The sequence below is a fragment of the Arachis hypogaea genome, chromosome 7, assembly GCF_003086295.3.
Source record: "Arachis hypogaea cultivar Tifrunner chromosome 7, arahy.Tifrunner.gnm2.J5K5, whole genome shotgun sequence".
Lineage (NCBI taxonomy): Eukaryota > Viridiplantae > Streptophyta > Magnoliopsida > Fabales > Fabaceae > Arachis > Arachis hypogaea.
In genome coordinates this window covers 48687285-48759373 of record NC_092042.1, presented here as the reverse complement: position 1 = coordinate 48759373, position 72089 = coordinate 48687285, and the positions used below count along the sequence as shown (strand labels likewise).

The following is a 72089-nucleotide window of genomic DNA, read 5'->3' as shown; positions in this document are numbered from 1 at the left end:
ATAAAAGAAAATAAAAGCTAAAAAAGCATGTTTTCAATCATAGCACAAAATCAGGAAGGAGAATGTAAAACCATGCAAATCATATGAATAAGTGGGTAAAGAGTTGATAAAAAACACTCAATTGAGCACAAGATAAACCATAAAATAGTGATTTATCAACCTCCCCACACTTAAATATTAGCATGTCCTCATGCTAAGCTCAAGAGAAGCTATAAAGAAGTGAAGAAGAATGATAGAGAGTATGCAATGCAACCTATCTATACGGATGCAACTACATGCAAAATGTTTCTACTTACTTGGTTAAAAGTAAACAAGTTTTTCAAGACAAATATGAATCAAATTCCACTAATTCAAATTACACAATAAAAGACAAGTAAACTTGTAAGAAGATAGCTCATGAAAGCAGGAAACATAGAATCAAGCACTGAACCCTCACTGGTAGTGTATATCACTCTAATCTCTCAAGTGTCTAGGGTCAATCACTCTATTCTTCCCTAATCATGCTTTCTAAACTTTGTCCTTCATCTAACCAATCAACAAATATTTAGTATACCCATGCACACTTCATGAGGTATTTTCAAGGTTGTAATGGGGCCAAGGCAAGGGTGAGGATATATGTATGGCTAAGTGAGTTATAAATTGAATCTTTGAGTAACCTGAGCTATCACCTAACATACATACATTCTATATAATTTCTAAAATCATGCCTAGCTACCCATAATTCCCACTTTTATATCACATACTCATGTGTCAACTTTTCTTTTGATTTGTGTCACATATGCATTGATCTTTTATTAACTTAACATTGGGGTAATTTTGTCCCCTTATTTATTTATTTATATTATATATTTTTTTTCTTTCTTTTCTTTTCTTTTTTTCTTTTTTTATAGAGATATAAAAACTAAAATAACATATCAATGCATATGGAATTTTTTAATTTTCTGTTTTACATGAATAGATACCCAAATTTCCCAATATTCAGAATTAAAAACATGATACATTTCCTTATTAACTCATGTTCCCACAGTTTCCCCACACTTAGTTGATGCACAACCTCTATCTTAAGCTAACCAAAGATTCAATTGGGATATTTAATTTGTTTTTCTGCTTAAGGCTAGTGATGTGGTTATAAAACAGAAGGGGATTAAAAGCTCAAAGTGGCTAACAAATGTGACATAAAAGGGTAGGCTTTATTTGGGAAAAGTGAGTTAATAATCAAATATGGCCTCAATCATATGCAAGCATATAAATACACTAAATAATGGACATATAGAATGGAACAAAGTAAAGATTGCAATCATAGAGAAGAAAACACACAAGAATAAAAATTTATGGTTAAATAATGTAACCATGTAAATAAGCTCAAATCTCACAGGTTGTGTGTTCTTTGGCTCAAAAACCATGTTCCAAATCCAACTTCAAACAAATTTAACACAGAAAATTTTAATTTTTAATTTAAATTAGTGAAATATTATAAAATAAAGTCTTGAAAAGAAATTTATTACTTCAACCAAGTAGTGGTAAAATATGCACAAAATCTAACTATAATGCAATTGAACATGCAAATGCAAGAACTAACTACAGAGAAGTTTAAACATTGGTGTTGAGTCAGAAAATAACTAACCCATGGAGATCGGTATCGACCTCCCCACACTTAAAGATTGCACCGTCCTCGGTGCATGCTGAGATGTGCAGGTGGATGGGGATGTGGTTCCTCAGCTGATGCTCTTTTTGTTCCTTTCCTTGTCGGTGGTTTGGGAGTAGCTTTCTCTCTACCCTTCTTGGTGGCCATCCTGAAAAAGGGAGAAAGGAAAGGGACATGTAATTCAAATAGCTAGAACCGGGAGGAGGAAGATTTAAGTGATGATCAATGCCAAGGTAAGGGATAATGTCTTAAATACATGGTCGCGACTACATGCAATTAGGACATCAATGGAAATATAGCAAGGCATATTAAATCAATTAGATGCAAGATGTGTAAAAGCATGCAGGCAAAGGCATGAGAAGCATAGGTCAAGCATCAATTGTTAAAATAAGCTGGATTAAAGAGCACTTGTATGATGACAATTGTGAATGATAATCTCAAATACAGGTGCATTACAAGTATTGTGAGTTAAAAGAGGAATGAAAGTAATAAATCCAAATATATATGAGAGCCAAATTTAGAATATCAATTGTCAAACCAATCCTTATAATATCCACAAGCTCAGTTATAATAAAGTAAAATCCAAATAAAGCTCCAACACCAACATAAAAATGTATGAAAATAAAAAAAGAAAGAAAGAAGAAAGAAGAAAGAGGGAAGAAGGGGGAAGGGGAAGAAAAAGAAAAGATATTTTGGCAGATTAAGATAAGTTGTGCGCCGCTTGTGACGCGGACGTGTGAGTGACGCGTTCGAACGGGTAGCACGTAAGTGAGGTGACGTGGGAGGGTCGGTCACGCGGACGCGTGACATGGTTTGTGCTAGTGGCGCGAGGGCAGCCTCGCACTCGCACAACTCTCTGTTCGAAAATCATATTGCCACTTTTGAGGGTGACGCGGTCGCGTGGTTGACGCGATCGCGTGGATGGCTAAATTATGAAAACGGCGCAAACGCGTGAGGCACGCGTTCGCGCGGCAGGGCTTGTGCGGCTAGCACAGGTTTAGCCCAGCTCCAGTGTAACTTTCGGCATGCACCCTTTTGATGTCGATTTACAGGGCCACGCGGTCGCGTGGGTGACACGGACGCGTGGGGAGGCTATTACGTTAATGACGCGATCGCGTCATCCACACGGTCGCGTGGATTAATTTGTGCCAAAGGCACGCATCCAGCCACGTTCTCGCATGACTCTCTGTAAAGTCTCTTTTCTTCCTAAGGCACAGGGGACGCAGACGCGTCGGTGACGCTGTCGCGTCGGTGACGCTGTCGCGTCGGTGACGCTGTCGCGTCGCGTGCCCTTTTCTTCTTCTTTTTTTATATAATGCAGTATGTAGAATACAATGTTTAATATGAATGCTATGCATGATTCCAGGTTCAATAAAAATTCAAAAACAGACTGAAATGGAAAAGGAACGATCATACCATGGTGGGTTATCTCCCACCTAGCACTTTTAGTTAAAGTCCTTAAGTTGGACATTTGGCGAGCTCCTTGTCATGGCGGCTTGTGCTTGAACTCATCCTGAAACTTCCACCAATGCTTGGTCTTCCAATAAGCTCTATCCATACTAAGTAAATTCTTCAAGCTTTGATGGAGTTCTTCACAAGCTTTGAGCTCCCAAAATTGATCCTCATATATTCCCGGATCCCAAATCTTGTTTCTACACCCGTCTTCAAGTTGATCATCATAGCCGGGTGGCTCAGCTTTAGAATTCTCACTGAAGCGTCCAAACAACTTCCTAGACCCATTCAATTGAGCTCTATACCAACCTTTGCATTTAAACTTAAAGCTTCCAACCATAATGAACCTTGCAGGACAATTCTTACCACTGACCATCTTCCTCTTACTCTTAATGCCACAAAGAGTTCTAAGTTGACCATCCATCTCCAGTAGCCCATATTCAAGTGGAATTAGAAAGCTAAGGGATATGAATTTTACCCACTTGAATGTTGTGAAGGATGATGGCAACGTAGGGGGAGGGGTTTCTAATGAACTTGCAAGCTCCACTCCCTTGTGCTCTTCTCTGACAACTTCCACCTCTTTGTAAGCTTCTTCAATTTCAACCTCTTTCTCTTGGTGGCTTTCTTCCAATTCAATCTCTTCTTCATTGTTTACCAAGGGCATGGGAGGTTGTGCTTCTTCTTCTTTAAACTCCATATCAAGTCCAATGGAAGAGGATTCAAATGTAGATAAGAATTCATCAATGATTGAATCCATCTCTTGATCATCCCCTTCAAAGTCTTCAACCATGAGATGCCTTGGAGGTTGTACACCCTCCTCAACATTAGTTTCAAACATCTTTGAAGGAGGCTCTATAACTTGACTTTCCCATGGAGGTTCAGCATCTCCTAAGTCTTCAATCACTGCCTCCTCTTTCTCTTCAATAATTCTGGCTTCCTCCACTTGTTCCAATACCAAATCGTGCTGCTCACTATCCACCAGAGTGCCTAACTTCTCCTTCCTGCTACGTTCTTCAGTAGATTCTCCACATGAAGCCATGGGGGTTTCTTGAATGTCCGAACATCGGAAAGGTAATCGATTTATTTCTTGATCCAGGTGTTTAAGTATGAAATCATATTCATCCTTGATGATTTCCTGTTCAACTATTTCTTCACCTTCAAGTACAAAATCCTCCTTGTTGTCTTCTTTCACTAGTTCTTTAATTGCGCTGTCAACTTCAAGGGTCTCTACTACCTTCACCTTTAGTGCCTCCTCTAGCTCCTTATGAAGTATGGATTCGCGAAGATGATCCTCTCTCTCTTGTTCCATGTCAATAGTATCAGTGGGATCATGTTTCTCTTGGATTGATGGATGTTGGTGCTCTTCCATGGATGGTGGTGATGGGATGGGTGGATCATTATGTGGTTGAGATGGAAGTGCATTGGAGCTCGAGGGTAGAATATTGGGGGTATTTGGTGGTCCGATTTGGGCGGCGAGAGCTTGTATAGCAGAGTTTAGATCGGCAAATGCTTTCTCCATGGAGGTTTGGGGTAGATAGGAGGGTTCATTTATTAGGAGAAAAGGTTCATAACACGGAGGTGGTTCCTCTTGATAAGGATATGGAGATGGTGTATATTGAGGTGGTGGTTCTGGGTATGGTTCATATGGTGGTTGGTGTGGTGGACAAGGGTTGGGGTCATATGGAGGTGAATGGTGGAAAGGGGCTCGTGAGTGTGGTGGTTAAAAGCTATGTTGAGGAGGTGGTTTATTGGCATATGATGGGGCTTGTTGGTAACTACAAGGGGATCCACCATATCTATCATCTTGGTATGCATTATAGAATGGTCTTCGTCCATAATATCTTGGAAGGTGTTGTTGCCTAAAGGGTTGATCAGATCCTCTTGGCTCCGTCCATCTTTGATTGCTTTGACCTTAATGCATATTCCTGTTATAGCTTCCTCTTCCTGCAACATAGTTGTAACCAGATCATAGCCAAAGAGGTGAGAGTTCATGGTAGTAAGAGAAAATAAAAAACAAAAATTAATAAAAAGAAAATATTTTGAAAAAAATTTGATTTTTTTTTTGAAAAAATAAGATAAGATATATATATTTTTTGAAAAATATTTACAATAACCAATAATAAGGCACACGTTTGCAATTCCCCGGCAACGGCGCCATTTTGACGTTAAGATTTTTGCTAGTAAAGAATTTTGTAAAAATATAGTCGCGTTGTGAGTATAGATTTTAAACCAACAAAAAATCATTCGTACAAACGTTTTGGTTGTCACAAGTAACAAAACCCAATAAATTTATAAACCGAAGTATTCAAACCTCGGGTCATCTTCTAAAGGAATTGCAGGGAAGTATGATTTATTATTGGTTACGAAAAAAACAGTGTTTGGGTTTGAAAAAGGTTTTTAAGCAAGAGAAATAGATTGCAAGAATTAATAAATTAATAACTAATAAAACTCTTGGCAAGGTATGAAAACTGGAAGTCCTAACCCAGTTATCCTTATCAATTGTGATGAGAATTGGATTTTTCTCCCACTAAGTTAACCTCTAACTATAAAGGTAAGTTAAGTGGATGAATTAATTTTAATTCCTCAAGTCCTAGTCTTTCCTTGGGAAAGGCTAGAGTTAGTGGAACTCGAATTAATTCTTGAAGAATTCTAATTTTCAGTCAACAATGAGTTTGATAACTCAAGAGTCACCAATTAATCAACCAGAGCCAAAAGGTAGAAAAATCTAAATTATTTATATCATAAATAAAAGAAACAAATCATAAATCTGAAATACCTCGAATTATATTAAATAGAAAGTTAGATTGAACATAGAAATCCATAAGCCAAATTGGCAGCATCAAGTAATCAACTAAAGTAATAAATAAAAGTAGAAAATAAATTAAAGGACTATTGAACCTGTGATGAAGAAGTTGAAATCCTAATCCTAATCCTAATCCTAAATCCTAAGAGAGAGGAGAGAGCCTCTCTCTCTAAAAACTACATCTAAAATGTAAAAAGTGTATTATGAATGTATGAATATGAATGGATGCCTTCCCCCACTTTATAGCCTCTAATCTGTGCTTTCTGGGCCAAAAACTGGGTCAGAAAAAACTCAGAAACTGCTAATTTCAAAATCTAGTACGTACAGGTCGCGGGAAAGTGACGTGGAGGCGTCATCCACACGTTTGCGTGGAATGAGATTCGTAGATGCAACGCGGACGCGTCATCCACGCGTTCGCCTCGCTTAACTTTAGAGAGGCTATAGTAAATTATATATCGTTGCGAAGCCCTGGATGTTAGCTTTTCAACGCAACTAGAACCGCATCATTTGGACCTCTGTAGCTCAAGTTATAACCGTTTGAGTGCAAAGAGGTCAGGCTGGACAGCTTAGCAGTTTCTTCAACTTCTTGTATTCCTTCCACTTTTGCATGCTTCCTTTCCATCCTCTGAGCCATTCATGCCCTATAATCCCTGAAATCACTTAACACACATATCAAGGCATCGAATGATAATAAGAGAGGATTCACATAAAAGAAAATAAAAGTCAAAGAAGCATGTTTTCAATCACAGCACAAAATCAGGAAGGAAAATGTAAAACCATGCAAATCATATGAATAAGTGGGTAAAGAGTTGATAAAAACCACTCAATTGAGCACAAGATAAACCATAAAATAGTGATTTATCAATATGATTCTAGAATTTAAAGATTGAACCTTTCTTAACAAGAAAGTAACAAACTTCATATTTTTTAATCAATCACATTAATTGTTAGTAAAGTTTTCGAAAATCATGAAATAAAGATAAGAAAAATATTTTGAAAAGATAGGATTTTTAAAAATGAAATCTTGACTTGACTAACAAGAAACAACTAATTTTCAAAATTTTTGACTAAGTCAACCCAAAGATTTCGAATTTTTGAGTAAAATAAGGGAAAGATATTTTTTATTTTTTTGAATTTTTAATGATGAGAGAAAAAAACACAAATATGACCCAAAACATGAAAATTTTAGATCAAAACCAATGATGCATGCAAAAACACTACGAATGTCAAGATGAACACCGAGAACACTTTGAAGATCAAGATGAACATCAAGACTTATTTTTGAAAAATTTTCAAGAAAAGAAAAACATGCAAGACACCAAACTTAGAGATTTTTAATGCTTAGATACTAACAAACTAAAAATGCATATGAAAAACAACAAAAGACACAAAACAAGAAAATATGAAGATCAAACAAGAAGACTTGTCAAGAACAACTTGAAGATCATGAAGAACACCATGCATGAGTTTTTTGAAAAAATGCATAAATTTTAAAAACATGCAATTGACACCAAACTAAAAATTGACACTAGACTCAAACAAGAAGCACAAATTTTTTTTGGTTTTTATGATTTTTTTTAAATTTTTTTGGAATTTCTCGAAAATTACTTTTTTTTTGAAAAACGAAAACAAAGAAAAAAATTTTTTGAAAACTTTTTGAAAAGAAAATTACCTAATCTGAGCAACAAGATGAACCGTCAGTTGTCCAAACTCGAACAATTTCCGGCAACGGCGCCAAAAACTTGATAGGCAAAATTGTGACTCATACTTTTCACAACTCGAACAACTCCTAGCAATGGCTCCAAAAACTTGGTGCGCAATACTATGGTTCACACACATTCTTTACAACTTCGCACAACTAACCAGCAAGTGCACTGGGTCGTCCAAGTAATAAACCTTACGTGAGTAAGGGTCGATCCCACGGAGATTGTTAGTATGAAGCAAGCTATGGTCATCTTATAAATCTCAGTCAGGCGGATTATAATGGTTATAATAGTTTTCGAAAATAAAGATAAATAAAGCATAAAATAGAGATAGAGATACTTATGTAATTCATTGGTGGGAATTTCAGATAAGTGCATGAAGATACTGTGTTCCTTCTGAATCTATGCTTTCCTACTGCTTTCATCCAATCATTCTTACTCCTTTCCATGGCAAGCTGTATGTTAGGGGATCACCGTTGTCAATGGCTACCGTCTGTCCTCTCAGTGAAAATGGTCCAGATGCACTGTCATCGCACGGCTAATCATCTGTCGGTTCTCGATCATGTTGGAATAGAATCCAGTGATTCTTTTGCGTCTGTCACTATGCCCAACACTCGCGAGTTTGAAGCTCGTCACAGTCATCCCATCTCAGATCCTACTCGGAATACCACAGACAAGGTTTAGACTTTTCGGATCTTAGAAATGGCTGCCAATAATTCTAGCTTATACCACAAAGACTCTGATCTCACGGAATGGGAGGCTCGGTTGTCAGGCGAGGCAACCATGCGTCGTGAGTCAGGAATCCAAGAGATACACACTCTAGCTTTCGCAGGTAGAACAGAAGTGTTTGTTAGGCATGCGTTCATAAGTGAGAATAGTGATGAGTGTCACGGATCATCACATTCATCAGGTTGAAGTGCGAATGAATATCTTAGAATAAGAATAAGCATGAATTGAATAGAAGAATAATAGTAATTGCATTAATACTTGAGGAACAGCAGAGCTCCACACCTTAATCTATGGTGTGTAGAAACTCCACCGTTGAAAATACATAAGTGATAAAGGTGTTCATTGGTTCCGGCCCCAGAGAGGGAACCAGGATAACCAAGACTTTCGTCTCAGGACTAAACGTCCAAAGATGCTTAGTACAATAGTAAAAAGTTCTATTTATACTAAACTAGCTACTAGGGTTTACAGAAATAAGTCTAAGTGCAGAAATCCACTTCCGGGGCCCACTTTGGTGTGTGCTTGGGCTGAGCTTGAGCTTTACATGTGCAAAGGCTTCTCTTGGGGTTAAACGCCAAGTTGTAACGTGTTTTTGGCGTTTAACTCTGGTTTGTGACGTATTTCTGGCGTTTTACTCCAGAATGCAGCATGAAACTGGCGTTTGCGTCGTTCAAACTCGAATAAAGTATGAACTATTATATATTGATGGAAAGCCCTGAATGTCTACTTTCTAACGCAATTAAGAGCACGCCATTTGGAGTTCTATAGCTCCAGAAAATCTATCTCGAGTGCAGGGAGGTCAGAATCCAACAGCATCAGTAGTCCTTTTTCAGCCTCTTATCAGATTTTTGTTCAGGTCCCTCAATTTCAGCCAGAAAATACCTAAAATCACAGAAAAACACACAAACTCATAGTAAAGTCCAGAAATGTAAATTTTGTATAAAAACTAATAAAAATATCCCTAAAAGTAGCTAGATCCTACTAAAAACTACCTAAAAATAATGCCAAAAAGTGTATAAATTATCCGCTCATCAGGTAGTATCTTACCAGCCTTGTAATTGGCTATATCAGCAAACCAGAGTGTTTTGTGAATCATAAACAAATGCCTATTAGGGAACACTTCATGAAGGGGGAGTGGAGGTACTTGAGCTTTCACTGGTTCAGTCTGAGAGAGGTGGTCCTCCCCTTGATTCTCAAAACCCTTCCTATCTCTGGTTTCATTGTCAAATTCTTGCAAGAGGAGCACCCATCTAATCAATCTTGGTTTAGAATCCTGCTTAGTCAAAAGATACTTAAGAGCATAGTGATAAGTGTAAACAACGTAAACAATAACCTTTGAACCAACTAAATAAGATATAAACTTATCAATTGCAAATACTATAGCAAGTAATTCCTTCTCAGTAGTTGTATAATTTCTTTGAGCTTCATTTAACACCCTGCATGTATAATTTCTAAGAAACTCCTTATGCTCTTTACATTTACAGGGGATAATTTCTCAATTACCTCCGCTTTGGCCTTGTCAACTTCTATACCTTTGCTTGAGATGTGGTGCCTAAGAACTATACCTTCCGTAATCATAAAGTGGCATTTTTTCCAATTCATAACCATGTTAGTTTCTTTGGACCTTCTCAAGACCAAGGCTAGATGTTGCAAGCACCCTTCAAAGGAATCACCAAAAATAGAGAAGTCATCCATAAAAACCTCAATAAATTTTTTAATCATATCAGATAAGATGGAAAGCATGCACTTTTGGAAAGTCGCAGGAGCATTGCACAAACCGAAAGGCATACAGCGGTAAGCGAAGACTTCAAAGGGGCATGTGAATGCCGTCTTCTCTTGATCATGAAGGTCACTGCAATTTGGTTGTAGTTGGAGTATCCATCTAAAAAATAATAAAATGCATGTCCGACCAACCTCTATAACATCTGAACAATAAAAGGAAGTGGGAAGTGGGAAGTGATCCTTCTTTATAGCTGTATTGGTTAGATGATATTTTAAAATTTTTATTAGACTATTATTATGTTTTAGTGGTTTTATTTATATTTTATTATAAAACAGTTATTTCGATGACCAATTCAGTTTTCAAAACTTTAGCAGCAGCTTAGCAACCACTAGGACAAGTTGCTTTTGATTACATTTAGCATTTTTTTAAATATCACATATACAAAATAAATTATATTTTTAAAATTTATATTTATCAATTATAATATAAATAATTTAACCAATAATTTACTGATTGAACTACTAATCCAGTAACTAGTATCTTAAGCAAGACAAATACCTGGGAATTGCTCAGACACTAAATATTGAACATATCGGAACACAAGACAAATACCTGGGATTGCCCTCTATAGTTCAAAAATCAAAGAAAGTAACCTTTGGAACTGTCAAGGATAAAGTTCAGAAGAGGATTATGGGTTGGAAAAGAAGTATATTGTCATCAGGTGGTAGGCACACGCTATTGAGAATAGTGGGGGAGGCGATTCCTATTTATACACTCTCTTGTTTCAAGCTCCCGGACACGCTGTTGACTGAGATTCATAGCATGCTCTCGCAATTTTGGTGGGGTCAAAAAGGCGCAGAACGAAGAATGGTTTGGATTAAATGGGACACAATGACAAGACCGAAGAAAGATGGCGGGCTGTGGATCAAGGACCTAAGGGCGCAAAATTTGGCTTTATTGGGAAAACAATATTGGCGTCTAATGAAATACCCTAATTCTACTCTATCAAGAATTCTCAAAGCTAAATATTTCAGATATACAGATTTCCTACATGCAGAGATAGGAAGCGTACCGTCGTGGGGCTGGAGAAGTGTTCTTGAAGGGCGCAAGGTGATCGAGAAAGGCTTGTTATGGAAAATAGGCTCTGGCACTAATATTCGCATCTTCCATGACCCCTGGCTCCCACCACCAGTGCCCTTTAATGTCCCTCAAAATGCACTCACAATCCCGCCAGATCTGCAAGTGTATTACGTTAATGGCGTTACTAAATCCTGATAGAAGCTGGAATAGAAATTTGATTAAGTCGATTTTTTCAGTTGATATATGCAATAAAATTTTTTCAATCAAACCAACAGAGGAGGAGGATGAAGTTAATTGGTGCTAGACAAAATCTGGTATATATGAAGTTGGGTCAGGATACAAAATTGCTTATGGATTCTTTCATTCTTCTACTTCATTGAGGCCCCAAAACATACACAACAGAGTCTGGAATAGCATTTGGGAGTTGAAATTACCACATAAAATTAAGATTTTTCTATGGAAAAGTCTTCATGAAAAGCTTCCTGTGTTGCAACAAGTTCACAGCCGGTTCGCATCCACTCCTGCCACTTGTCCAAGATGCATGTTGAAGGCTGAATCAATTTCTCATGCTTTGTTCCAACGCCCCCTATCTTCAATAATATGGAGACTAAACTTAATAACCCCTGATCTATGGATGATAGAAGAAGAGACATTTTTCAATTGGTGGCAACGGGTCTTCTCCTGGGCAGCGGCTCAATTAGACGGTAGACAAAAGACCCTCCTCATAGCGGCGTTGTGTTGGAGCACTTGGAAAGCGAGGAATCGGTGTGTTTTTTAGAAGGTAATAAGCCCGGCACCAGAGATAGTGAAAGAAGCCAGCAATTTAGTGCGTAAACTCGTGAGCCATACCTGATAGATGCTGCTAATTTTCTTTACTCTTACTTTACTCTTCTTTAAATTCTTAGTCTTTCAGTCACAGTTGGTGATAAATGAGAATACCTAATTCTTTTGTACTTCCTTATGGAAACACTTTTATTTTATATTAATAAAATAACATTTATCTTTGAAAAAAAACTAATATCTTAAGCAGATCGATTACTCATTCGATTTCTATAACTATGCTCGTTACATTTTGGATAAGAAAGAAAGTGATAAAGAAAAAACTTGTGCCTTATAATCATGGGTTTACGACATTAAATGTGCAAAAATATTTTATTATTTTATTTTTTATTTTTAATTCATGTAAATCGTTACGATTTACATTTATTTTATTTATATATAAATTTTTATACTCTAAAGCAATTTATGTTTAATTTTTGAAAATTTTTTTACCTTATAGTATAAATATACACCTAAAATATAACCAATTTTTAATTGTTATATTTGGATAATTTTAAAATTTATTTATTTAATTATGTAATTTATTCTAAAATTAAAATCTAATAAAAATTATAAATTTATCTGGAGTTAAGTCTCAAAGTGGTATCTGAATTTATACTTGAGCATTAAAGTGGTCTCTGAAATTAATAGTTACCCAAATTTATCCTTAAAATTACACTCCAAAACTCTTAGTAATCTCTAAGACACTTTTCATCTATCAGAAGTCACACTGGCACTGTAACGACTAGCTAATGTGGTAAAGAAAAGATTTATTTTTTTGCAATTTGGTTTCTTGTCTGAGAATGGAGAATCATGAGCAATAGCGAATCCAAGTCCAGTAATATTTGAGAATATTTTTCTTTCTCCAATAACGGGAGAACTTGATCACATACAGAACACTTAAAAATCAAATGCAGAACACCCCATAAGAAATAATAATGTGCAATTGAAAAGCCAAATCAAATGTAAAACACTTTAAAATGCCATAAATATTCAAGTGCAAGTACGGAAGTCATGTACCACTAATTTGATCTTCATTCTAATATCCAAAAAACATGTTACCTTCAAAGTCATCCATAGAAAATGTTAGAATGTCATCATATGAAGAATATTTGACAATAGCTTCTGCCTTGAATTTTTCTTTTGCTTCTAGAATAATAATATAACATGACTTCAATTCTTCAAATGCAGGTGATTGCAGAAATTTTAGCAACAAAAAAGTTTTACAGATGCCAATTTTAATTGTTATCTCACACTCACACTAACAAATTTCAACAACTCAAGAATCTATGCTTGACCTAAACTTGACAAGGTTTCATTAAAACAATTTGTCCCACTAGTACAAATCAACAGAATGGGATACAAACAAGAGAGAATATAAGACAAATCAAGAAAATATGACTTTCATAGAAGCAAAATCAGAAGGGGAGTCTCCTTGATGTCTTTAAGCCTTCTATTTTCAGTTTAAGCTCTTCTTCAATCCTGCACAACCCAGCCAAGTTGCAGAAGAAGCTAGACAATTCAGTGTGCCTCCATCGCCCCCGCAGCCACGTCCAGTCTCCAGTGGCAACAGCCGACTGCAGAAGTGTTGCTGGAGCAGCAACAGTAAACCTGGCAACTGCGCGTCGTCCCCCCACTTGTTTTGTAGTGCGTGTAACCCTCACCATCTCTGCGTCCTCTTCTTTTGCCGTCACCATCATCAGGGGATAGTCTGAGACTGCCGTCACTTGAAAGTTCGGCCGGTCTTTGCAGATACGGTTGTTTCGTCCATCACCGATTACCTTCCACGGTTCCACTTCAACCATAGACTCCTCTATCAACCGATTCCATGGCAATAGCGTTCAAGTCCTCCGGCGGTTGAGCCTCTTTCGTTTAGTGTTGGAGACCATCTTCACTAGGATTAGGTTTGGATAGTATTGAGAGGGAGATAATTGGTGTAATAGGATTAAGGTTTTAGAAGAGAGAAATGACCAAATTACGAAAAAAAAAATTTTCGCCACATCAGCTATTACAATGTTAGTATGGCAAGAATCACTCTAACTCAAGCTTTCGATGGACCAAAAATGTTTTATGAATTACTATAAGTTTTCAAGTGTAACTTTGAGGACAAATTTAGATAATTATTAATTTCAGAGACTATTTTGGGACTCTAATATAACTTTGGTAATTACTCTAGGGCTTAACTCAATTTATTTGTAATTAATGAGTTAATACTCAATTTGACCTCTGAAATTTAAAGTCGGATTCAATTTAACCTTTAAAATTTTAATCGACTCAAATTGATCTCCAAAATTTATAATCGTAATTCACATTAATCTTTAAGCTAATTTTCATTAACGATGTATTGATTTGGTACATTAACTTGTTGTGATTTGGATTTCTCGCTAAGGTTTTATGTGATTAAAATTTATTAGAGTTCCAAAATCTTAATTGTTGCTTCCAAAGTTACAAGTTATTATCATCTTCAAGAAGATGTTGTGGAGCCAATCAAACTTCTAGGAGGTTTAGGGTGTGTTTGGAGTTCACGTTGAAGAAGAGAGAAGCCCGTTTGAGTGCTTTGAACGTTCCATCTTTATGTTTGGCAACTCTTTGAAACTCTGAACCCAAAAGTAATTTTGCCTCTAAACGTACTTTTACAGGAAGCTAAAAATTCTAGCTTCTGCGTTCATGTTAGGAAAGGCTAATTACAATTGAGAAATTAAGTAAGAAAATGATTCCTCTTCTACCAATTCTATCCTTCATTTTCTTCTGTCAAAATGATGGAAGTAACCATCTAATTTTCACAATAGTTCTTTGCGTATGTTTCCAAGTTTTTTTTCATCGAAATCTTTCAGATTTATTACCATCACTTCCAAGATAAATATTTTAATTTTTTTAATTACTTTTAGTACTCTCTTTCATATTTTAATTTTTATGTTTTTTATTGTATTTTTTTATTTATATATAAATATTTTTTATATTATTTTTTAGTATTTTGATGTCATATTTTTATTGTATTTTTTATTCATATGACAACTATTATTGATATAAATTCATCTTTTTATTAATTTTTATGATATTTTTATTATTTTTTATTTATATAAATTTTTTTTCTGTCTTTTATTGTACTATATTTATGTTGCGTATAAAATTTTTTATTTTTTATTTAGTTTTATTCATATGAATTTTATTTATTTCTAATTGTAATTTTTTTTGTTCACATGATATATGTTGTTAGTTGTAATTATTATATTTTATATTTCTGCGGAATTTTTTTGTTTTTTTTTTATTTTTATTGTACTTCTTATTGTACTTTATTTTTGTTTTTATTATATACTAATTATAAAATTTTATAATCCAAAATGATACTAAATTAAAGAATAGTAACAGTATTAAAATAATATAAAACATTTTTTGTTTGACATTATAAAATGTATAGTACTCCCTTTAGTGTTTTTATATATTAAAATATATTTTATCAATTTTTGTATGTTACTTTAATTTAGTAAGTAAATATTAATTTTATTATAAAATAAATTAATAAGATTTATTTAAATATCTAAATTAAAATGATAGGATAATATAAAAAATTATTTAAATTGAGGTCTCTTTTAATAATTTTTCATTTAAAAGTGATTTTGAGTAGTATAATTCAAATAACATTTATTTTACTATAACAACATAAATTTACTTTTCATCAAAATCAAATTTATAAAATCATTTTTATACAAATTCTTAATAGATCTTAGTAACAAAAAATCTAAATAAAAAGTCTAAATTTTAATAAATTAAGTTGCAAAATTAACACATTATTTACCAAAATCTACTTAAAAAATGAATATAAGTTAGGATTATAAATTTTAAGAACTGAATTGAATTCATCATAATTTTAAGAGAAAAGCTCTGCATACAAGCCATTAGGGCTTGTATGCTTTACAAGTTCATTAAGCAATAAACCCAAAAAACGCGCTGCTACACATACGTCCAATACACGCACTATATAAAGATCTCGCGTATATATAACTACCAAATTTAAAAGATTTGTTTCCTTCTTCCTTCTCCTTATTTTCAGATTTGCTCGTTCTTCTTCTCGCGCGTCTTCCCTCCTTCTTCTCGATCGTTCTTTTCCCCTCCTTTCTCACTGGTATGTTCTTTATCATTTACGTTAGTTCCTCTCTCTGCAACTCCAGCTTCGTTTTCTATTCGATTTCTGAATCAAAGTTTGAATTCGTTTTTGAAGATTATGGATGATTTAACCTCAGATTGTCAGCTGAATCAGGGTGAAGTGGATTATGAATTTGAATCTAACAAAGTTCCTGAAGTTTGATTTTACATATGATTACTCTGAATTTTGTTGCAGTCATTTGAATAGCATTGTGTAACTGAATAATTCGTGAACATTGGACTATGAAAATAACACGTTAACATGAATCTGTTAGTTTTGATTAATTATCTGGAATTTATAGCAGACGCTCGGGTGTAGATCAGAACTTTTTTGGGTGTATTTTTGCGGGAAGTGTGGGTGTATTTACAGTATACTGCTTTTTCTGTTATTTTAGCTGAGTTGTTGTCGTTCGGGTGTATTATATCAGATATGATTGGGTGTGTATTTAGTTTTTGTCATGGTGTATTCTGCAGCCTGTGTATTTACAGTTTATGGCTTTTATTGTCATTTTAGTTGAGTTGTTGCTGTTCGACTGTATTATATTAGCAATGATTGGGTGTATTTATAGTTTTTGACATGGTGTATTCTGCAGCCTCTCTCTGTTGTTGATGACCAGTTTGTTCCGAATGTTGGAATGACCTTTACCACCCTTGAAGATGCTGGAAAATTTTATAGAAACTATGCCAAGACTGCAGGTTTCTCTACAAGAGTTCGGAGTACAAATAGGAAGGAAAACGAGATTAAGAATCAATTGATTACATGTAGCAGAGAGGGAAAATGGAAATCTAAAATATCTCCGACCGAGAAGGCCAATCCGACAGCCGGTTTAAACTGTCCTGCAAGAATTTATATACACACATTGAAGGATGTCGGTGCTTGGATCATTTCAAAGGTTGTGCTGGATCATTCACACCCCTGCAAATGCCACAAAGAAGAAGAAAACAAAAGTTTTAAGCGAGGTAAAAGTAATGTTCTTTAAATTTGTGGTGATTGAGTTTATTTTTCTTGTTAATAGTTTAGCTAATATGTGAGTTTCTTATATTCAGATAAACTTGTTTGATGCTGCATCAGTGGTGCATTCAAATTTCAGCCAATATCAAGGACATGTTATGAATTATCAGTTCAGGGTACCAGCAGCAGGGGATAACTCTTTAGGTGTATAGTTACAGAATATGGGTGTAAAAGCACTGTTCTTTTGGGTGTATTTATGTGAATTTTCTTTTGATTCACATTTTACATATAGATACATATATATATAATATTAGGGTTTAGGGTTTTAGGGTTTACAGGTTAGGGGTAAGGGTTTAGGTTTTAAGTGTTTAGGGTTCAGGGTTTTAGGCTCAAAGCATCAGGGGGGATAGATTTCAGGGTGTATATTCAACTTTCTTTGGGTGTAAAAAATTGCAGGTTATGGGTGTATATTTGATTTGATGTTATTCTTCATATTATAGTACCTATAATTCATACATTTTGAATACAGCACAGACAGTTTAACAGCACAGACAGTTTGGGTGTATATTTAAGCAATCTTGGGTGTATATTAAACTTCCGTTGGGTGTAAAAGTTTATAATTTGTGTTTAGATCTGCCTTGATGTTTTCCTTCATATTTTACCACCTGTAATACAGAGTTTTTGAATACAGCACAAACAGTTTAACTATGAAAAAAAATTTCATTTAATAGAAGTTGTTTATAAATGGCAAATTTTTACAGCATTTGTTCAATTTACAAACTAGCTAGCAGTTGGATTACTCAGTTTCTATATCAGTAGAATTTATCTGACAAAATGGACTCAATAATACTGGCGATGGCTTCGACAGTCTTATTGCATTACTCGCTCTAATTGCTTGATCTCTCTCTTTATTCAATTCACTGAATAGTATCCGCGAGGCATATTCTACTCTATAGTGGTCCACCTCCTCCTACTATATTTGTTCTTACATTTCTTCCAGGTTGGTTTCTCGCTGCCATTTTTTCTGAAATGAAAAATACACCCAAAGATATCAGTAAGATACACCCATATATATGAGTCAGATACACCCATAGATATCAGTAAGATACACCCATAGATATGATTCAGATACACCCATATATATCAGTCAGATATCACTCAAACATGCATCAATATACAATGTCAAGCAATATTACGTGCATGTTTGGGTGCCATTATTTTGATAAAAAAAGATCTTTTTTCAATGAAAAAAGATCTTTTTTTATTTTGTAGTGTGTTTGGCAAATTTCTAGTGGTAAAAGTAAAAACACTAGAAAAATAAAAAAAACATCTTTTTTTAGAAGCTACAATTTACATCTTTTTTTAAAAAAAAAAGATGTTTTATAATCATTGATAGACAAAAATATCCTTCCTAAAATTTTAAAAAGATATCTTTTACCCCCTTTCTTTCTTAAATGAATGTACTATACATTCAATGTCTCCTTCATGCCTTGAAGCCCATGACCAAATTCCAACTCAAACCACAGTTCCTCTGGTTCGCATTACGTTGTTTGGAGAACCTTTCATCATAGTTTTTCAAATCTCAGGTTGCATTGCTATGCTTTGGTTTATAATTTTCAAGACATATGATATTTGATATTAAAGCATTAATTTTTACGATAGAAACAATGTGTTGGTGCTGATAGACTGAAACTTTTAGCTGCAAAAGTCCCCTGCCAAACCATATATTGTGCAACACTTACAAACTCAAATATATGAAAAGTTAATTAACTAATTCATACAAAACTAACGCAACTTTTATTTATTTATTTTTTTTTGCTATAATCATACGTGATATCTTTTATTTTTGTTTTTATTTTCATAGATGAAAATTGTAATTATATTTTATACAGTATTGATCTTAGTTTGATGTTTGAGATTTTTTAGGATTTTGTATCTAATATTTTTGGAGCATTATTGTGTAATATTTTATCAGATTCACTATTGCAAGAATCATGTAATATTTTGAGATAAAATCTTTAATGATTTGATATAAAATATAATCATATATAAATATAAAAAAATATACTAGTATCAAAATATAAAAAAGTAAAAAATCTGAAATGATTTACAAATAAAAACATAACATATTCGTTTAGCTTTTGTGAAATATATATATATCTAAAGGTTGAAAGTTAAAATATTATTGTTTTTCTACACACTCAACAATAAATCATCAGGTTCTTTTCTTTTACCCTTTCTTCTTCATATTGTTATTATTATAAGGTTCATATTTTTGTACGTTATTGTTATTTGCTTTCTTTTATTTCTTTTACCATTTTTTTCATATTGTTATTATTATTTGCTTTCTTTTCATATTGTCTCTGTCTTCATATTACTTTACGTTATTATTATTTGTTTTTTTATTTTTTTTATCATTTTGTCATTATTATTAATTTATTTGTGATTTTTATTTGATTTTTTATCATAGTATTTTATTTTATTTAGTGTGTTATTATATTCACAATTATTATTTATATTACAATTTATTTTATTAACGTTATACATTATAAAATTTGATATAATTTATAATTTATATAGTATGGCTCCAAAACTAAATCCAAGAAGAGGTTCTAGTCAAGTGAATATTGAAAACGAAGATGCAACAAATGAAGGAGAAGTAGAAACTGTAAAAGCAAAATGGGATAATTGGAATACTGAAATATTTTTGACTATCTGTGTGGAAGAGATACGAGATGGTAATAGACCTAATAAACATTTCAGTAAAATTGGTTGGAAAAATCTATAAAAAAAATTTAGAGAGAGAACAGGACTCCTATATGTGCATAGACAACTAAAAAATAGATGGGATGCTCTTAAGTCTTATTTTCAATTATGGGCTAAATTAGTTGGACAAGAGACTGGTCTTGGTTGGGATCATGAGAAAAAAAACAGTGTTAGCTTCTGAATCTTGGTGGACTGATAAGATTAAGGTATGTTAATTTTGCATTATAAAAATAATACAATAAGTTAATTTTATCTTTAAAATTTATTAAATATCTTTTATATTTATTCTTTTGCATATTTTAAACAGATTAATCCAGAATTTGCTAAGTTTAAGAATGAAGGTCCTAAATCTTTAGATAGGCTTGAACAATGTTTCAAGGACATCGTAGCTACTGGTTATAGTGCTTGGGCGCCATCGGAAGATCCAAATCCTGAAGAATTTAATCAGAACAATGAGGGTTTCGAGAGTGGAGGTGACATGAATTATACAAATGAATTTATTGAAGAAGACATTGCAAATTATACAGTTGTTCAAAGCCCTACTAGAGAGAAAAGAAGGAAGACTTCTAAAAAAAAAGTTGAGAAACGAGCTGGAATAGTATCTAGATTACAGGACTCACTTGATCATATTTTGGTTGGTGTGGAGTCAAAAGCTGCAACTAAGGGAGATGATCCTTACTCCATAGAAAATTGCATCAAGTTGCTACGCAAATTACCTGCAACTAAGGGAGATGATCCTTACTCAGTGTTTAACCGTTTATGCAATGATTTGGTTCTCAATTATGGCTTGAAATCTACACGAAGTGTTAGTGGAGAAGAGATGGTAGCAACATTTTTATACATGCTTGGGCAAGGAGCTTCTTATAGAATGTTAGAGGAGCGATTTCAGCATTCAGGTGAAACTATATTTCGTCAATTTCATCATGTTCTATCATGTGTGAAGAAATTGGCAAAAAATATTATTAGACCTATTGATCCTAGTTTTGGAGACACACCTAAATATATTATGGATAATGATAGATATTGGCCATATTTCAAAGATTGTATTGGCGCTATAGATGGTACGCATATAGCCATCCATGTTCACCAAGATGAGCAAGTGCGATTTATTGGTAGAAAAGGAAATACTACAACAAATGTAATGGCTGTGTGTGATTTTAATATGTGTTTTACATTTATATGGGCTGGTTGTAAAGGTTCTGCACATGATACAAGAATTTTTATGGAGGCTCTTCGAACAAAAAAGCTAAATTTTCCACATCCACCAGAAGGTTAATTATGCCATTTAAGTTTATTTCGAGGTTACATTTTTTATCATGATAATATGTGGCTTGATTTTTGTATTTTTTAATGTATTTCAGGTAAATATTACTTAGTTGATGCTGGTTATCCAACTTTTAAGGGATTCTTAGGACCTTATCGTCATACAAGGTATCATATTCCACAATTTAGACTAGCACCAAATTTTAGATCAAACAATGAAAAGTTCAACTATTGTCATTCAAGTTTAAGGACAGTAATTGAAAGGACTTTTGGAGTATGCAAAGCAAGATGGAAGATACTACAAAACATGCCATTAAGAGCCAAATTTGAAACCCAGCGTGATATCATTGTTGCATGTTTCACTCTTCATAATTTTATAAGAATGATGGATTCTGATGACATAAGTATTTTGCAAAAGTTTGAAGATATTGTTTCGTTACAAGCCAATGAAGATGACGGTACTACTGTAAGAAATGGATCAACAAATTCTGAAATTAATGAATGGGAAGAACCAACACAAGAAGATGTTCGGGCAATAGAAGAAATAAGAGACAATATAAGAGATCAATTATCGGATTAAATAAATTAGTATAAATAATTAGTTTTCTTTTATTATTATTAATAAACTCTTTTATGATTGGATGTCCTTTTAAGTAATTTTATTATTATAAAAGTACTTTTGTATTTTTGTATCCAAATAATAACATCTTTTAAATAATTACTTTTAATTAAAGTATCCAAACATAAAATCACTTTTACTTTTGTAAAAGATCTTTTAAAAAAAGATCATTTAAAAAAAGATCTTTTTTCAGAATGGCGCCCAAACAAGCCCTACAAGGTCAAGCAATATACACCCATGAACAAGCAAATATAAGCAACTGCTGACTATTACAGTATATCAGTTCAGAAAGATACACCCAACAACTTATGCCATATACACCCAACAAATTACCTAATATACACCCACTAAACTACGGAATATATCCCCAAAAATTAGTTACCAGAAGAAGTAGAATAACAAGAACAGTAATACCTAGAAGAACTAAGAAGAACAGTGTAACATAGAACAAAGAATAACAGTAAAACCTAGAACAAGTTGAACATCATAAACCGTAAAATGAGACGTAGAGTAAGAAGAACAGTAAAACGTAAAACAAGAACAGTAAAACCTAGTTCTTCAATTTCGAAATGTGAAAAATATACAGGAATGTTAATGTAACGTACCTTGAGTATTATAGCTTTGTTTTCTCTGGAGATTCTTGATCGAGAGTTCTATGTTGTGTTGATGGAATTTTCGAATCTTAGCGATGAGTTGTATATTTTCAGTATCGAATGATGCTCGAAAATGGAACGTTTGCTTTTTCTCTTAAGGCTTTGAGAAGTGGAAGAAGTGGAAGAGTTTGCCATTAAAGGGCGGTTTACGTGAATCGTAACCGTTTGAGTGGAGCGCGTGAATGTTACGCTTCATTCAATATAATTCAGTGCGCGTGTGGAATGTTTGTGGACTGGAAGCTTGTAATACTTTTAAGATATTTTTGCTTGTATGTGTAGCAGGCCCTAATTTTAAGAATCAATTTAAATCTTATATCAAATTTTGGGATCAAATTAAATATTACCTTGTAATTAACTTTAGATTTGTTTCCTGATTTCCTCAATGCCACACTTTACACCTTCCCCCATGTCATTTTGAGATTCGCCACACACCAATGCTGTTCGCATTGTTATTCGCATTCGCATAGTTTAGATAAATTAAATTGCTATTAGTTACTTTACTTAATTATATTCAATAAAACTAAATTTAAAAATTAAATTAAATTTGCGTTTTTCACATATTTTTTGAATTTTTACTGTCTTTCCATTGTAGCCATTTCTCCATGACCAACAAAACCATTGTTAGAAGAAACAGAGCAATTTCAGAAACACAGCACTACTACCACCACCACCACCAATTTCTTCTTCTACATTGCAATGGCGTCACTAACACCTGGCGTGCTCTCGAAGCTTCTAGAATCTTCGGGGAACAAGGAGGCTAGGGTGACCGGGGAGCACCGCCACGCGCTCCTCCAAGTGATCGAGATCGTCCCTCGTTTTTCCCACGAGGACACATGGCAGAGCAAGGGCTACTTCCTCAAAGTCTCTGATTCCTTGCATTCTGCTTATGTCTCAGTACCTGAAAACGACGCCGAATTGATCTGCAGCGACAAGGTCCAACTCGGTCAGTTCGTTTACGTGACTCGCCTTGACTCAGCAAAACCCTCTTCCTCTATTCCCGTTGTTCATGGCTTGAATCCCCTTCCGAAACGAAGGCCCTGCGTCGGGAACCCCATTGACTTGGTTTCAAGCGAGTTGTTACACGTTGGAGCCAATGTGAATGCTGATTTTAGAAGAAGCAAGAAGGGTAGTAATGTCAACAAGAACAAGGGTTTGAAGAAGGGTGAAGAGAGTTCAAAGGGGAAGTTGAAGGGTTTGGGTTTGAGGAATAATAATGGTAACTGTGAGAAGGTAGTGGTGGAGATGAGGAGGTTGAGTTTGGATTCTTCTAGAAGGGCTTGGGATCAAAGCCCTGTTTCTAAGAATGGTTCTGGGACTCCTAGTTCGAGATTCATGCTGAAATCTGCTTCGTCTTCACCTAATGTAAGTGATGTGATGTTGAAAACTGAAAAAGCTTTTAACCTTTTGATACCCTTTCTCCTTTTCTGTTTTTCTCACACTGCATTATGGATTTATGGCGTTTCTCTTTTTTATGTTCCTGTGTTTTAGGTAGGGTTTTATTAATGGGTTGAGTGTTTTATTTTATTTATTTTTCCCCCCTGTTTTCACTTGTAGTTGAATAATTCACCGTTTTGGGTGTTTTCTATAATGTTGAATGAGGGCCCTCACTTTGTTCTTTTTTGTGATTTTGAAATGCTTTTTGGTGGCTGTTGGACCCAGCAATCAGGCTATTTTGTTGTTTTTCTATTACGCTAACCTTTGGAATGTTCATTTGAGTCAGAAATCTAGTTTGTAAAATAGTGTTTAAAACGAGTTCCATGAATGTATGATGACTGTGTCTCTCTGCAATGCATTCTTGTAGGCCCTTTACTCTGGAAGATTCTGCATCTTCTGCAATGTGTATGGATAGAGTAAAAGTGATTTTAGTGTTAAGACAAAAAGTAATGGTTGATTTTTAGGTTTATCTTTCATATGTAACTTCTTTTTATCTTATGAGTTGGTATTTGCTCGCTGTAGGTGGTTCACAAGAATCTCTCTCTTAAATTTGAGTCTCCATTAAAATCCCCAACTTCGAGTGTCTTACCACTGAAGAATAAAAATGAGAACTTGTGTCCGAAGCCGACAAGCAATCCTTCGAGTAAAAGTACACCGCCCAGTAAGAGTTCTAAGTCACCAAGTGCTGGCACCGTTAATAGCCAACTTGTTAAGGTGCCCATCAATGTCAAGAATTGGAGTGATGTGTCTGTATCATGGGAAGATCTTCCATCTCCCATGTGTAATCTTGGGAAGGTAATAATGATCTAGATTAATATCTATGGCTTAGATTCAAATTTACATGCCATCATCTCACATAAAGTTTGAAACTTTTTCTGTTTCTTTTCCAGAAAGTTGTAACTCATAGAAATCTTGCTTTTGATGCTGCTGTGAGGGCTCTTCATGAGGCATCTGCTGCAGATACTGTAATCCAATGCATGTGGTATTATTCTCTTTTGTGACTTTGGTTTATATTTCCAAGTATTTAATAACTTTGATCATTATATATTATAGTATCCTTAGATATGAGTCAATGAGTTCAGTATGTGGAAATACAGTTCGCTTGGCTTCTGCAATTTCCTGTCCAAATTAGCTTTATGGATTCTAGGAAATAACGTGTTCTCTGTAGCTGATTGAACATATTTTTCTCTGAGTATTTTGTTAGTGCATTAGAATAACATATGAAGTTGCAACTTGCAACTATTGGTTTTATATGCATAACTTTTTGTTTGGTAACATATTCCCCCTAGTTTGAAATGGAAGGTGGAATGCATTTGGCATTATTTATACTTTCTATTCCTATTGTGCCTTTTGTGGGTTGTTTTATGTAATATCTTATGTAAAATGTTTTACACAGTCGTTCAATCGTATCCGTTTTTTTGGACAACTATTGACGCGGTCAATATAAAAAGTAGTTCTTTTTTCTAACATGACATTATGTAATTGGATGTATTTGTAATTGCATTGACATTTGGCAAATGTAATTGACTATTGTGTTTCAGCTTGTTTGCGGAACTTTGTGAGTCTACCCAGATTCTCTCTGCTGGATTACTTGTGAAGCAGTTTCTAGAGCTTCACCAGAGTTTGCAGAGAGCGACAATGGTGTTGGATTCTTTGCTCACCCCATCTCCTGAGACAAAGCAAAGCAGCCACTCTACCCTAGAGGTTCCTTTTCACAAAAATGCTACATCTTGGGTACAAGCTGCCATTGTAACCAATCTTTCCAAATTCAATCTTTTCAGAGCACAAGGAAAAGGTGAGACTTTGAATGGTGAAAAATGTCACTATGTTGTCATTGAGAATTCTTGTGAGGAAATGCATACTGTGAATCTCGCTGTTCAGAATAAGCAAAATCGTGTAACTCAAACAACTCTCTTGCCAAATTCAACTGCTAAAAGACTTCCTTCAAAGCGGAACCTGTTGGTGGCAAAGAACAAGTACACTGATAATAAGCAGTATCAAAGTAAAGAAAGCGAGATACATGAGGCAGCAACTTTGGCAGAAAAATTGCTTGAGGCTTCTCGAGAATGGTTCTTGAAGTACTTGGAGGAATCACTTGATGATAGATTCGGTTTGAAAAGTGAAGAAGGGAGCACTGAAATTGCATGTCTTCTTGGACAGCTGAAAAATGTGAATCACTGGTTAGATAATTTGGTTGGCGGAGATAAGGTTGATCATCGGGTAGAGAACTTAAGGAAAAATTTGTACCGGTTTCTACTTGAACAAGTTGATTCGGCAGTTGCATCAAGTCAGTAAATAGAGCACTACAAGAACTGACAGAACTAACAGAAACAGAGTACACTTTGCTCAGCTGACTCACTGCTTTGAACAGATGACTTCACTAACAGAGTCAATAGTTTAACAACACCTTACTTAGATATTGCTATGACCATTTAAGGATCCTAAATGTTGTAGTATACTTTATTCTAACTTAATCATTGAATGAATCTTACCACTAAGTTTATACAATTTTGAGCTGTACTCTGTCATTATTAGGTTATTGCTAGAATGAATTCATGTTGAACTTCAAATTTATTGACATTTAGTACACTTGCTTCTTTCTCTATCAATGTCTTGTTTACCTTGGATATCTTTTTTCTCAATCATTTTGTACAGTTGTAATGTTGTATACAAAAGTATGCTAACCCCAAACTGGCAAGGGCAAAAACGAAAGGCCAATACACCCATATAAAGGTGAACTAGGGGCAGATATCTCAGGTGCTGTACTTGTTCCTGTATCCCTAGACATTGTAATAGGATAGCAAATGCTCTAGGTCCATTAGGGAGGATGATTTAGGAGTTTTGGGACGAAAACCTTGATGAATGGATTCAAGGTGATTCTTATTAGAAACAAAAAAGTGATTCTTCAGTTTCTGTGGCTTGATGGCTATGCCGTACGGTCATGGGGCTGGCCTACTCATATCTCAATGGCTGTATGGAAAGGATATAGGAAGGGGGTGTCTCTTAGGCTGCATTTGGTTTTGAGATCAGGACACTAAGATATGGACATAAAGACACAAAATTGTATTTAGTAAATGAGATATTGACAGAAAAATTATGTCCTGAGACACTGAACTAGTGTATTTTGTATTTTTTCTGACAGGAAGGACACAGAAATACTGAATGGAGACACAACTTATTTTTTCACTTTTTCTTTTATTATCACTATCAAATTTTCATCATAATTATATGTTTTGTCATTTTATTTTTTATTTTAAATTTTATGTGAAAAGAAATGAAGGTAAATTTGACTTTTTATTATTTATTCTATCTTATATTCAGTTTACTACCAAACAAAATACAAAAACATTAATTTTTGTGTCTATGTCTATTATGTCATGTTCTCATGTCTTGTCTTATCTTGTTTTCAAATAGGAACTTGGATATTATGTGATGTCCAAAGTCTCACATCGCGAAGTATGAGATGTTTGATGTTATATTTAAAGGCATGGTTCTCCGATTTTCTTAGGTTGCATTTGAAGATGAAGAGATAGAGAGAACTAACTATTTGAAAAATGAGTTGTATTCGCTGAACTAACTAGTTTGTTACAGCATATTGGTACTTATAATGAATGAGCTCTAACTACTTCTAATTAGATGTAACTAACTCAGTTTTCTTCTAACTGATTACTCTAACAAATTCTAATATGTTGCACGTGTCTTGTCATATGGCATCTCAATACTCTTAACATCAACCCTGTTACTTAAGTTTATGAGATCTGTGCTCCTTCTTGTCTATTGTGCTCTCTGAACTCTTAACATCAACTCTGTTGTCTGGGCTTCCAATTGTCCTGCTGCCATTACATTTTCTGTCAGCAATTCTCAATCTCAATTTGAACTTTTGGAAGGTAGGGATTGATAGAGATTTTGTTAGGCAACTTGTTATCTGCTCTTCACCTGGAATATGGATCACATGTAATCTCTTCTTGGTCACATAGTCTCTGACAAAGTGGAGGTTGAGTTTGAAGTACTTGCTCTTGTTGTGTAGGATTGGATTGGCTGAAAGTAGTACAACACTCTGGCTGTCACAGTATAGGTTTGGTTTGTTGGTGCAAGGTATCCTCATTTCACTTAACAAATTCTGCAGCCAAATGACTTCATCAAGTCCAGCAGCTATCCCTCTATATTCAGCTTTGGTGGAGCTTCTTGATACTACATGTTGCTTTCGACTGGACCAAGAGACAATATTTCGTTCATAAAAGACACAAAATTTACTTGTTGACTTTCTATCATCTATATCACTTCCCCAATCTGAGTCAGTAAATGCATAGATTCTACTCTCATCAGACTTTTGGAACTTTAATCTATACTGATTCACTTTGCCGCTTTCTAGTGCCTGTCTTGGTGCACGAATTTCGATACTTTATTTACTGCATAAGAGATCTTTGGCCTTGTGATTGTTGCATACTGGAGTCCTCCAACAACTGATCTATATTGTGCTGGATTTTGAAACAATTCTCCTTTTGTGCTGAGAGTTTTTCTTTAGCTTCTTGCATCCCTGCTTTAACTAAGAGTTTTTGTTATATATTTTGTTTGGCATATGATCATTACTTGGTTGTGTTCCTTACTGCCTTAATCCCCCAAAAGAAGTTCATTTTCCCCAAGTCTTTTAATGAAAATATTGCATGTAACTAGTTGACTAAGGCTGTGATTTCTTCTTGAGAGTTTTTCGTGACTAGAATGTCATAGACGTATACGAGAACATAAGTTGCTGATGCAGGTGTGAATTGGTGAAGAATGACGTGTCTGATCTGGTGTTGTCGAAGCCAAACTTGTTGAGAGTGAGTTTCAGCTTGGTGAACCAGGCTCTACCCATATAATGATCTTTGGAGCTTGCAAACATGGTGAGGATTGTGGATGGAGATGAAGCCTTCTGGTTGAGTCATGAAGACAGTTTCTTCGAGGTCGCCATTTAAGAAGGCGTTGCTGAAGTCAAACTGTCAAATTTTCCATCACTTTGCTAGTGCCAAACTCAACATGACTCTAACAGTGGGACGTCTGACCATCGAGATGAACACCTGATCATAGTTGATGCCTCTTTTTGATGAAATTCCTTTGCCACAAGCCGTGCTTTGTACTTTTGAATTATACCATTTGGATGCTTCTTGATTCGAAAGACCCACTTGTTGCCAATGTTAGGGGCTGTGCTTGGGGGTAGGTTTGGCACTAGTGTCCATGTGTGATTCCTCATGAGAGTCTCATATTCTTCTTCCATTGCCTGCTTCCAATGCTCCCTGGTCAGTGCTTGTTCAACTGTTTGAAGGACGCATTGGGAGAGATCAATATTAGCCCCTTTGAGTACTGCTGCATAAGTTTTCAGCTTGAAAATGCCTGACTTGCTCCTTGTTTGCATGGGATGGTGATTTGTGATAGCTGCTGATAGTGCAAGGAGAACTATCTCAGTTGGGGCTTGCTCAGGTACATCTGTAGCTAAAGGAGTTTCAAGGGAAGAAGAATCAGTAGCTATGGTATCAGAATCATGATTAATAGACAAAGAAAAAGATGAAGTAGATAACGGTTCAAATATATAATTGAGTGCATTAGAAGTGTCATTCAATGTATTCAATGCATGATAGTGTGGTTGGGGAGAAGATATAGGGTAAGGGATTGGTGTCACTTGGGGTGCTATTGCATTAGGAGTGGAGATGTTGCTTCGAATTGAAGAATCTAGTATTGATTGGATGGCTGAGACATTATAATGACTAGAAGTGCTTGCTGCTGAGGTGAGAGGTTATGTTGGAAAACTTGCTAATGACCTTGATAAGGAAGATGGGGTGGGCTGGTTGGGCAAGATGGTGGTTGGAGGTTGGATAATGTTGGATTCAGGTTGAAATTGAGGTTGGTTTGAGGTAGAAGATTTGGTAAGGGAGGTGTAAAGGTGGAAGGTGAGGTGTGAAGGAGGGTTGGCTTGATTGATTCATAAAGAGTTGGTTATAAGAAAATTCATACTCATTAAAGAGGACATTTCTTGAAATGATTTCTTTTTCACTTGGAGGAGGCATTTGTAACCTCTGTGATTGGGGGCATAGTCTATGAAAATAAATTTTTGGGATTTATGATCAAACTTATGTGCATTGTAAGGTTTGAGAAGCAGGTAACATGTGCATCCAAAGGGTTGTAGGATAGTGTAGTCTGATTTTGTGTTGGTGAGGGCTTCAAGAGGTGTTTTGTTGTTAAGAGTTTGGGTGGATAGTCTATTAATGAGGTAAGTGGCAGTGAGGGTTGATTCATGCCAAAAGTTTAAAGAAAGGTTAGCTTGGGCTAGCAATGTGAGTGAGGTTTCTGTGATATGCCTATGTTTTCTTTCCACTAAGCCATTTTGCTTATAGGCATAGGGACATGAAGTCTGTATTGAATGTCATTTGTTACCAAAAACTGCTTGAATGTTGTAGACAAATATTCTCCACCTTATCTGTGTGTAAACTTTTGATTTTTAGCCTAGTCTTGAGTTCAATTGCTGACTTGCATTGCTAAAATGCTTTAAATGTTTGGCTTTTGGTCCTGAGTAGGTATGTGTAGGTATACCTTGTGCTTGCATCAATAAAGCAGATATAGTACTTGCAACCTGATCTGCGATATAAGAGTGCTGACCCCCAAATGTCAGAAAATATAAGGTCTAAACGTACATAGTTAGAATAAGACTCAAGATGAGGTAGTTGGTGAATTTTACTAATACAGAAAGCTTTGTATAATGAGGAATCATAGCTAATTTTATTCATTGAATTATCAGAACTTGAAGCATTACATTAGTTCATCACTAGAGTTACCATCTTATCAGATGGATGTCTTAATTTTCTATGCCATAATTGGCTTGTACTATTGACCCTTTTACATGTGACATAGGCTTCTGCATTTGAAACAGGACTCACTAAGGTATTTACAGACACTTGAGATGTAGAATTACAAATGAAAATTGGACTTATGACAACTTTATTTATTGTTGAATTAAAATTCAATTTGGATAGGTGAGAGGGAGCAGCATCTCTCTCTTTATTATTCAATACTGAACTCGCATTGGTAGTGGCTTGCACATGCTTATTTTTGGAGTTTTCAACAATGTTTGCATTGAAATAAGTAGGATTAACAGGTACAAACTTTGTTCTTGGGCTAATTTCGATCCCTTCAAACTTGTAAAGTCTTTCTTTAAGCAATCCTTGAAGGAAGATCTTTTTGGAGATCTGACATTTGATATTACACAGGTAAGACCAGAACTCAAAATATACACAGTTGTCTAAGACAAATTTGGCTACAATCACTAAATTTTTGGATATATTGGGTACATGTAATAGGTTTTGTAATTTGAAAGGTCTATTAAATAAAAATGCATGCATGAATGAACTTCCATTGTGTTCAATATTCATACCTTGGCCATTACCTCCAAACACTTGTTTAGTTCCATCATAATCAGATCATGTGATGAGATTTTTTTGTCAAATATGATGTGATGAGATGCACCCAAATCAGGGTACCAAGCTATGTTTGGGAGAGTTGAGGGTAGTGTAAGGAATGCTTGAGGATTGGGTGGTGCGGGAGTCCGAGTCTTCACTTCTTGGAATCTTTGTTGAAAGTTTTGAGAGCTTGTATTATTGTGGAATGCTGCTGAGGGTGGTTATGTTGCATTGAGGGGTTGCATTTGTGGATTCGTGAAGTCTTGGTTAAACCTGTGAAAACACTACACTATTGTATGGCCAAGTTTCCCACATAGTTAGCATTGTGGCCTACTGTCCTGCCACCATGATGACCTTGCTGTGCCTCTGAAATAGCCTTTGCCTCTTGAGCCTCGAAAATATCCTCTGTAGTTATTGAACCCTCTTCCTTGAAACCTTTTTGGAGTATCTTTACTTTGAGCAATGTTTGTCGGCACTGGTCCTAGCTCCATCCTTTTAAATCTGTCAATTAATTCTTTTTGAGCAAGCAATTGAGATTCAAACTCACTTTCTGACGTCTCTTCAATCCTTGCTTTTCCAATGGTGATGAAAACATTGTATTCTTCGCTAAGTCCTTTTAGTGCAACTTCAATATACTCGTCTTTGGTCAGTGGAGCTCCAAGTGCACTAAGTGCGTCAACAACTTGATTGATCTTCGCCATGTAATCAGTTATTATAGAACCATGCTTCTTGAGTGTCTTTAACTGGGTTTTGAACTGCTTAATCCTCAATTTGACTTTAGATTCAAAGTATTCACTCAACACATTCCAGATTTGGTATGCGTAATGTACTCAATTACACAGTTGAATTAGACTCCATTGTCATTGTTAACTAAGCCACAAGGCACTGATCTTATACTTTCCAGTCTTTGTAGCTTTGATTTCTTTATGTCTGTCTAATTCTGAGCTAAAGTTAACGGGTACTTTTCTTGGATCAAGATGACTTCGAAGCTTGTGCACCTTTATACACACTAGTTCTTGCTTCTTCCATGTTTTGTAGTTGTTCTTGTTGAGTTTAATGACTGAAAACACAGCGGACGTATTCTGATTGAGGAAGCTCGTTGGAGCTTTTAGTGTTGCCACAATGTTCTCGATGGATCGTTGAGCTCTGATACCATGTGAAGGTATCAGACTCTTGAAGATGAAGAATAAGAATGAAGAGAGAGAGAGAGAGAGAGAGAGAGAGGGAGAGAGAGAGAGAGAGAGAGAGAGAGAGAGAGAGAGAGATTTCTGAAAAATGAGTTGTATTTGTTGAACTAACTAGTTTGTTATAGTGTATTGGTACTTATAGTGAGTGAGCTCTAACTACTTCTAATTAGATGTAACTAACTCAGTTTTCTTCTAATTGATTACTCTTACAAATTCTAATATGTTGCACGTGTCATGTCATGTGGCATCTCAATACTATTAACAAGATTGCGATTGAATATTGTGTTTGGTAATCAAAGATTAGAACTAAAATTTCAATCTCAAGACATAGAATTTCAGTCCCTTCAGGCAATGTTTGTTTTGTGTATACTTTAAAACATAGACATAAAGACATAAATACAATAAAACACAATTTTTTTAACTTGTTTGATATCTAGTACAAGATAGAATACACAAATCTCAGTCTTGTTAAAATTTCAATATTACCCTTATTGCAAACTATTACCAATGCCACCAAAATTTCAATATTACCCTTATTGCAAACTATTACGAATGCCACCACTACACAGCCACCATCTCAACCAAACCACCACTATTAACAATCAGCCACCATCTCAACCAAATAATCACCATTAACAATCTAAAACTGAATAACAAATTTAATCTAACAAATATCATTAAAAAAATTCAATCCAACAAAATCAATACAAAATTATTTTAACAAAATTTAACTAAAATTCAAACAAATAAAAAAATTAAATTATACAAAAAAAAGCAGAAGCAAAGGAAGATCGTGACAGAAAAGAGAGGTAGAAAAATACGAATCCACAAATAGAAGAGTAGACGAAGGCAAATTGAGAGATAGAAAGGAAGAACGGTGCGCAGATCTAGAAATACGTCGATAAAAGGGAGGAAGGAAGGGTGGAAAGTGGTAGCGGTGATTTGGATGGAAGAAAGGAAGGAGATGCGACAGTGATTTGGATGGAAGGAAAAGAGGAGGAGAGCGCGGTGGCCTTTGTGGCAAGAAGAAAAGATGAGAGGTGTCTGTGTTTTTGGGAGTGGAAGGGTGAAATGGAGAGAGAGGAAGGAGAAGATAAATGAGAGTATATTTGAAAAATAAATATAAAAAATATTATGTTTATGTCTCAACATTTGTGTTCCACCCCTTAGTGTCATACACAAATTTTGTGTCATTATGTGCTTTGTGTCTTCCTATGTCTTTCAAAATTTGTGTCTCTCTAACCAAACAGTTGACATGTACCACCGTGTCTGTGTCTTGGATAGACACGCCCACCAACCAAAAGCAAGTACAGCACTTGCAAAAAATGAAGACATATAAGACTAGAATTTCTAAAGATAGAAACTAAAATTTTAATTTTTTTTTTCAAAATACTGTCATTTAACCTTTCAAATTTCAAATCTATCTTTCGGTATCCATATTTATCTTAAATCAAATATGATATTGAAACATAATTCAGTCCAATACTTTTTACATCAAATACAATATGAGACTTAATTTAGGTCCAATTTGGGTAAACAATTTAATTAAACCCCTTTTGAAAAAATAGCTTAAATAATAAATGATTATATTAAAAGTAGCTTATAAATAAGTTATTTTGTGTTTAGATTTTTAGTTCTAAAAGTGTTTATTTTATAGAAATGTGATAAAAAGTAATAGTATTATGAGAGAAGTCATTTTTTTTAACTTCTCTATAAGCTACTAAATAACTTCTTAGAAAGTCGCAATTTAGTTTTGAAAATTGCACCAAACATTAATACTACTATTTTTTATAAGTCAAAAGTTCAAAAAAGTTACTTTTAAAACTTTCCAAATGAGCCCTTAATCTCTATCTCTCACTCTGAATTTCCATTCCAAACGCAACTTTAAATACTTAATAGTCTCATTTTCAAAAATAAAATTAAAAGAAAAGTATGCTATTGATTAAGTTGTGTCAAAAATTACGCTGGTCAGACACAATTTTGTGGGAATTCTACAAAATTTTGTCTTTCTCGACATTCTTTGAATCCGCCATTTTTGTTTGTTAGATTCTGGCTTTGCTGGTCATTCATTTGAAAGAACAGGTGATGCTTAGAATTTTAGCAACATCTTCCGCCAAGCAGAATGTTTGTCAAACGTAACTCTTAATGTTCATGGCTTAATAGTTATGGATGAAAAATTAATATAATTTTGTCTTATATACGGAGTCGTTATATTATATACCTATTTGCTATATAAAGATGGTATAGACCCAAGTAGGCCTCACATTCGAAGCAGGCGTTGACTTGAACTAGCAGAGAAAGACAAGAATATCTAATAGGATGAGCTACATCTAAACATAAAAGCCAAATGCTAAGTTGGTTCTAGAGGGTGAAAGGGATTTTCATCTTTCTAATTAGTCAAAAGGTAATTTGTATGATTGGAAGTTGATGATCTATGAAGCTGTGTCTTGTCAGCAAGTGCTGCTGTTGCAGTGGATGTTCCCAATGCTTTGATTCCTTTACAAGACTTCATGTGTTTGTACATTTTCTCTGGTTTGAACGGCTTCCCACATAGCCTGCATCATCAACTTCTATTTATGCTCTCAGCATTTCACTATAGAATTTAAAATACAATAACTTCAACTGCTCATTCTATTCTAAATTACTCATTTTGGCGCATTTTGTAATTCAATCATGCTAAGTGTGCACAAAAAATCAGCAACCAAATTAGGCACCGTATATAATACATGTCAAAATAGAAAATATATATTGAAAATAATTTAAATAACTCATGTATAAAGTATTTTTGTTTGCCAATAGTCACTTACGAGCAAATTGGTTCACCAAGTGGTTTGTGATGAGTTTGATTTAAGAAGTCACCCAGCTTTCTCCTGCTTCTGTTTGTTTCCTCCCCATCAAAACTTTTTCTGTAGCAAAGGTGGAAAAATCAATTATTTCTATTGCAGTGATCAAAGATTTGGGACTTATTAACACCTATCAACACCATAAACCAAATATCAATCTTATTTGTGACGATAATACTTTAGCAGATTAATTATGGTTTAAGGTTTATTATACGCCTTAGTGTAAAATAGTTTTACGTTATCATTCAATTTTAAGTATATATTGATATAACTTTTGAGATAGTAAATTGTTAAATCAATAATTTTGTTAATGTGATAATAAAAGATGACGAATAAAGTTTTGGATTCTGTTAGGGAGACTATGGACTATTTGTACAATGTATACAATAGGCTATTGAGTTACAAAATGAACATCCCCTATACTATCTAGAATAACCATCCGAGTACTAGAATAACCATCCGAGTACTCTTGACCTTTTGGATCTAGCGCTCTAATACTATGTTATTATACTACTCATCCTAAAAGTTTCAGTAAATAAGAAAAGGTAACACTAATGATTATATCTCATAAACCTCCATTGTACATATTGTACAAATATTCCATTGACTCCTCGTACTTTCTCTAAATTTTTTAGTTTAGTTATGCATGGTCAGTAACAGTATAAAATGATTTTACATTATCATTCAATTGTAAGCATGCATTGGTTTGATTTTTGTGAAGTTAATTTTTTATTTTTTACGATAATAACAGTACATGAAAATTAAATTCATAATTTAGAAATTAAAATATTCATCTTGCTGATTAAATAACTCACCTGGCCCCATGTTGGTTTTCTTGTTGATCATTATTCCAAGAAGTTCTAAAACACCTGGCTGATCCTCCGAATTTGTCTCCTTTACAAATCTGTGCTTTATTTTCTGGTAAGTTAGTCATAGACTCATTTGAATCAATTTTCTTAGCATCTCCCATCCTTATTAGAGCTGCATCATTTGTATCCACTGTCCCACAAGAAATCCAGTTCCGGAATGCCATCGAAACTCGGTTCGAACTGTTCCTAAGCTTGCTAAAGGAGGATTGTGACGACGAAGAGGAGGAGGTAGAAAAAGAAGAATCAGGTGTATCAGTTTTGTTCTGTTCTTCTTTGTTACCAATACTCTTACTCAGAAGTTTGTGGTACAAAGAAGGCAATGCACAATTCTCCGGTTTCTCGTGTTCTTTTTCAATGCTGCATTCTTTGTTGCTTCTCACCGAAGGCTTTTCCTTCTCTTCTTCTGCCTTGCAAGATTCGTATCCGTCCGTCGTCATGGACGACCTCTCGGAGCTAAACACCAAGGAGTCCTGGCTGATCTCCGATGATACTTTCGTAGGAGTATCCATTTTGGACTCCCTGTCTCGTCCAATAATTCTAGATTCTTCTTCTATTAGAGATGGCTGCTGTTTTCCCTCTGTAACATGTACTTGCGGAGATTTTATCTTTCCATCAGGGGAAAAATTTTCTGCAAAATTGGGGAAAAGTTAGAAAAGGGCTATATGATCTGCACATGTTCCATGCTTAGAAATTATGGGTGGCCATACTCGAACAAGTTCGTTCTCCTTCATCCAAATGTTAAGATGAATAATATAAATAAATGTGGGAAAAGTTGATTATGTTGAAGTACATACCAAATGGGGTTGGATGGATTTGTGATCCTTTGAGGACGTATTCATTGTCAGAAATGGGAGTTATGAGGTCGTCATCCAACAAGTCCTGCCACACATACCCGCTTTTGTACCTCCTGCCATTCAATTATTATTGTTAGTTACAAATTCATTTCATAAACACACATTATTCAAGTCTCTTGGTACATTTTTTGTTCAATATAGTTACTTATAAATTATATTTAGATACATTATGAATGTATCCATTTTAAAATTACAATCATAAAAGAGAATAAGTGAAGAAACATAAAGGACCTAAACAAATAGAGAGGGGTTGTGATGAATTCTATTAAATTAATGATGACATTAGTGTAATGTAATTTTCCTTTGTGGTGAACAAAAAAGGAAGAACTGAAGGGTATGTGTGATAAGCACAAACCTCTTGTAGGACCAAGAAAATGCTTCTGGCAAGTCTTTTCCTCTCAATTCCCCAAGCCACCTCTTAACGTCTTTTTCAACAAATACAGATTTGGAATTAATTAGAATCAAATAATAAAAGAAGAAATCATTCAACAATAAATAAAACTAAAGGAAGGTACCTCTGAGATAAACACCATTACGAGCAAGATGAAGAACACGAATGAGATGAGGATGATCTGGACGACCACCTATGTTACTAAGAAAGTAAATTATGTGAAGCCTTCTCACTTCACCTTTTGCTTCCATTATTGTTATGCCTTTCTTTCTTGCTTTGTTGCTCTTCTTCTTGTTGTTGTTCCCTTTGCTGCAATAAACACCACCACCACCAAATTATTCTTTCTTTTGAGGCACAAACACAAACACCTTTTGTTTAATCAACCTATCTAATCTAATGTGTCTGCCCCAAAATATAAATATATATGTGACATCGGATAACACAAAAACAAGATATCTTTGTCTCTCTCACTCTATGCCGGCCTGCTACAAAAGAAACATATATCACCATAACATGTTTGTTCTTTCATATGAGATAATATGAAAAGAGAAAGAAAAAGATATATTATAATAGTTATCATATAATATAAGGTCTATGTGAAAAATGAAATCATGCAGGCCTGCTAGCTACATGGCCATACAAAGAGTGCTACTTGTCTAATATATTTTATTAATTTAATTAGAGAACAAATAAATTAAATTAAATAACTTTCTCGCAAAACATAAACAAATGAATTAAAAAAAATAATGAGAATTGAGAAGCATTGAGAGAAGAGAATGCAGTTACGCTTTTTTCCCTTCTTTTTAGCAGAGAATGCAGTGAGTGAGAGAGAATTGACCAGGTTATGGTTATTGCAAGCTATATATGGTATGTGGTAGCTACTAGCTAGTACTAATATTTTGAGTGGAAAATGAAAATAGATTCAGGGATCATCAGATTTCTCGGATTTTAATGGATTTAATAATAAAATGTGTAGTAGCTAGTTTTTTGACTCCCCATCATTATTCCCCAAAAAGTTCATTTCTGTTTCTTCTTGTTTACCTTTCTTTAGTTATGTCAAGTTTTCTAAAACAATATTATTTTTTATTTCACTCTATAATAATTCTCCCTCGTAATAATAATAATAATATAATTACTCAATAGTCAAAAAAGAAATATAATTAGTCAATAACTACCTAATAAGGTATCAAATCCAATTAAGAATAAATTAAAGACGCATTTATGCGGTCAAAAGACCTATAATCTGAAAAAAAAATAACTATCAAATTAATTATTTATATAAAATATTAAAATATAAAATACATATTAAAAATAAATAAAATAATATATAAGAAAAGACTCAAGAACTAATAATTTTATTTTATATTGGCCAATACTTTTATTCCATAGTTCCAATATTTTTAATACATCGACCCAACAAAAATAATTTTAGCCAATATATTTTTATTCTAGTATAATAGGAAAAAAAAAGAATAAAAAATATCCGTATCACATATAAAATAAAAATTATCAAATTATTCACCGAATACATATTAAAATATAAAATATTATATTAAAAATAAACTAAATAACACATATAATTATACAAAAATATATTATAACTGATTTAATAACTAATTTTTTATATATACATAATATTTTGATTAAAAAATATCAGTTGGAGTCTTTTAGGTTACATTTAGCTAGTTATATTCACTGGCGTATATACATAGTATAAAACAAAAACATATTTGGTTATACCGAAATAGTGACTATTAGAGACAAGACATGATTAAAATTAAAATTGTCTTAGGTTTGATTTGGAAAAATTTTAAAAAGGTATTTGTGTTTCTCAAAAATACAAACATTTTGTTTTATTTTTGGTAATTTAAAAAAAAAAAAACTGTGCTTGTTGAATGCTTTTGTTGTTATATTTCAAAATAAATATTAAATTTCTTAAAATACCTATATGCTTAATGATCCGTATCTTCCTGCATATGTGTACTAAAATCTCTCTTAGAATAACAGGTTATCAAATTTTTGGGATTTGTTGTTGGGGGTAATCTTCATCACATGAAAAATTGAAAGGAAAAAGGATCTTATTTGAATCTCTACGCTTAATTATGTAATGCTAGTGACTATATTGATTTGATGCTTTCAGCAACATATCATTTTTAATTTGGTTGTCATGCATATCTTCCTTGATAAAAGAAATTAAAAGAAAAAATGGCAAATGACAACACCACTAGATGAAACAAATTAAAAATATATTTAATTTTTCCAAAACTTAAATGTTTAGTCAAACGAAATAGATGTTTCAAATAAATGTTTAATAGAAATAAAGCATATTGATTTATTAATAGATCATGCTCAATAACAAAAAGCAAAATATATCTCTATGTATATTTTAATTTTTTAACATGTATAAAATATATGTAAACATGTAATTGATTTGGTATTTAGAGTTATTAAAGTGGACCAATCCAATTAACACGGATAGGCCTACAATTGATAAAATTTGAAATAATAAATACAATTACTTTCCACGTCCAAAAAGAAAAAGAATATGATAATTCTTTTCTTTAGTGTACATAACAAAATTAGCATGATAAATGAGATTGTTCAACACTTAAAAATTTTAAAAATATAGTATAAAAAGCATAAAGGTTAATGAATAAGTAAAGAACAAAAAAAGAGAAGATATACTTTAAAAAATAAAAAATTTTAGGAGGCCAGTAATTTTTATAATTTTAGCTAGTATTTAGTCAATATAAATATAAAATTATTTTTAATAAATAAATTTTATTAATTAATATATATAAATTTTAATAAATATAAGTACAAATTATATTAATTCATATGTATAAATTCTGATAAATATAAATACAAATAATATATTTTTTGTATATAAATTACAAATTCTAATAAATATAAATTATTGATCATGAAATATTACTATTTAAAAATATGTCACTTCGTTCAGTTTACAAGTTTTATGGCTTAAACCCGTTTAACTTGCCGAATAAAATTGATCCACACTCTCAGGTTAAAATTTTACCAGATGATAGTTGACCTATTATATAGAGACAAAAAAAAAAAAAAAACATAATTCGCCTATAGTTTTTCTGTTCGGAATCTCTTCTTAACTTATTTGATTATTCTCCAGTTGATCTACTCTATTCTTATTAGTGGTCGTATATAATAAGTTTCTAATTCATGACCTCTTAATAATTAGTATTTTCTTCAACTTAGCGATCGTTCAAAAATTTAGTATCAAGAGCATCATAGTTAGATAGGGCCGGGTCTTCCTCCATGAGTCAAACTCAAAATTATGTAATTCACTTATAATCACTCTTATCTGCGTAATGTTAGAATATATTATAATTAATTAGTTTTTATTAAAATTATTTAATATATCTGAATATTTATTATAAAATATTATATTTTTATTATTTTTATTTTTTAATATTTATTAATATTTTTTTATATTATATTATTTTATATCACTTGAATACAAATAGACTTTTTTTCACTACTCTCTCTTATATTTCTAACGCATAATATTGTTTATATTTGTTGATAGATGTTGACACCTATTTATTTTTTGTTGACGTTGAGGATCTCAAAATAAATAAAAAGAAAAAATCAACTCAACACATAACCATGTTGACTTGATTGACAAAATATAGATGACAAGAAGAACATGCAATAAGTGGGTACTGATTACTGAATATAATATATGATGATAGGATTAAATGAAAAAAAAAAAATCAAAATTGTCATTTTGGCCAGCAAAGTTTCAATTTTTTTTTTCAGGATATATAACCATATAAAAGGAGGATGAGGAGAAATTATTATTCGCGAAAGAAAAAATGCAAACATAATGGTCCAAAAGACAAAAACATATATATTCTTAAGCATTGACCTTTTCATGATGTCGAGATTCTTCTTTCTTTCTTGTGTGTGGCATTTCAGTGATTCTGTTGCAATTGAATCCATAACAAGCAAGTTTTGTATTCTCCCTTTTGCTCTTCTTCAACATCACTATGCCATTCTCATCATACATGAAAATATGGAATTATAAAGAAGCTAGTTGAAGTAACACAACCTGAAAGCAATTATTGTCCGAAATTATTAGTTAATTAATTCGAAATTGTTGCTCTCAATGAATAAGGAATATAAAGATTCTACCCATAATAACGCAAATGAGATATTTTATCATGATGCTTTATACTGCAAATAATTGTCCAATAGGCTACGTTTATTTTATACACATGAAGAAAATAAAATAGAAATACTAAAATTTATTTTTTATGTATTATATTTGGATATAATGTATAAAATATTAATATAATATTTAATATTATTATATTTGAATATATATAGATGAGACTATAATATTATGCAAAATAATTAAAATAGGCATATTTTTTATATCTTTTTTTCTTTCTTTTTGTCTTTCACTCTTTTTTTGTCGCCTAATCCTTTTTCGATTGCTGAAGGACGGTAAAAAAATGATATTTGCTAATTTTTTTATTTTTTGTTTTTAAATTTTTTATTGTGTAAATTGATAGATTCAATAGGGGTTGGATTTTATCTTTTTACGCTAATTGAAAGAAGAAGAATACAATAAAAGAATAAGAATATAGAGTATGACAGCTACATGGATCTTCTTTGAGTACCTGGCGTATGACAGCTATGTGGATCCCGCAACAGGGAGCGCAGTGTTTTGGGGTAGTCCGCGTACACACACCTACTACCTTCCCGACCATCGTTTTTCTCACCCTCTGCTTAGCCAAGAGTATGACTCTGACTTGCCCTATGATACACTGCTATCCGAGCTTCACCCCGAATGAGGCCAGTTTCCTTTTCCGCCTTGTCCTTTGAACATGGCAGAGCCAATACCGAAGTCTCCGGTCGTTGACATACCCTAGTACTCACCATGGTTCAACCCCGAAGAGGATCAAGTGGTTCTCGATATACCTATGCCCGACGCTCCACCACCATCCCCTGCAGCTGAGCCAAGGTTCAATGGGCCAGGGGTTCTCGAAAGCCCTAGGTCTGCACCTTCATCAGAGTATAGCTCAGAGGCGTGGATCGATCAGATGATGGCGGACCTGTACTCTAGTTCTTTTGAGACCGAGGAGGAGGACTCCACTGAGGATGCGAGTAGCAGCAATATCACGGGCACGTCAGAGTGACTCCCTCATTTCAGCATAATATGTCAGCAACTTCCGGATATACAGTTTCAGTAGTGGTAGTAGTATTCCTTGCCCTAGCTCTGGATAGACTTTTAGAGGGCTAGCTATTTTTTATTTATTTAACAAGTAGATCGAGTACCAGACTAGGGGGCCTGTAAGTATAAATAATGGAGTATGTACGTATTATAATAAGCAGCTAAGTATGAACTTGGGTTATATGATAAACTAAGCCTACATGCATTTCATGTATGCTATTATTTGCTTAACTTACAATTATTCCGATATACTCGACTAGATACGCGATTCTCAAATAATGCTACTGGCTCATATGTATATACTTAATATATGGTCTAGACTCCCTAAAGTCAGCTAAATAATAGCGCTTAGCTGCTAGCCTTGGTCATGATAGGCTAGAAGTTGGGTCGTTACAATTTGGTATTAGAGCAGTTCATTGTAACACCCTACCATACAGAGTCTTATGCTTAAGTCATAATTCAAAGATGGCAAGGTATTACGACCTCTAAAATAAAAGTTTAGTACATATAGTAGTATGAATGATTGATTATAACTAGGAGCCTTTTTAGAAAAAGGGGTAAACAAAAACCGCAACTCGAAAGCGTAACACTCCGATCGATAACGTAATGAACAAGGATAACCAACGCGTGATTATATATATACAAAAGAGTGTCAAAAACAGGAATATCAAGACTCAAGATCCGGCTGCGAAGATAACCGGTCCGAGCATAACAATATATACATATGATAAAAATAAGGAAAACCCCAAGGAAACCCAAAGGGACACCAATACATAAAACCTATTCTCCAAAATTCTCCCATAAGAGGAGTCATCACAGTTTGTATTATTTAATGGAGATAAAAGTATCTAAGCAAAACATATAAACCGAAACATAGCCCCGAGAACAAAGGATCTTCGCAAATCTAGAAGTCTCCAGCATGCCTCAGCGAGAAACCTCACGTCCTGCATCTGAAAACCACAAAATCCGCATGGGTGAGAACCAGAGGTCCCCAGCATGGTAACAGCTTCCACATATATAATACATAATAATAGAGGAAAGCCGAAGGCAATCCTAGAACTCCCTCCAGATAATTCAAAGCTTATAAACAAGCTAAACCATATAAGGGCATCTGACTAAAGATTCTTCAGTCTAACTAATACTTCCCTTTCCAATTCCTTCAAACCTCCCAACCACCAGCAGGATATAATGTAGCAAACACAGTTATATCAAACAAGAAATATACAAATAGGAACAAGTAAGACATTTAGACAATTAGCAAGTTATATGCAGTCAAATAGGCAATCTCAAACAATTCATATAGTATGCATATGATGAATGCCTGTTCTTAGTGGCTGATGATATCATCTTGTCGGTTATAGAGCCAACCCGACAAGTCCTGGTCGCTAACCATTGGACTGTCCCTCTGTCATGCATCCCCAACTCGAGTTATACTCGTCATAAACTTGATCATAATCATGATCTATATCCATCACCCTCACTGGTGAATATATACGGGGGCGAGCTCATCCGGGTCTTTCACAGTGCCCGACCACACTTACGACATAGGGTCAACAGAGTATCAAGTCTCAACCTGGAGCACGTGGTGGCTAGCCACTGCTACTACCCAGGGAAACTCGTATCTCAGATAGTGGAAGTGCAAATCACAATTATCAATAATTCAGCATAAACATGCATGAATTCTCATCCATGGATCAACATCCATATCAGCCATCCGGCTCACGGTTAAATCCATAACCAGCCAATATTCATAGCATACATAGCTATTCCGGCTCACGGTTCAATCCAGAACCAGCCAATATTCATAGCATACACAGCTATTCCGGCTCACGGTTCAATCCAGAACCAGCCAATTCATAAACAATTACGGCCCTTCGGCCAATGGCATAACAAGCACTTCCACCACCATCCTCCACATCTCACATAATCATCAATGATCCTCATTGATTATTTATTTTCCCCTTGCTTCACTCGCAAGTTACCTCATTCACTAGCCCTTTTCTAATAGCTAGGCATATCATAATGATTTAAGATATAAGTGGTGAGATCGGAGGCTTAGAAGTATGAGATTTGGCTTTTAAAACTCAAAAATCAACTTTGGGATGAAAACAGGGCCACGCGTACACGCACTCCACGCGCACGCGCGGATGGCCTCAAAAACTTCATCGACGCGCAAGCGTCAAGCACGCTAACGCGTGGATTAAAAATTTGCCAATCGACGCGTACGCGTCAACCATGCGTACGCGTGGGTGTTCTCGTGCCCCAGGCACAACACTGGCACAGTTCTGGCATGACTCTCTGGAAAATGGCTGGGCATTGGGTGCAGCACCATCGGCGCGCCCGCGCACATCACGCGCTCGCGTGGGTGACGCTTTCTGGAAGATCGGCGCGTACGCGCCAGGTGCGCCCACGCGCAAGGGGTCATTCTGCTAAAAATTTTCTAAGTTAAAATCTGCAGAATTCACAAATTTAGACCCCAATCTTCCGACGGACATAACTTCCTCATTTTAAATCATTTTTCACCCGTTCTTCGAACGGCATGGACATCCCGGATCCAATTTCATTTCTAAATAGATTTGGCACAAAACAGAGATCCGTAGTCCAAGTTATGTCCCACCAAAGTATGCCCAAAAACCATATTTTTCATAAAAACCACAAAGTGCCATTTTAAAACAAGCCATTTCCAACTCTTTTCAAAATCAATCAAAACATGCCATTTTCATCCCTTTTCTTTGAAATCAATCTAAATATATCAAATTCCACATCAAGCCTCCTCAACTCACACATTGACACATTACCACAATTTACAAAATCATTATCTCATCATTTTAACCCACTTCACCCAAGTGGCTCAAACTCAAACATATTGACATATCATATACTACCCCTCATGCCAATTCTCAACAACACCAATTCCAATAAATCATTATTGTACACAATCAACATCATACTCACCATCAACATGGTTTAACCCACAATTCAACCATAACCAATCATCAAGCATATATCACAACATGCATATTTCTCATACATCATACCACCAAGGCATCAATAATCATCATCACATATATGACCACATCATATATCTCAATCATTCAACAACATCAACCATTCAATGCCTATCTTAGGGCCTCTAGCCTAAGTATTTCCTACCACATTACATATTGATACGGGAAACCGAAACCATACCTTAGCCGATTTTCCCAAGCTCACCCAGAGCACTTCCAAACCACTTATCCACAAGCTCTCAAGGCCTCAATACCTTCAAGAACAGATTTTTCACCACCAAGCCCTTTCCAAGCCTTTCAAAATCACCAATCAAGCTCCAATATCCACACATACACAACCTAAGCCACAACCATCATACCCATACACAACATCTCAAAACCCAAACATCATAAAACAACAAAATTACACTAGGGTTAAGAATCTTACCACACCCAAGGTCCAAGGAGACAAGATTAACCTTCTCCTTCAAGAGAGTTGGGTCCTATAACATCAAAGAACCCAAAATCTCAACATTTCACCCATGAAACTCGAAAATAAGGGCTGAGATTTCGAACAGCAACTCGTGGCTTGCCTCAAGATTGGTTGTATGGGTTTTGTAGAGCTCTCCGCGGTGAACGCGTGGCCGCAAACGGAGCGGCAATCGGAGCTCTAGATCAAAAGTTATGATGGTTTGAAGATCAACCAAGGGAGAGAACTTGAGAGAGTGTTCTTACTCCCTTTCTCTCCAATTTCAGCTTGTGTGTGTAACAAATGAGGAGAGAGAGTGCTGAAAACTAGGGTTTTGGTTAAGTTATGTTGGGCCAAGGGCCCACTTTGGGTCCAATTGGCCCGGTTTGGCCCGTTCGGTCCAATCTTGGTCCGAATTCTATAAAATTGGTACCAAAATTCTCGTCTCAATTTCCTCTATCACATTTAGCCATAAAAATCACATTTTAGGCTTTCCAGAATAAATTCTCATTTATGGGTTAATTAGCCGTTAATTAACCGGGTTTTACATTCATCCTTAGTAGAGCTTAAGAAATAGACTGACTATGTTTCACTGCATACTCTGCCTTTTTTATCATGCCACTAAGATATCTTTGATGATGTAATTGCATGATTGCCTTTGAGCATACATTTTGGTAATGTTAGAACTTAAATTGGAATATGTTAAGAATGATCACCTTAACGTTGATCGTTTAGTATTAATAGGACCTCAATGTTTGCAAACAGGCGTAGCTCCCGTCAATCGAGTCCGAGTTTCGAGCTGGCATTTGACCTGGATGTCTTGTTAGAATCTATGAACACAATGGCTGTAGTTGTGTGCGATTCCATCACTGCAACCAACAAAGCGGTGGAAAGAATGGAATGACAGCAGGGGAAGGTAATGGGAATGGCCATGGAAATGGAAACGGATCGGAAACAGCATACTCGAGGGGGATAGGCCAATGACTTTGGCATCTTTCCTTAAAGTTAATATGCCTAATTTCTTTGGAACCACCAACCCGACCGGGGTAGATAATTGGTTTTGCTCCATGGAACAAGCTCTGCAGGTGCAACATGTCCCTGAAGGACAACAAGTGGAGTTCGCCACTTACATGCTGAAGGAAGATGCATAGTATTGGTAGCAGGGAGTGAGCCAGTTGTTGGTACACAGTACTAAGGGGGCATCCAAGTCCTTGCTATCATATTGTGAAGCCCTACATAGAGACCTGTAAAAAAGGACAAGACATGTTGAACCCCAACTGTAATTTTAGATCCAGGAATATTACGAAGCAACGACAGAAATTTTCAATAAACTCACTGATAAACCACTATTTTATGGTTTACAATGTGTTTAATTGTGTGGTTTTATCATGGTCTTTACCCACTTATTCATATAATTAGCATGCATTTATATTTCCTTCCTAAAATTATTACATGATTGAAAACATGCTTCTTTGGTCTTAATTTAGCTAATCTTAATCCTCTCTTATTACCATTCGATGCCTTGATCTGTGTGTTAAGTGTTTCAGGCTTTATAGGGCATGAATGAGTTAGAGATTGGGAAGGAAGCTTGCAAAAATGGAAGGAACACAAGAAGTTGAGGAGATGACCTGCGAAAAGTGACGCGTACGCGTCAGCGACGCGACCGCGCGGAAGAAAGGAATCCGCAGTGATGCGGCCGCATGGCCCACGCGACCGTGCGGATTAGAAAAGCACAAGTGACGCGGAAGCGTGGACGACGCGAACGCATGGCAGGGAAAAACGCGAATGACGCGTCCGCATGGATGACGCGATCGCGTGACGTGCGCGATCTGCATAATTACAAAAGTCGCTGGCAGAGATTCTGGGTCGCATTTCAACCCAGTTTTTGGCCCAGAAACACAGATTAAAGTCAGAGAACTTGCAGAGACTCATCATGCTCTGATAAGTCATAATTTTAGGATTAGATGTAGTTTTTAGAGAGAGAGGTTCTCTCCTCTCTCTTAGGATTAGGATTAGGATTTTTATTAGGATTATGAATATTTCTTCTGCATCTCAGGTTCAATATTCTTTGCATTTATTTATTTTCAATGTTCCATGTTTGGATTGATTTTCTTATTTAAATATAATTTGAGATATTTTCAGATCTATGATTTGTTTCTTTTATTTATAATATAAATAATTTGGATTTTTCCCTTTTGGCTTTGGTTGAGTAATTGGTGACGCTTGAGCTGTCAAATAAAGCAGTGGTTGAAATTGGGAGTTGCTAATTAATTTGAATTCCAATAACTCTAGCCCTTCCCAAGGAAAGACTAGGACTTTAGGTATCAAATTAATTAGTCCACTTGACCTTCCTTTGTTTAGTAAAGGTTAACTAAGTGGGATTAAAATCCAATTCTAATCACAATTGATAATAATAGGACTTCCAGTTCTCGTACCTTGCCAAAGGTCTATTTTCTAGTTATTATTATTATTTTATTTTATTTGTCATTCAACTAAATTTTTACCTTAATCCAAAACCCCAAAACACACTTTTTCATAACCAATAATAAGAACATACCTCCCTGCAATTCCTTGAGAAGATGACCCGAGGTTTAAATACTCGATTATCAATTTATTTAGGAGTTTGTTACTGGTGACAACCAAAACGTTTGCACGAAGGGATTTTTGTTGGTTCAGAAACTATATCTACAACGCGAATCTATAAAATTCTTTACTAGCAAAAATCCTAACGTCACTCACGCACCAAACTTGTTAGCAAATAAAGTGGTACTAAACAAAGATATGATGTGACACCTGTTATAATGCTCTATGGCAACTTGATCAGTCAACATTATACTATGTTTAACACTGTAATTACTTAATAAAACTTCCTCTCCAATTACTTGCTCTAGGTGCAACTCTGAAGTTCATTAAGCATTCTTGTTGTAAGTCTCTGTGATCACTCATGATTGCTCCTCTAACCGATAGGCCGTCTGCTTGAATTCTGATAATTATAACTACATCTTCTAAAGTGATAGTACACTTATCTATAGGAAGATGGAATGTATGAGTTACGAGATTCAACCTCTCTATTAGAGTATTCACCGTCGCTGTTTGTCCTAGAATTCTCCGGATTTACGACACATTACAGAAACCAACAAACTTTAGATAGGGCTCAACTCTTTGATCATATGGCTCTGGAGCATATCACTTTCTCAAGTCACTTACTCTAGAATCTTGAAAGAGATAATAATAATAAAATTAATGATAATTATTAACATAAGACCTAACAACAACAACAATAATGTGTTCTTTACTGTTACATGTTAACAAAAATAATAATAACTAACTAAAGCCGTTAGTTATAACAATAGCCAACAACACTACTACTACTAATAAATTATTAATAAAATTAAATATTAATATCATTAATAAAATTAGTGTAACTGTGGACACACTTTTCAGTATGTCTAAATCATTCTGAAAACTGAGTGCTACTAACTTACCTTCCTCATTATTATCTATTATTTAATAAATATGAACCTGATCGCAGTTAATGCATTGACAATTATACACAAATTTATTTCTTTTTAACAAAACATCAAGTCAACACATATCAGTCATAAGATAATATAGAAATATTCATAAGTATCTCACAAATATATATAAGAAACCAAGTATACGGTGATAAGTCGTCAACTTCATACAGGATCCATTCAGAACATTCCAGGCAAAGATAGATAATATTAGTGTATGACATCCTAGGTCTTGGCCTATTCAAAAGCCTCTAAACTGGAATTCAAGTTAGCCTAATTCTCTCTGTAAGCCTAATCTCCTCTAAGGTCACAAAAGTGAGGGAAAGACACTCTAGGTCTTCAAGCGTGGCTAAATAGGATGTCTCCAAAATAGCAACAACTACGTAGTCTTTCTGTTTGACGGGTCGTAGAGTATATATATGCAAATGGGCACCAAGTCCACCCTAACTCAGATGGCTACTTAAGCGAGGTCCTCATAAGCAGAATTTGTTGGTATGTCAAGGAAGAGCACTCTTGTTTCTGTCTGTAGGGTGGGAGGAAGAGGGGTAAGAACTGGGGAGTCCTTAGTAGGGTCATGTTTTAGAAGTTAAATTCATTTTACTATTATTAGCAAACCGCAACTAACAATAGGACACATACAAACATAAATAATAAAAGAACACAGAAGTCAATCAATCATACAATACACGCACAATCACAGTGTTACACAGCACAGAGATATGCGCAAACAAGCATGATGCATGTCTAGTTCTATGCAAGGCATGAGCTTATGTGTCGGTTGCCTACCCGCTCCCCACATTACCAAGACATAAGTCCTAGATATGGCTTTCCAAATGCATGCAGTGTGCATAATAGTCTTACGGCCAAGCTGCATACAATGTGACTTTAAAATGAATTGTAATATACTTACATCTAGAAAACAGTTCTCAATGTGTGGGAGTCTCCACTATACATTTGGCACTAAGGTCCAAATAAGGTTACATTTGCTCTCATGTGATAGACAGTATTTTAAAGTCTTTTTATCTTTGCCATCTACTCTCCTGTGACAAAGATCTCTTTAATTAATACATTCTCTTATATTTTTGTACTCTGCTCTCCTGTGGCAGAGGTTCATTAGATCTTTTAGTCTTTGCTCTCTGTTTTCCTATGGTAGAGATCCCTTTAATTAATATATTCTTTTATTTTTTATTCTCTGCTCTCCTGTGGCAGAGGTTCTTTAGATTCTTTTAGTAATTTCTCTGTACTTTACTATGGTATATATTTCTTTAACCGTTTTCTTTTCTTTTCTTTTTTCTTCTTTTCTTTCTTATCATTCGACAATATAAATTATCTTTACATTATTCTCTCGCCTTTCCATAAGTGTCTTATGAAAGAGAATCAAATATTCTTAATATAGATTTGTCTTTCTAAAACTTTTAGGATAATTTTCTGCTTATCCTTTTATTATATCATAAATGAAATAATATCTTTGAAATAAAATACTACTATATTATATTGATACAAGTAAGCTAGTATTAATAATAAAAAAGTGTCAGCATTATTATTTTTATATCAAATCCTATTTATTAACGTCCTATTCTTGAAGATTTTAGGAATTATATTCTAACTTAAAGTTTTTTAAATATTTTACTTTTTAATCCAATATTTTATAAAATTACTATTTTTAATTTCATATTTAGAAAAATTACTAATTTAATTTCATAGTTTTTAGAAATAACACTGAACTCTTATAAAATATCCAATTTACTCTGGAACTTTTACTTTTTACTCAAACCCTAAAATTTATAATTTACAAAATCAATCTCAACTTTGATCAAAATACAATTTTATTCTCAAAATAATAATATTATAATGATAACAATCATATCCCTTTGAACCCAAAAATCCTTTATTGAATTATGTTTAAAAATATATATCATTTTTATTCCATTTTCAAGCTTTACGCTTATCAATTTTTCACCGTTTCTCAGTTAATCTCTCGACCATTGAATCTCATCAATTTCTAACATTTCTCAACAATATCCCAACTCCCAATTTCATCAAATAATTCAGTTCCTATTAGCCTCATCATGGCCAAACCATGAATTCCACAAATTCATCAATATATCACAAAAATTCAATATAAACTCAATCAATAATCAATCACAACATCAATTCACTTAACTAATACAAATTTAATCGGTGAAAAATTACGATAACCCGGTGCGGTGATTTAACACCACAAACTAACTGGCAAGTGTACCGGGTCGTACCAAGTAATACCTTACGTGAGTAAGGGTCGATCCCACGAAGATTGATGGATCAAGCAAGAATGATTGATTTGTTGGCTTAGTTAGACAAGCAGAAAAGAGTGTTTTGGTATTCAAAGAGCATTAAACAGTAAATTAAGAATTTCAGAAAGCAAGCAATAATGAGTTGGGAATAAAATATGAAGAAGATAGTTAAGGTTTCAGAGTTATCTATTTTTCCGGATTAACTTTTCTTTCTAACTAATTTAATTATGCAGAATTTAATTTATGGCAAACTGTACGTGACTAGACCCTAATTCCTTAGACCATCCTAGTCTCCTCTAAAATTCATTAACTGCAAATTTCTTGGTCAATTAATTCCAATTAGAGGGTGATAATCAATTTCTAGTTTATATGCCACAAAAATTCTAATTACCCAAAAATAAGGGAATTATATGTCACGTATCCCGTTAAATCCAAATAATTAAAATTTAGAAGAAATTGTTTTCAACCTGTTGTTCAAGTAAAGAGCTTTCCAAGTTTTACAAGAACTCAAATAGAAAAAGGGTCATACTTTTGTTCCACCCAAATTCATAAAATAAAGAGCGAAAACAATTCTTAAATTATAAATCCATACATGAATAAAATTAGAAAGAGCAAATGAATCAATCCATACAATAGACAGAGCTCCTAACCTTAACAATAGATGATTAGTTGCTCATGGTTCAGAGAAGAAAATAAGGATTCTGGTAAAATGTGTAGTGTTTCAATCTGATGGCCTCTTTCCCTTTTTATAACTAATCTTAATAAATTTAAAATCTAATTTCTAAAATTAAAATAATATCTTTTCCTTTTTTAAATTCAAATTTGAATTTAAATCAGAATTAACTAACTACTCCGCGTTTTGTAACGTGGGGACCACTTGGCTTCACTGGATCCGCGCCTAACTTGGGTGCTAAAATGGGGCCCAGAAATCACCCCACAGTACTTTCTGTGTTTTCTGCTCGTGGCGCATGTCACACGTATGCGTCGGTCACGCGTACGCGTCATTCACGCGTACGCATCGCTGAGCAAATCTTCAAATCACGCGTACGCGTCAGTCACGCGCACGCGTCGCTGTGAAATTCTTCAAATCACGCGTCCGCGTCAGTCACGCGTACGCGTCACCGTGGAAAGCTCCAAATCACGCGTACGCGTTGTGCTGCAAAAACTCCACCAAATCCAGCCGAATGCTACCTAAAATAAACAAAATTGTAAAAGACTCAAAGTAGCATCCATATTGGCTAAAAGATAATTAATTCTTTATTAAACTCAACAAATTAGATGCAAATTCACTAGGAAAAGATAGAAAAGATGCTCACGCATTATAACCCTATCTCCGTACGAAATCAAAATAACAGAAACTCTAGAGAAGCTTTCTGACTGAACAAATGAAAAAGAAAATGTCAGAAATCGGCTATGCTTCCTAGTACACCAACCGGCCGAACCATGCAAATTTAGGAAAAACTCCACCGTCAGCTTCTCCCAAATAAAACTGACATCAACATGTAGAGGAAAAAGTTACGAACATTTTAATCGCATTAGATTTTTTTATTGGGGTTACAAATCACAAGAAATCGATATTGAAAGGTTATGGTGTTCATGGTTTCTCTTTCTCTCTCACGGTCACTTTCTTTCTTTTCCTAGTTCAGTTAGAATGAAATGAAGATAAGAAAGAATGATGATGATAATGTGTTAATGAAGGGGGAGCACGTGTCGAAAGGGGCCATGTGTCATTAAGTTAAGAATATCTTAAACGGATAATCATAAAAAGTGGATATATTAAAATACATGTAATAATATATATGAGTTACTAATATAAATAATATTAGTAACATAAGAATAGAAGATATATGATGAAGTATTAGCAAAGCTAAGTTCATCCAAGAGTACCAATATTTACTTGTACCGGCAGATTTTGAATTTGATAATAATATTATTAAACAAATTTTTATTTTGATTAAAGCGGGTAAAAATAAAGTATCAATATAGTAATAATTTTATATTTTTTTTCAAAAGATCTCATTATAATAAAATTATATAAAAATCCTAATTAATTTGAACTTTAGTTATTATAAAAAAAATAAATTTATCTATTCTTAATAAATTAGTTTCTAAAAATAAGGAGCTCAAATTAATAAAATAAATTATAACTTATTTATATTTAGATTTTCAAAAATGCGGATCGTTACATTCTATCCATCTAACAAAAAGTTTTGTCCTCGAAAATTGATATAACATGGAAGAGATTCATACTAACTTCCCTTTCAAACATGTCAAAGAAAACAGAAAGATTTAACATGTTGAATTTTCAAACATGAGGAAAATCATATTTTATGGGAACAGGAGAAAAAGTATATTGTGGTACAGAAGTTATAGGATAGGTTTAATACAAATTAAACCTCATAAGTATGAGACTCGGGGTTTGACAAATAAACATGGCGTACGTTTAGAGTCTTCAACAAAATATGACCACTTTCTTAATCCATAATCGTCTTGCTAAGCCTTTCCATCGCATCTACAACTTGTGAAATTTCTGGTGATATCACACACAAGCCGATCTCATCTTCCACGTTCACAAACCATATCTGAGAAAAATAGGATATCGCATATGACACTAGACAAATTCAAGCTTAAGCAAAGGAGTTTAGAAAGAAAAGGATGAAAAGTACAGACAGTGTTCGTAAGAGTTCGAAAAGCTGAATGGAATTCTAACTAAACAAGGATATATAGATATAGTGCAGTGTATTAGAAACAGAATTAAATCGTACTCTTAAGAAAGAAGATGATATGTTAGATTGAAATAATTTTCAGCTTCTACATGTGTCCCACTCTTTCGTTGCATCACTGTACCACTTTTACTAGAGAAAGAAATCTAATCCTAACTTACATGTAGCAGATATAAGAATGAAGAAACGCAATGCACCCGAATCACATAATACAACTAGGAGTTAAGTCTTAATAACATTTACCTCGGGTCGGGAGGTTAAAATGTGTAGCATCATTAGCAATTATGGTGAAAACTCGCCCTTGTTATTGAGGTTTAGCTAAATCTTGAGCAATCTTCTTAACACAGTTTCTCACCATGTGGGCTTTTTTATTTATATATGTATGAGAAATTCATTATTTTTCATAATGCACATAGATGAAAAATGTGCTCAAATTGCGCATTGCCATTTTAGGTTCATCACCCACGAATTGGGTGCAGTGCATCTGAAATTCCATTCCAAGTTTGGAAGCCACAAAATGGAGGAAACCAAGCTCACCAGCCACGAATTGGACCATGTCAAGGCTAAAAAGGGGTGAAGGGGAGGGGACCAATTCGTGTGTGCTACTAGTGAATTGGCCACACCCAGTTCATTCATAATTCAACAAAAACTTTTCCCTACGAGGCAATCATTAATGCCTATGTTCATTCTCACTTACCTGATCAAGCTCTCTATTTCCTCAACCACATAGTTTGTAATGCCTATTTTCCCACATCAAACACCTTTAATAACCTTTTGATCTTGCTCCTTAGATCTAATTATTTTGGTAAAGCATAGCTACTTTTCAATGAAATGAAGGCTAAGGTTGCTATGGATGTCTACAGTTTTGGGATCAAGGGTTGCTGTGAAATTGGTGACTTGATCAAGAGTTTTTGGCTTTTGGCTTTGTTGATTCACATGGGTTTCTCTCTAAATGTTATCTTATACACTACCTTGATTGATGGTTGTTGCAAGATTGGGGATGTTCATTTGGCAAAGAAGTTGTTTTGTAAGATGGAGGGGTTGGGCTTAGTTCCTAATCAGCACACTTATAGTGTATTGATAAACGGGTTCTTCAAGCATGGCCTTCAAAAGGAAGCATTTCTAATGTATGAAAATATGAAGCAGAGAGGAACGGTGCTCAATGTTTATGCTTATGATTGTATCATCAAAGAATATTGTAAGGATGAGAATGTATATAAGGCTTTTAAGTTGTTCGATGAAATACGTGAGAAAGGTGTGGCATATGGTGAGATTGGTTTCCTCCATTTCATGGCTGCCAAACTTCGAATGGAGTGTCTGATGCACTGCACTCATTTCATGGGCACCTTGCATGAAATGGAGAGTAATTCCATTTCGTGAGTGATGAACCTGAAATGGCAATATGCAATTTGAGCACAGTTTTCAGCCATGCGCATTATGGGAAATAATGAATTTCTCATACATATATAAATAAAAAAGCCTCGCCATGTCTCTAGGCTCACCACGAAAGTAACAACGTTTTGAACCAAATCGACAAGGATTTCTACCATAGTTTTTTCCACACTGATCACAAACAAAGTTTGCTAGCGCTGGCTGTGGTTGCCTATATGTATCTCGTCCTTGCCTATCACCATTGCCACGAGCAGCAAGATTACCAACTTGCTGATTCCCATATGAAGGTGTCCCATTCATTTTAAAGTTCTTTCCCTGAGGGACCATATACCGATTAAAATTCTTTGGAGAAAAATTTTGACGACTCATTTTTACTGCTGCCACCTTCTTCGTACAATCTTCCACCAATTGACTCTTATTGGTAAACTTCGCAAAATTTCGTATCTCAAGTGGTACCAACAAATGCATCAGTTCGTCACGAAGTCCTTCTGCAAACTTCAAACACTTCCATTCTTCAAAATCATCTGGATTTTCCTGACAGATCTTGGAGAATTGGCATAGATCTTTAAATCTTCGAGTATACTCTGCCACCGACATATTTCCCTGCCTCAACTACATCAGTTCCATCTCCTTGGTATCACGAACTTATCTAGGAAAGTATAATTTCTTGTAGAATTCTTCCTTAAAAGTATCCCAACGAATCTCTCCAACATTCTTCCGAAGCAACCGTCGTACTCCATGCCACCTGTGCTCAGCTTCTCCTTCTAGCATATACGTCGTAAACTCCACATGTTGTCCTTCTGGCACATGTTACACTCGCAACGACTTCTCAATACTACGGAACCAATTGTCGGCTTCAGTCACAATAAGCGTTTCCTAAAACTTAGGTGGATTCACTTTCAGAAAAACTGCCAGTGTCAGGTTTTTCGTTATTCCCAGCATCCTCATTACGGTTGCTATCTCTGTTATGCTGACCATTACGATTTTTATTATGGTCACCATTACGTTCTCTTAAACGGTCAATTGTTCGGGTAGTAGCAGTTGCCGTTTCACGTACAGCATCAGCCATGGTATTTACCGCAGCTATAAAAGCGTCCACGTCTCTCATCGAAATATTCCTCGAATTATCACTTTTCACACTATGACCTTGTTCCCGTGCAGCCATCAAGATCCTGTTCACACCAAACAATCAACATTAAGGAGATCAGTCTTAATATCTCAAGTCGAGAGTGAACATTGTCAGAATGAATACACAAAGACAATCAAGTACCATATATCAGATAGATATTCTATAAGCATGAGATACACAATAGAGTATGTAGTGAAGCATGATTTAATCCATTTTCGAGGCTCTAATAAGAACGAACCGCTATGATAATAAATTGTAACGACCCAATTTTCATTATATCTGGATCATTCTAAAAACTGAGTGCTACTAACTTGTATTCCTAATTATTATCTATTATTTAATAAATATAAGCCTGATCACTGTTAACGCGTTGATGATTTTACGAAAAACTTTTTCTTCTTAACAAAATATCAAGTCAACACACATCAACAGAAGATATAATAACAGTCACAAGATAATATAAAAATATTCATAAGCATCTCACAAATATATATAAGGAACCAAGTAACGGTGATAAGTCGTCAACTTTGTACATAATCCATTCAGAACAGTCCTGGTATAGTTAGATAATATATATATATATATATATATATATATATATATATATATATATATATATATATATATATATATATATATGACATCCTAGGTCCTGTCCTATTCAAAATCTCCTAAACTGGAATCCAAGCTAGCCTAATTCTCTCTATAAGTCTAATCCCCTCTAAAGTCACAAAAGTGAGGGAAAGACACTATACATGTTCAAGCGTGGCTAAATAGGATGTCTCTAAAATAGCAATAACTACGTAATCTTTCTCTTTGATGGGTCGTAGAGTATATATATGCAGATGGCACCAAGTCCACTCCAACTCAGATGGCTACTTAAGCGAGGTCCTCATAAGTAGAATCTACTGGTATGTCATAGAAGAGCACTCCCATTTCTGTCTGTAGGGTGGAAGGAAGAGGGGTAACAACTGGGGAGCCCTTAGTAGGATCGGAGTTAGAAGTTAAGTTCATTTTACTATTATTAGCCAACCGCAACCAACAACAGGACACATACAAACATAAATAATAAAAGAACACATAAGTTAATGGTGGGCGAAATTGTGATCACTACAACTCAAATAATCCAAAAACTTGGTGCTCAATACCATGGCATAAACACAACTTCGCATAACTAACCAGCAAGTGTACTGGGTCGTCCAAGTAATTAACCTTACGCGAGTAAGGGTCGATCCCACAGAGATTGTTGGTATGAAGCAAGCTATGGTCACCTTGTAAATCTTAGTCAGGCAAACTCAAATGGTTATGGATGATATACGAATGAAACATAAAGATAAAGATAGAGATACTTATGTAATTCATTGGTGGGAATTTCAGATAAGCGTATGAAGATGCTTGGTCCCTTCCGTCTCTCTGCTTTCCTACTGTCTTCATCCAATCCTTCTTACTCCTTTCTATGGCAAGCTGTATGCAAGGGTTTCACCGTTGTCAGTGGCTACCTCCCATCCTCTCAGTGGAAATGTTCAACGCACCCTGTCACGGCACGGCTATCCATCTGTCGGTTCTCAATCAGGCCAGAATAGAATCCAGTGATTCTTTTGCGTCTGTCACTAACGCCCCGCCCTCAGGAGTTTGAAGCTCGTCACAGTCATTCAATCATTGAATCCTACTCAGAATACCACAGACAAGGTTTAGTTCTTCCGGATTCTCTTGAATGCCGCCATCAGTTCTAGCTTATACCACGAAGATTCCGGTTAAAGAATCCAAGAGATATCCACCCAATCTAAGGTAGAACGGAGGTGGTTGTCAGGCACACGTTCATAGGTGAGAATGATGATGAGTGTCACGGATCATCACATTCATCAAGTTGAAGAACAAGTGATATCTTAGAACAAGAACAAGCGGAATTGAATAGAAGAACAATAGTAATTGCATTAATACTCGAGGTACAGCAGAGCTCCACACCTTAATCTATGGTGTGTAGAAACTCCACCGTTGAAAATACATAAGTCATAGTGTGATCATTGGCTTCGGCCCCAGAGAGGGAACCGGAAGAACCAAGATCTGATCTAAGAACTAGATGTCCAAAGATGAAAATACAATAGTAAAAGGTCCTATATATAGAGAACTAGTAGCCTAGGGTTTACAGAGATGAGTAAATGACATAAAAATCCACTTCCGGGCCCACTTGGTGTGTGCTTGGGCTGAGCATTGAAGCATTTTCGTGTAGAGACTTTTCTTGGAGTTGAACGCCAGCTTTTATGCCAGTTTGGGCGTTTAACTCCCATTCTTGTGCCAGTTCCGGCGTTTAACGCTGGGAATTCTGAGGGTGACTTTGAACGCCGGTTTGGGCCATCAAATCTTGGGCAAAGTATGGACTATCATATATTGCTGGAAAGCCCAGGATGTCTACTTTCCAACGCCATTGAGAACGCGCCAATTGGGCTTCTGTAGCTCCAAAAAATCCACTTCGAGTGCAGGGAGGTCAGAATCCAACAGCATCTGCAGTCCTTTTTAGTCTCTGAATCAGATTTTTGCTCAGGTCCCTCAATTTCAGCCAGAAAATACCTGAAATCATAGAAAAACACACAAACTCATAGTAAAGCCCAGAAAAGTGAATTTTAACTAAAAACTAATAAAAATATACTAAAAACTAACTAGATCATACTAAAAACATACTAAAAACAATGCCAAAAAGTGTACAAATTATCCGCTCATCACAACACCAAACTTAAATTGTTGCTTGTCCTCAAGCAACTGAAAATCAAATAAGATAAAAAGAAGAGAATATGCAATGAATTCCAAAAACATCTATGAAGATCAGCATTAATTAGATGAGCGGGGCTTTTAGCTTTTTGCCTCTGAACAGTTTTGGCATCTCACTCTATCCTTTGAAATTCAGAATGATTGGCTTCTTTAGGAACTTAGAATCCAGATAGTGTCATTGATTCTCCTAGTTAAGTATGATAATTCTTGAACACAGCTACTTATTGAGTCTTGGCCGTGGCCCAAAGCACTCTGTCTTCCAGTATTACCACCGGATACATACATGCCACAGACACATAATTGGGTGAACCTTTTCAGATTGTGACTCAGCTTTGCTAGAGTCCCTAAATAGAGGTGTCCAGGGTTCTTAAGCACACTCTTTTGCCTTGGATCACAACTTTATTTCTTTCTTTTTTCTTTCTTTCTTTTTTTCTCTTTTTTTTCGAATTTTTTTTTGTATTCACTGCTTTTTCTTGCTTCAAGAATCATTTTTATGATTTTTCAGATCCTGAGTAACATGTCTCCTTTTTCATCATTCTTTCAAGAGCCAACATTCATGAACCACAAATTCAAAAGACATATGCACTGTTTAAGCATACATTCAGAAAACAAAAGTATTGCCACCACATCAGAATAATTAAACTGTTATAAAATTCAAAATTCATGCAATTCTTTTCTTTTTCAATTAAGAACATTTTTCATTTAAGAAAGGTGATGGATTCATAGGACATTCATAACTTTAAGGCATGGACACTAAGACACTAATGATCACAAGACACAAATATAGATAAACATAAGCATAATTTTCGAAAAACATAAAAATAAAGAACAAGGAAATTAAAGAACGGGTCCACCTTAGTGATGGCGGCTTGTTCTTCCTCTTGAAGATCCTATGGAGTGCTTGAGCTCCTCAATGTCTCTTCCTTGTCTTTGTTGCTCCTCTCTCGTGATTCTTTGATCTTCTCTTATTTCATGGAGGAGGATGGAATGTTCTTGGTGCTCCACCCTTAGTTGTCCCATGTTGGAACTCAATTCTCCTAGGGAGGTGTTTAGTTGCTCCCAATAGTTTTGTGGAGGAAAGTGCATCCCTTGAGGCATCTCAGGGATTTGATGATGAGAGGGATCTCTTGTTTGCTCCATCCTCTTCTTAATGATGGGCTTGTCCTCATCAATGGGGATGTCTCCCTCTATGTCAACTCCAACTGAATAACAGAGGTGACAAATGAGATGAGGAAAGGCTAACCTTGCCAAGGTAGAGGACTTGTCCGCCACCTTATAGAGTTCTTGGGATATCACCTCATGAACTTCTATTTCTTCTCCAATCATGATGCTATGAATCATGATAGCCCGGTCTATAGTAACTTCGGACCGGTTGCTAGTGGGAATGATTGAGCATTGGATAAACTCCAACCATCCCCTAGCCACGGGCTTGAGGTCATGCCTTCTCAATTGAACCGGCTTTCCTCTTGAATCTCTCTTCCATTGGGCGCCCTCTTCACAAATGTCTGTGAGGACTTGGTCCAACCTTTGATCAAAGTTGACCCTTCTAGTGTAAGGATGTTCATCTCCTTGCATTATGGGCAAGTTGAATGCCAACCTTACATTTTCCGGACTAAAATCCAAGTATTTTCCCCGAACCATAGTAAGCCAATTCTTTGGATCCGGGTTCACACTTTGATCATGGTTCTTGGTGATCCATGCATTGGCATAGAACTCTTGAACCATTAAGATTCCGACTTGTTGAATGGGGTTGGTAAGAACTTCCCAACCTCTTCTTCGGATCTCATGTCGGATCTCCGGATATTCACTCTTTTTGAGTGAAAAAGGGACCTCGGGGATCACCTTCTTCAAGGCCACAACTTCATAGAAGTGGTCTTGATGTACCCTTGAGATGAATCTCTCCATCTCCCATGACTCGGAGGTAGAAGCTTTTGCCTTCCCTTTCCTCTTTCTAGAGGTTTCTCCGGCCTTGGATGCCATAAATGGTTATGGAAAAACAAAAAGCAATGCTTTTACCACACCAAACTTAAAAGGTTTGCTCGTCCTCGAGCAAAAGAAGAAAGAAGAGAGTAGAAGAAGAAGAAATGAGAAAGAAGGGAATGGCTTTGTGTTCGGCCAAAAAGGGGGAGAAGTGGTGTTTAGGTTATGTGAAAATGAAGGAGTGAAGATGAGTTTATATAGGAGTGGGGGGGCTCATGGTTCGGTCATGTATGGGTGGGTTTGGGAGGGAAAGTGGTTTAAATTTGAATGGTGGGGTAGGTGGGGTTTTATGAAGGATGGATGTGAGTGGTGAAGAGAAAGATGGGATTTGATAGGTGAAGGGTTTTTGGGGAAGAGGTGTTGAGGTGATTGGTGAATGGGTGAAGAAGAGAGAGAGTGGTGGGGTAGGTGGGGATCCTGTGGGGTCCACAGATCCTGAGGTGTCAAGGAAAAGTCATCCCTGCACCAAATGTCATGCAAAAATGCGTTTTGAGCCAATTCTGGCGTTAAACGCCGGGCTGGTGCCCATTTCTGGCGTTTAACGCCAGTCTGGTGCCCCTTTCTGGCATTAAACGCCCAGAATGGTGCCAGACTGGGCGTTAAACGCCCATTTGCTAGCCTTACTGGCGTTTAAACGCCAGTAGGTTCTTCCTCCAGGGTGTGCTGTTTTTCTTCCTATTTTTCTTTCTGTTTTTGCTTTTTCAATTGATTTTGTGACTTCTCATGATCATCAACCTACAGAAAACATAAAATAACAAAGGAAAATAGATAAAATATAACATTGGGTTGCCTCCTAACAAGCGCTTCTTTAATGTCAGTAGCTTGATAGAGGACTCTCATGGAGCCTCACAGGTGCTCAGAGCAATGTTGGAACCTCCCAACACCAAACTTAGAGTTTGAATGTGGGGGTTCAACACCAAACTTAGAGTTTGGTTGTGGCCTCCCAACACCAAACTTAGAGTTTGACTGTGGGGGCTCTGTTTGGCTCTGTTTTGAGAGAAGCTCTTCATGCTTCCTCTCCATGGTGACAGGGGGATATCCTTGAGCTTTAAACACAAAGGATTCTTCATTCACTTGAATGATCAATTCTCCTCTATCAACATCAATCACAGCCTTTACTGTGGCTAGGAAGGGTCTGCCAAGGATGAGGGATTCATCCATGCACTTCCCAGTCTCAAGGACTATGAAATCAGCAGGGATGTAATGGTCTTCAACCTTTACCAGAACATCCTCTACAAGTCCATAAGCTTGTTTTCTTGAGTTGTCCGCCATCTCTAGTGAGATTTTTGCAGCTTGCACCTCAAAGATCCCTAGCTTCTCCATTACAGAGAGAGGCATGAGGTTTACACTTGACCCTAGGTCACACAAGGCCTTCTTGAAGGTCATGGTGCCTTTGGTACAAGGTATTGAGAACTTCCTAGGATCCTGTCTCTTTTGAGGTAATTTCTGCCTAGACAAGTCATCCAGTTCTTTGGTGAGCAAAGGGGGTTCATCATCCCAAGTCTCATTTCCAAATAACTTGTCATTTAGCTTCATGATTGCTCCAAGGTATTTAGCAACTTGCTCTTCAGTGACATACTCATCCTCTTCAGAGGAAGAATACTCATCAGAGCTCATGAATGGCAGAAGTAAGTCCAATGGAATCTCTATGGTCTCATTTTGAGCCTCAGATTCCCATGGTTCCTCATTGGGGAACTCATTGGAGGCCAGTGGACATCCATTGAAGTCTTCCTCAGTGGCGTTCACTGCCTCTTCCTCCTCTCCAAATTCGGTCATGTTGATGGCTTTGCACTCTCCTTTTGGATTTTCTTCTGTATCGCTTGGAAGAGTACTAGGAGGGAGTTCAGTAATTTTCTTGCTCAGCTGACCCACTTGTGCCTCCAAGTTTCTAATGGAGGACCTTGTTTCAGTCATGAAACTTTGAGTGGTTTTGATTAGATCAGAGACCATGGTTGCTAAGTCAGAGGTGTTCTGCTTAGAACTCTCTGTCTGTTGCTGAGAAGATGATGGAAAAGGCTTGCCATTGCTAAACCTGTTTCTTCCACCATTACTATTGTTGAAACCTTGTTGAGGTCTCTGTTGATCCTTCCATGAGAGATTTGGATGATTTCTCCATGAAGGATTATAGGTGTTTCCATAGGGTTCTCCCATGTAATTCACCCCTTCCATTGAAGGGTTCTCAGGATCATAAGCTTCTTCTTCAGATGAAGCTTCCTTAGTACTACCTGGTGCATTTTGCATTCCAGACAGACTTTGAGAAATCATATTGACCTGTTGAGTCAATATTTTGTTCTGAGCCAATATGGCATTCAGAGTGTCAATCTCAAGAACTCCTTTCTTCTTACTAGTCCCATTGTTCACAGGATTCCTTTCAGAAGTGTACATGAATTGGTTATTTGCAACCATTTCAATTAGTTCTTGAGCTTCTGTAGGCGTCTTCTTCAGATGAAGAGATCCTCCAGCAGAGCTATCCAAAGACATCTTGGATAGTTCAGAGAGACCATCATAGAAAATTCCTATGATGCTCCATTCAGAAAGCATGTCAAAGGGAACATTTCCTGATTAATTGTTTGTATCTTTCCCAAGCTTCATAGAGGGATTCTCCTTCCTTCTGTCTGAAGGTTTGGACTTCCACTCTAAGCTTACTCAATTTTTGAGGTGGAAAGAATTTTGCCAAGAAGGCATTGACTAGCTTTTCCCAAGAGTTCAGGCTTTCTTTAGGTTGTGAGTCCAACCATGTCCTAGCTCTGTCTCTTACAGCAAAAGGGAATAGCATAAGTCTGTAGACCTCAGGGTCAACCCCATTAGTCTTGACAGTGTCACAGATTTGCAAGAATTCAGCTAAGAACTGATGAGGATCTTCCAATGGAAGTCCATGGAACTTGCAATTCTGTTGCATTAGAGAAATTAATTGAGGATTAAGCTCAAAGTTGTTTGCTCCAATGGCAGGGATAGAGATGCTTCTCCCATAGAAGTCGGGAATAGGTGCAGTAAAGTCACCCAGCACCTTCCTTGCATTGTTGGCATTGTTGTTGTTTTCGGCTGCCATGGGTTCTTCTTCTTTGAAGATTTCTGTTAGGTCCTCTACAGAGAGTTGTGCCTTGGCTTCTCTTAGCTTTCGCTTCAAGGTCCTTTCAGGTTCAGGATCAGCCTCAACAAGAATGCTTTTGTCCTTGCTCCTGCTCATAAGAAAGAGAAGAGAACAAGAAAATGTGGAATCCTCTATGTCACAGTATAGAGATTCCTTGAGGTGTCAGAGGAAAAGAAAAATAGAAGGCAGAGGTAGAAAATTCGAACTTATCAAGAGAGATGGAGTTCGAATTGTGCATTAAGGAATAGTGTTAGTCCATAAATAGAAGGATGTGAGAAGAAGGAAAGTAGTATTCGAAAATTAAGTAAAGGATTTTGAAAACATTTTGAAAAACACTAATTGATTTTCGAAAATAAAAGTGGGAAAGAAATCAAGTGATTTTTGAAAAAGAATTTGAAATTAGAAATCAAAAAGATTTGATTGAAAGCTATGTGGTTAAGAAGATATGATTAGTTTTAAAAAGATGTGATTGAGAAGATATGATTTGAAAAACATTTTAAAAAGATTTGATTTTAAAAATTAATGACTTGGCTATCAAGAAAGGATATGATCCAAACATTAGACCTTTCTCAACAGAAAAGGCAACATACTTGAAATGTTGAATCAAATCATTAATTGATAGCAAGTATCTTTGAAAATGCAAAGAAATTGATTTTGAAAAAGATTTGATTGAAAAGATTTGATTTGAAAAAGATTTGATTTTGAAAAATTTTGAAAACTTAAAGAAAAATTTGATTTGAAACAAAATCTTCCCTCTTGTGCCATCCTGGCGTTAAACGCCCAGAATGGTGCACATTCTGGCGTTTAACGCCCAAAACTCTACCCTTTTGGGCGTTAAACGCGCAGCCAGGCACCCTGGCTGGCGTTTAAACGCCAGTCTGTCTTCTTCACTGGGCATTTTGAACGCCCAGCCCTTTTTTTTGTGCAATTCCTCTGCTGAATGTTCTGAATCTTCAATTCTCTATATTATTGACTTGAGAAGACACAGATTGAAAATATTTTTTTTGGATTTTTAATAATGAAGAATAGTCAAAATGCAACAAAAATCGAATAACAATGCATGCAAGACACCAAACTTAGCAGTTTGTATTCTACTAACAAAATGAGAATGCATATGAAACACAAAAAAAAAACACTCAAGTCAAGAGAATTCAAAGGTCAGAGCAAGAAAATCATCAAGAATTACTTGAAGATCCTTAAGACACATGAATGAATGCATGCAATTGACACCAAACTTAAAATGAGACACTAGACTCAAACAAGAAACATACAATATTTTTGGTTTTTTATGATTTTGTAAATTTTTTTGTGCTTTTTTTTCGAAAATTAAGTGAAAAAAGAAAATAAAGGTATCAAAATTCTTAATGAGAATTCCAGGAATCATGCAATGTTTAGTCTAAGACTCCGGTCCAGGAATTAGACATGGCTTCACAGCCAGCCAAGCTTTCAAAGAAAGCTTCGGTCCAAAACACTAGACATGGCCAATGGCCAGCCAAGCCTTAGCAGATCACTGCTCCAATAGCAAGATTGATAGAAATCAACATGCTCTTGTGATGATAAGTTGAAACCCTGGTCCAATAGAATTAGACATGGCTTCACAGCCAGCCAGACTTCAACAGATCATCATGAAACACTAGAATTCATTCTTAAGAACTCTGAAGAAAAAATACCTAATCTAAGCAACAAGATGAACCGTCAGTTGTCCATACTCGAACAATCCCCGGCAACAGCGCCAAAAACTTGGTGGGCGAAATTGTGATCACTACAACTCAAATAATCCAAAAACTTGGTGCTCAACACCATGGCATAAACACAACTTCGCACAACTAACCAGCAAGTGTACTGGGTCGTCCAAGTAATAAACCTTACGCGAGTAAGGGTCGATCCCACAGAGATTGTTGGTATGAAGCAAGCTATGGTCACCTTGTAAATCTTAGTCAGGCAAACTCAAATGGATATGGGTGATATACGAATAAAACATAAAGATAAAGATAGAGATACTTATGTAATTCATTGGTGGAAATTTCAGATAAGCGTATGAAGATGCTTGGTCCCTTCTGTCTCTCTGCTTTCCTACTGTCTTCATCCAATCCTTCTTACTCCTTTCCATGGCAAGCTGTATGCAAGGGTTTCACCGTTGTCAGTGGCTACCTCCCATCCTCTCAGTGGAAATGTTCAACGCACCCTGTCACGGCACGGCTATCCATCTGTCGGTTCTCAATCAGGCCGGAATAGAATCCAGTGACTCTTTTGCGTCTGTCACTAACGCCCCGCCCTCAGGAGTTTGAAGCTCGTCACAGTCATTCAATCATTGAATCCTACTCAGAATACCACAGACAAGGTTTAGACCTTCCGGATTCTCTTGAATGTCGCCATCAGTTCTAGCTTATACCACGAAGATTCCGGTTAAAGAATCCAAGAGATATCCACCCAATCTAAGGTAGAACGGAGGTGGTTGTCAGGCACACGTTCATAGGTGAGAATGATGATGAGTGTCACGGATCATCACATTCATCAAGTTGAAGAACAAGTGATATCTTAGAACAAGAACAAGCGGAATTGAATAGAAGAACAATAGTAATTGCATTAATACTCGAGGTACAGCAGAGCTCCACACCTTAATCTATGGTGTGTAGAAACTCCACCGTTGAAAATACATAAGTCATAGTGTGATCATTGGCTTCGGCCCCAGAGAGGGAACCGGAAGAACCAAGATCTGATCTAAGAACTAGATGTCCAAAGATGAAAATACAATAGTAAAAGGTCCTATATATAGAGAACTAGTAGCCTAGGGTTTACAGAAATGAGTAAATGACATAAAAATCCACCGGGCCCACTTGGTGTGTGCTTGGGCTGAGCATTGAAGCATTTTCGTGTAGAGACTCTTCTTGGAGTTGAACGCCAACTTTTATGCCAGTTTGGGCGTTTAACTCCCATTCTTGTGCCAGTTCCGGCGTTTAACGCTGGGAATTCTGAGGGTGACTTTGAACGCCGGTTTGGGCCATCAAATCTTGGGCAAAGTATGGACTATCATATATTGCTGGAAAGCTCAGGATGTCTACTTTCTAACGCCGTTGAGAGCGCGCCAATTGGGCTTCTGTAGCTCCAAAAAGTCCACTTCGAGTGCAGGGAGGTCAGAATCCAACAGCATCTGCAGTCCTTTTTAGTCTCTGAATCAGATTTTTGCTCAGGTCCCTCAATTTCAGCCAGAAAATACCTGAAATCATAGAAAAACACACAAACTCATAGTAAAGCCCAGAAAAGTGAATTTTAACTAAAAACTAATAAAAATATACTAAAAACTAACTAGATCATACTAAAAACAATGCCAAAAAGCGTACAAATTATCCGCTCATCAGTTAATCAATCATACAGCACAGGCACAATCGCAGAGTTACACAGCACAGAGATATGCGCAAACAAGCATGATGCATGTCTAGTCCTATGTAGGCCATGAGCTCATGTATCAGTTGCCTACCCGCTCCCGACATTACCCGGGCACAAGTCTCAGATATGACTTAACAGATGCATACAGTGTGCATATAAGTCTTACGGCCAGGCTGCATACAATGTGACTTTTAAATGTATTGTAATATGCTTACATCTGGAAAACAGTTTTAAATGTATGGGTGTCCCCACTATATATTTGGCACTAAGGCCCAAACAAGGTTGTATCTGCTCTCATGTAGCAGACAGTCTTTTAAAGTCATTTTATCTTTGTCATCTGCTCTCCTATGGCAGAAATCCCTTTAATTAATACATTCTCTTCTTTTTTTGTGTTTTGCTCTCTTGTGGCAGAGATTCATTAGAATCTTTTAGTCTTTGCTCTCTACTCTCCTGTGGCAGATATTCTTTTAATCAATATATTCTTTTCTTTTCTGTTCTCTACTCTCCTGTAGCAGAGCTTCTTTAGATTCTTTTAGTCTTTGCTCTCTACTCTACTGTATAGATTTCTTTAATCTTTTTCTTTTCATTTCTTTTTTTTCTTCTTTTCTTTCTTATCATTCCACAATATAAATTAACTTCGCATTATTCTCTCACATTTCCCTAAGTATCTTGTGGAAAGAAAATAAAAGATTTTTAATTTATATTTGTCTTTCTAAAGTTTTTAGGACATTTTTCTGCTTATCCTTTTACTATATCATAAATAAAATAATATCTTTAAAATAAAATACTACTATATTATATTGATACAAGTAAGCTAGTATTTATAATAAAAGAGTGTTAGCATTAATTTTTTTATATCAAAACCTATTTATTAACGTCCTATTCTTGAAGCTTTTAGAAATTATATTCTAACTTAAAACTTTTTAAATATTTTACTTATAACCCAACATTTTATAAAATTACTATTTTTAACTTCATATTTAGAAAAATTACTAATTTAATTTTCTATTTTTTAGAAATAACACTGAACTCTTATAAAATATCCGGTTTACTCCGAAACTTTTATTTTTTGTTCAAAATACCCTGAAATTTATATTTTTACAAAATCAATCTCAACTTTTATCAAAATACAATTTTATTTCTCAAAATAATAATATTATGATGGTAACAATCATAGCCCTTTGAACCTAAAAATCCTTTATTAAAATCTGTTTGAAAATATATAATTTTTAATATGTTTTTAAACTTCACGGTTACCGATTTTTCGCCATTTCTCAGTTAATCTCTCGACCATTGAATCTCATCAATTTCTAATGTTTCTCAACAATATCCCAGCTCCCAATTTCATCAAATAATTCGGTTCCTGCTGGCCTCATCATGATCGAATCATGAATTCTACAAATTCATCAATATATCACAAAAATTAAATATAAATTCAATCAATAATCAATCACAACATCAATTCACTTAACTAAAACAAATTTAATCGGTGAAAATTTTCCATAACCCTACCTCTATATAAAATCAAAATAGTAGAAACTTTAGAGAAGCTTTCTTACTAAATGAATGAAGAAGAAAACATCAAAAATCGGCTATGTTTTCTAGTACACCAACAGGTCGAACCATGCAAATTTGAAAAAAACTCCACCATCAATTTCTTCCGAACAAAACTGATGTCAACATGTAAAGGAAAAATATACGAACTCTTTAATCAGATTAGATTTTTCATTGGAGTTACGATTCACAAAAAATCGAGATTGAAAGGATACAGTGTTCATGGTTTCTCATTCTCTCTCACGGTCACTTTCTTTCTTTTCCTGGTTTGGTTAGAATGTAATGAAGATAAGAAAGAATGATGATGATAATGTGTTAATGAAAGAGGAGCACTGGTGCACGAAATTGTGATCATCAACAATGGCGCCAAAAACTTGGTAGCGCTCTCAAACGTGAATCACACTTAGTCACAACTCCGCACAACTAACCAGCAAATGTACTGGGTCGTCCAAGTAATACCTTACGTGAGTAAGGGTCGATCCCACAGAGATTGTTGGTATGAAGCAAGCTATGGTCATCTTGTAAATCCCAGTCAGGCGGATTTAAATGGATTAAGAGATTATTGGTTTAAATAATGATAATAAAATAAATAGAAAATAAAGATAAAGTTACTCATGTAATTCAATGGTGAAAATTTCAGATAGGTGTGTGGAGGTGCTGTGTTCCTTCTGAATCTCTGCTTTCCTACTTCTTCCTTCTAGTTTTTCATCACTCCTTTCTATGGCAAGCTGTATGTAGGGCATCACCGTTGTCAATGGCTACATCCCATCCTCTCAGTGAAAATGGTCCAAATGCTCTGTCACAGCACGGTAATCATCTGTCGGTTCTCAATCAGGTTGGAATAGAATCCAGTGATTCTTTTGCGTCTGTCACTAACGTCCAGCCTTCAGGAGTTTGAAGCTCGTCACAGTCATTCAATTCCAGAATCCTACTCGGAGTACCACAGACAAGGTTAGACTTTCTGGATTTTCATGAATGCCGCCATCAATTCTAGCTTATACCACGAAGATTCTGATCAAGGAATCCAAGAGATATACGCCCAGTCTAAGGTAGAACGGAAGTGGTTGTCAGTCACGCGCGTTCATAGGTGAGAATGATGATGAGTGTCATGGATCATCACATTCATCAAGTTGAAGTGCAACGAATATCTTAGAACAGGAATAAATCAAATTGGATAGAAAATAGTAGTAATTGCATTAAAACTTGAGGTACAGCGAGCTCCACACCCTTAATCTATGGTGTGTAGAAACTCCACCGTTGAAAATACATAAGTGAAAAGTCCAGGCATGGCCGAATGGCCAGCCCCCAGATCTAAGAACTAAACGTCCAAAGATTGAATAATACAATTCAAGATATATAATAAACTAGTAAAAAGTTCTATTTATACTAAACTAGTTACTAGGGTTTACAGAGGTAAGTAATTGATGCATAAATTTACTTTCGGGGCTCACTTGGTGTGTGCTTGGGCTGAGCTTGATCTATCCACGAGTTGAGACTTCTCTTGGAGTTGAACGCCAAGTTGTAACGTGTTTTGGGCGTTTAACTCTGGTTCGTGACGTGTTTCTGGCATTTGACTCCAGAATGCAGCATGGAACTGGCGTTGAGCGCCAGTTTATGTCATCAAATCTTGAATAAAGTATGGACTATTATATATTGCTGGAAAGTTCTGGATGTCTACTTTCCAACGTCGTTGAGAGCGTGCCATTTGGAGTTCTGTAGCTCCAAAAAATCCATTTTGAGTGCAGGAAGGTTAGATTCCAACAGCATCAGCAGTCCTTTGTCAGCCTCCTATCAGAGTTTTGCTCAGGTCCCTCAATTTCAGCCAGAGAATACCTGAAATCATAGAAAAACACACAAAATCATAGTAAAGTCCAGAAATGTGAATTTAGCATAAAAATTAATGAAAACATCCCTAAAAGTAACTAGATCATACTAAAAACTACCTAAAAACAATGCCAAAAAGCGTATAAATTATCCGCTTATCAAGCACCTGCCAAAAGGGGCCATGTGTCATTAAGTTAAGCTATTGAGTTAGAAATTTAAGTTATAAATATCTTAAACGGATAATCATGAAAACTGAATATATTAAAACACAGGTAATAATATATATGAGTTACTAATATAAATGACATTAGTAACGTAAGGATAGAAGATATATGATGACGCATTAGCAAAGCTAAGTTCACCGAAGAATACTATATTTACTCGTACCGACAGATTTTGAACTTGATAATAATATTATTAAACAAATATTTA

At 35.4% G+C, this 72089-nt stretch overlaps 3 protein-coding genes across 3 annotated transcripts; 2 read left to right on the top strand and 1 right to left on the bottom strand.

The window, feature by feature from the left end:
* Positions 1–10742: 10742 nt before the first annotated feature.
* On the top strand, positions 10743–11327 carry LOC112701446 (uncharacterized mitochondrial protein AtMg00310-like). Its single transcript, XM_025752200.1, has one exon. The coding sequence runs from the start codon at positions 10743–10745 to the stop codon at positions 11325–11327; it is 585 nt and encodes a 194-aa protein (XP_025607985.1).
* An 11459-nt stretch (positions 11328–22786) lies between these two features.
* Positions 22787–26950, top strand: LOC112703022 (uncharacterized). Its single transcript, XM_025754318.3, has 4 exons — positions 22787–23709; positions 24304–24576; positions 24672–24763; positions 25323–26950. The coding sequence occupies exons 1-4, from the start codon at positions 23044–23046 to the stop codon at positions 26074–26076; spliced, it is 1785 nt and encodes a 594-aa protein (XP_025610103.1). The 5' UTR covers positions 22787–23043; the 3' UTR covers positions 26077–26950.
* Positions 26951–34697: 7747 nt separating this feature from the next.
* LOC112701445 (protein SOSEKI 1) lies at positions 34698–37817 on the bottom strand. The gene is made up of 6 exons (XM_025752199.3): positions 37477–37817; positions 37317–37386; positions 36902–37014; positions 36054–36735; positions 35203–35301; positions 34698–34950 (listed from the first exon to the last, which is right to left on the bottom strand). The coding sequence occupies exons 1-6, from the start codon at positions 37601–37603 to the stop codon at positions 34785–34787; spliced, it is 1257 nt and encodes a 418-aa protein (XP_025607984.1). The 5' UTR covers positions 37604–37817; the 3' UTR covers positions 34698–34784.
* Positions 37818–72089: the final 34272 nt, after the last annotated feature.

Coding starts and splice junctions, on each gene's coding strand:
- LOC112701446 (XM_025752200.1), top strand. CDS start 10,743: ATGGGTTGGAAAAGAAGTATATTGTCATCAGGTGGTAGGCACACGCTA.
- LOC112703022 (XM_025754318.3), top strand. CDS start 23,044: ATGGCGTCACTAACACCTGGCGTGCTCTCGAAGCTTCTAGAATCTTCG. Junction 23,710..24,303: donor CTGCTTCGTCTTCACCTAAT/GTAAGTGATGTG, acceptor TGCTCGCTGTAG/GTGGTTCACAAGAATCTCTC. Junction 24,764..25,322: donor ACTGTAATCCAATGCATGTG/GTATTATTCTCT, acceptor ATTGTGTTTCAG/CTTGTTTGCGGAACTTTGTG.
- LOC112701445 (XM_025752199.3), bottom strand. CDS start 37,603: ATGGAAGCAAAAGGTGAAGTGAGAAGGCTTCACATAATTTACTTTCTT. Junction 35,302..36,053: donor GAAAACCAACATGGGGCCAG/GTGAGTTATTTA, acceptor CCTTTGCTACAG/AAAAAGTTTTGATGGGGAGG. Junction 34,951..35,202: donor CTTGGTGAACCAATTTGCTC/GTAAGTGACTAT, acceptor TTGATGATGCAG/GCTATGTGGGAAGCCGTTCA.